This window comes from Notechis scutatus, chromosome 4 (genome assembly GCF_049901735.1).
Source record: "Notechis scutatus isolate UNSWTSFEM ecotype Mainland chromosome 4, rNotScu1.2, whole genome shotgun sequence".
NCBI classification, from domain to species: Eukaryota; Metazoa; Chordata; class Lepidosauria; order Squamata; family Elapidae; genus Notechis; species Notechis scutatus.
Genome location: NC_142012.1, coordinates 73750684 through 73821402, shown reverse-complemented (window position 1 = coordinate 73821402; position 70719 = coordinate 73750684). Strand labels below are relative to the sequence as shown.

At 46.1% G+C, this 70719-nt stretch overlaps 3 protein-coding genes across 5 annotated transcripts in view; 1 reads left to right on the top strand and 2 right to left on the bottom strand.

Moving 5' to 3' along the window:
* ANK3 (ankyrin 3) overlaps window positions 1-3124 on the bottom strand; it is a 329783-nt gene extending 326659 nt beyond the window's left edge. Inside the window, exon 1 of the mRNA XM_087963780.1 lies at window positions 2979-3124. Coding sequence (XP_087819906.1) covers window positions 2979-2999 — 21 coding nt within the window. The 5' untranslated portion in view covers window positions 3000-3124. The remainder of the gene's footprint in view (window positions 1-2978) is intronic.
* Window positions 3125-20013: 16889 nt separating this feature from the next.
* On the top strand, window positions 20014-30254 carry CDK1 (cyclin dependent kinase 1). 2 transcript variants are annotated; one of them, XM_026674233.2, is made up of 8 exons: window positions 20014-20105; window positions 21219-21273; window positions 23182-23338; window positions 24443-24566; window positions 25175-25345; window positions 26115-26278; window positions 26878-27019; window positions 29904-30254. In XM_026674233.2, exons 2-8 carry the CDS (start codon window positions 21234-21236, stop codon window positions 30018-30020), a joined length of 915 nt encoding a protein of 304 aa, XP_026530018.1. In that variant the 5' UTR covers window positions 20014-20105; window positions 21219-21233; the 3' UTR covers window positions 30021-30254. The 2 variants fall into 2 exon arrangements, with proteins under 2 accessions (XP_026530018.1, XP_026530019.1); XM_026674234.2 differs by lacking the exon at window positions 20014-20105 and adding an exon at window positions 20119-20700.
* Window positions 30255-34370: 4116 nt separating this feature from the next.
* Window positions 34371-63905, bottom strand: RHOBTB1 (Rho related BTB domain containing 1). Of its 2 annotated transcripts, XM_026674232.2 has the most exons (10): window positions 63372-63905; window positions 51654-51855; window positions 50329-50432; window positions 46983-47168; window positions 45637-46580; window positions 43724-43842; window positions 38515-38665; window positions 37810-37898; window positions 36792-36897; window positions 34371-36166 (listed from the first exon to the last, which is right to left on the bottom strand). In XM_026674232.2, exons 2-10 carry the CDS (start codon window positions 51843-51845, stop codon window positions 35997-35999), a joined length of 2061 nt encoding a protein of 686 aa, XP_026530017.1. In that variant the 5' UTR covers window positions 51846-51855; window positions 63372-63905; the 3' UTR covers window positions 34371-35996. The 2 variants fall into 2 exon arrangements, with proteins under 2 accessions (XP_026530017.1, XP_087819896.1); XM_087963770.1 differs by lacking the exons at window positions 37810-37898; window positions 38515-38665 and having other exon boundaries at window positions 63372-63900.
* Between the last annotated feature and the right edge of the window lie 6814 nt (window positions 63906-70719).

The window sequence follows — 70719 nt, the reverse complement described above, 5'->3', positions numbered from 1 at the left end:
AGGTTCTAACATATGTTGGGCTACAGCGCCACCACGCGAGAAAGAGAGCAAAGTGAAGCGGGGGGAAACGCTGACATTTAAAAGCTTGGTTGTGGTTTCTTAATTTGCTAAATGTTGCTTTTATGAAAAACCTAAGTCTAAATTATTGTTTATGGAAAATGTAACATATGTTTTTCACAAAACACATTTTATGAAAAACAAGTGCATTTCTCAATTACTAAAAGGAAAATGACACAAAGGGACTTGGGATCCCTTGAACTCTTAAATGGCAAGGCTGAAATCAGAGGTCTCCAAACTTGTCCACTTTAAGACTTGTGGGCTTCAATTCCCAGAATTCTCCAGCCAGCTATTAGCTAGCTTTGAGAATTCTGGGAGTTGAAGTCCACAAGTCTTAAAGTGGGCACGTTTGGGGTCCCCCTGGCTTAAATAATAAAACCAGCACATTTCAAAATGCTCTGGCTATGTAATTTGGGAGAGACAGAAGGTCCAGCATGAGACAAAGTCCAGGGAGATGGATTCAAGTCCAAGGAGATGTCTAGTCAGTTTCTACTAGACCATCCCTTTACGCCCAACCTACCTCGCAGGGTGGTTGTTTGTGGGGGAAGAGAAAAGCAGCATACCCTGCCTGGCGTGCCTGAAGGAAGGCGGGAGATACACTGAACCTGGGTGTGGGTTGAATTCCTCCAACTACCCCAGCCACATTTGGGAAGATGCAGTAAAATGTAGAGAAATATGTCCCATGTTTGTAAGGCTGTTTCTTCATGAAATTGGGAGGACTGGAGTCTTTTACCCCCCCCACCCCCCACTTTGAGAGCTAAAACCCCTTCTCAGCCCCTGAGCTTCCAACACTTTTCATACTACAGCAGAGGTTGGTATTCAGCAGGTTCTGACCAGTTCTGGAGAACCGGCAGCGGAAATTTTCAGTAGTTCAGAGAAACCACCTCTGACTGGAGATTTTACAGTATCTTTTCCCCTGCCACGCCCACCAAGTCACACCCACCAAGCCACGCCCACAGAACCAGTAGTAAAAAGAAATTTTTTAAATCCCACCACTGTACTACAGGCTTTGGAATGATAAGTATCAGATTTCAGCCCAGAGCACTTGAGGCTGCTTTGCCGATGCCACTTCTCCAACCAAGGGAGGGGGGCAGGGGTGGTGTTGGGTTCCTTAAAGCAGGGAGGTCCCCAACCTTGGCAACTTTAAGACTTGTGGACTTCTTCTTTTTTTAAGTAAAAGTTTTATTGACTTTGACAACAAACAAAAACAAAAAGACTTGTGGACTTCAACGCCCAAAGTTCCTCAGCCTGCTTTGATGACTTTTTTTTAATCCAGCATTTTAAAAAACTATTGACCCCGATAGCCTGATCCTCCACTTGAAGTCAAGCGTTCTTCAGGAGAAGAAGAGAATGTGTATATTTCAGGATGGAGTTATGGGGTTCTTGGGGTTCTCTAGAGCAGGGGTCGCCAACCTTTTGGACCTCAGGGACCACCAAACTCATAATTTTAAGTCCCTTGGACCTTGGGAAAATCCCCCCAAAAGGCTGCAAGAAAATTCTCCACCCCATTTTCCACCAATCGATCATTCTTTATTTGGGATCACAGGATACCATCTCCAGCTCCATTCTCAGGGTGGGGGGAGAGAGAGGGAGAGAGAGAGAGAGAGAGACTTTTGGCTTCATGCAAGGAAAGCAGCAAAAGCAGCGGAAGTCTTTCTTTCCCCCAAACTGCCAGAAACGAGTCTTTCCTTGTGGACAGCCAAAAACAGAAGCAAGAAGCAGAAAGAAGCAGCTCGGTGGCCAGGCCAGGCACGTGGGGCAAGTGGGGAAAGTTTCTCCCCCCTCCCCCCTTTTCCCCCTCCCCTCACTACCTTGCGTTGTTTGCAATGCAAGCGATGCAAGCCTTGTGTTCCCACGGGCCATGTGGTCAGTGCAGCCTTGTGTTCTTGCACAGCCTGGATTAATTGCTTTTGGGGGGGTTGACATTTCTCTGCGGACCAGCAAAATTTTCTCGTGGACCACCAGGTGGTTCCCGGCCCACTGGTTGATGACCACTGCTCTAGAGCAGGCAGGGGTCCCCACCCTTGGCAACTTTGAAGACTTGTGGACTTCAAGTCCCAGAATTCCTGGCTGAGGAATTCTGGGAGTTGAAGTCCACAGGTCTTCAAAGTTGCCCAGGGTGGAGAGCCCTGCCTTCAAGGGAACAAAAACTGGGGATCCCCTCCAGGTACTTCCAGCCCCGGGACCCGAGGTTACCTGGACGCTGCGGGCGGAGCCGCTCTGGCTGCGGAGAGGCCCGTTGGCAGAGAAGGTCGCCCTCTCGGCCATCCCAAGCCGGACCCTCCCCCCAGCGAGCCGCCGGGGAGGTGGACCGGGCGGGGGAAGAAGCGCAGCCGACGGGCCTCGCCCCACCCCGAGCCTTCTGCCTGGGCCGCCACAGGTGGCGGAGGCTGGGATGCCCAGCTCCTCCCTCGGCCGCAGAACCGGCCCCTCTCTCTGCTCTCCCCTCCAGCCGTGACCACCGCCCGCGGGCCTTTCGCCTCGGACCGGCCTCGGGGCGTGGGTTCCCCCCGCCTGGTTCTCTTAGGGCAGAGATCCCCAAACTTGGCAACGTTAAGACTTGTGGACTTCAACTCCCAGAATTCTCCAGCCAGCTACGCTGGCTGGAGAATCTGGGAGTTGAAGTCCACAAGTCTTAACGTTGCCAAGTTTGAGGCCTCTGTCTTAGGGCTCCGGCCGGAGCTTTCGCCCTCGCCCTGCAAGCCGGGCTGCGAGGAGGGAGTGACGAGGCCGGCCCCTTTCGGAGGCTCCGCCGGGCAGAGGCCAGGCACGGTCCAGAGCTGCCAGAGGCGCCCGCGCCCACCGCTCGTCGGAGCCCGCCGGGACGACGCCGCTCTCTCGGGCCAGGAGGGCGGGCGAGGAGCGAACCACCCCCGGTTCCCTGCCCCCTTTTCCCCGGAGGATTCCGGCCCGCGGCTCACCTGCTCGTAGCCCGAGGCCATGGCCGCCTTGGAAAGAGCCGCCGGGACTCCCCCTCCACCCCGACGGCCCCGAAGAACGGAGCCGCTCCGAGCTCCTCGCCTGCCCGGCCAGCGGGACCAACAGGTGGCGGCGGCGGCGAACAACCGGCGGATCCCAGCCGGGCGCCCCGCCCGAAAGCGGGGCGGAGGGCGGGGGCCGGGCGTGGCGTGGCTGGCCCGGCCCGGAGAGTCCTGGGCGCCCGTGGGCAGCCCCTCCGGCCTGGGAAGGAGGGCAGGCCGGGCTGAAGGGCCCCCCCGGGGCCGGCAGTTTCCTTAGCGCGGCTCCCCCCGATGAAAGGGGGCGACACGACCTGCGGGGGCGGCGGCGGGACTCGAACTTGCATCGACCTCGAGCCCAGAGCCTCGGCCCGTTTCCAACCGGTCGGGATTTGCTGCCAGGGACGCAGGTCTGGTGGACCTGCCGGCTAAGCGGGCGCCGCATTTTGGGGGGTGCGGGGTCTTCCAGGTGCAGCCCCGGCGAGTTGGCTGCGGGGAAGAGGGAGGCTCCCCGCTTGACTCTGGAGAGGCCGCGACGCCTTTAACGCCGCGCCTGCTTCTGTTTATGGCACCGACACAGGTCAGGTTACCTGCTTAGCTACCAGCGGCAACAAAAGGGCCCCCATTGTGATGGGTTGTGCCCAGCTGGGCAAACCTAGCGGCCTCCCGAAGCAGAGAAGTTGCACCTGGCTTTCCAGGGCCACCTGCACCTGGAATTGGCACGAAGGGAAGGAGATGCTCCCCCCACCCTCACCTTTTTTGGTTCCCTCAGGGCACCCTCTGATCCACTCCCTTAAGCAAGAGGGCAGGTGTAGCCCAGGTTTCCAAACTTGACAACTGTGGACTTCAAGTCCCATAATTCTCCAGCCAGCATAGCTCATAATGTTGCCAAGTCATAAAGTTGCCAAGTTTGGAGACCTCTGGCTTAAATAATAAACCCAGCACATTTCAAAACGCTCCGGCTGTATAATTTGGGAGAGACAGAAGGTCCAGCATTGGACAAATTCCAAGGAGATGGATTCAAGGCACAGAACTACACCGGTCAGTTTCCACCAGACAGTCCCTTTACACCCAACCCACCTCGCAGGGTGGTTGTTGGTGGGGGAAGAGAAAAGCAGCATCCCCTGCCTGGCGTGCCTGAAGGAAGGCAGGAGATACACTGAACCTGGGGGAGGGTTGAATTCCTCCAACACACACAGCCACATTTGGGTGTAGACCCACACCTGCTGGGTTCCCACCTGGGAAGGGCAGCCAAGTACATCCTCATTCTTGGGATGCCCATCTTGGCCAGCTTCCAAATGGAGCCATTTTCTCGGTGGTTCCTCCAATACCCTTTTCCAGGAAATGGGAATAAAATAAAAGCTGCCTGAAAGTTTCCTGGATGAGGAGAATTGGCAAAGGGGTTTGCAGGTTTCCCCAGCCCTGCCCAAAACAGGTAAAGCAACCCAGGAGCCACAACGGACACAGCCACAAAGAAAGAGTGTGATCAAAACTGGGGAAAATGAACAGATTCCAATAGAAGAAGAGGTGATTTATGAAAATATTGGAATGTGCAGAAATGAGTAGATTAACATTGGCAATTAAAGAACAAGAGGAAATGGGATAAGATAGGGTATGGGATTTATTTTATAAATGGTTGGAAAATAAAGTCAGAAGTTAAATGAATATTGTTATCATGATAAGATATATAAGGTTGAGTAGGTTGTAACATGAATGTAACCTTAGTAAGAAATGTATACAAAATATAAACATTTGCACAAGATTTATGTACCCAGTCGATACACTGTATAACTGAAAGATGGATTTGTTTTAAAATAAAAACATTAAAGAAGGAAGGAAGGAAGGAAAAGAAAGAAAAAAAGAAAAAAAGGAAAAGAAAGAAAGAAAGAAAGAAAGAAAGAAGAAAGAAAGAAAGAAAGAAAAAGAAGAAAAAAAAGAAGAAAAAGAAACAGAAAAAGAAAAAGAAAAAAAGAAAAAGAAAAAGAAAAAGAAAGAAAGAAAAAAGAAAGAAAGAAAAGAAATCTCTTCCTGCATTTCCAATGCAGGTGTGCAGCCGAGATTCTAGCTGTTTGCCTTGTGTCCCAAAGCACAGAAGCTGGGAGGGGAGGTTAGTGTGAGTCTTCTCTTATCTTGCAATTAGTCTTCAGCGGCCTCCCAAGCCCTTTCGGTGTATTTAGACACAACTCAACATGCAGGCCGCAACAATGTGCCAAGATGTGAGGATCCAGACTGGAGACTCTTTGGAGCAGGAAGCTGCAGGGTGAACCACGACTTCCCCAGAGCCAGGCAGAATGGAAATGCAGGCCTGAGGGGAAAGGGCCGATGAAAGGCTTGGCTGGCCAGTCATTGGCACCCGAAGGACAGACATTTGACTTGGAAAGCGTCCCGGGGGAATTCTCCCAGCCTCGCCAGGGCTTCGTTAGCTAAACGTCCCTCCCACTCACCTCTCGGCAGACTGCTGCGGTCAGCAGCCGTCCCAACGTCCCTAGGCAGAGATGCTGCTGGGTGAGGCAAATGGTCCCTCAGCTAGGAAGGAGGCCCAGTTGAAGACACAAGGGACGGCTCGGGGGGAGACATGATGGGAAATGGCACCAACTTTGCCCAATTTATTATTTCATGCTGCATGTGATGAGATGCCCTTATGTCAGCACTACAGGTAGTCCTCAATTTAAGACTGCATTAGGTGCCCTATTTCTGGTAGTAAGTCAAGGATCCCATGTGACCACCTATGACCATGTGGCCGTAGAGGGAGGGCTATGTTATGGCTGTCCCAGGTGCTTCAGAGCAGGGGTCTTTGCTAGCTGAGGAACTCTGGGAGTTGAAGACCACAAGTCTGAAAGTGGCCACGGTTGGAGAGCCCTCCTTTACAGGCTGTCAAGGTGACTCCGCATGTCCAGCATTAGGCTAACCTGCAACTTGCTTTACCACAGGTGGTAGAGGCCCCCCCCCCGCCATGAATCCCGGGGTCTTGCTCTCCTCCTGGGCTGAACTGCAGCAGAAGCAAACCCTGATGGAGAGCTGAGCAGGTCCCTGCCAGGAGCAGCGCCAGCCCCACAGGCAGCTCTTTCCCAACTGCTCTCGGTTTGCGCAAGGGAGAAACTCCCCCTTTGGGCCGCATGGTTCAGCCTCTCCCTTCCGAGCCTACCTGCTGCTTCGGCTTGCAGGTGCCCCTCCCTGTCACGGGCATGCAAAAACACAGGAACAGGTGGGGATTGGACGTCCTTCCCTCTTCAGAGAGGTGGGTGAAAGGAGCGGATGGAGGACAGAGTGACTCTTCTGCCTTGTAGAATAGAATAGGAATGGAAGAGAAAGAGAAATAGAAAGAGACAGGAAGGGAATGGAAGGGAAAGGAGTGGAGTGGAGTGGAGTGGAGTGGAGTGGAGTGGAGTAGAGTAGAGTAGAGTAGAGTAGAGTAGAGTAGAGTAGAGTAGAGTAGAGTAGAGTAGAGTAGAGTAGAGTAGAGTAGAATAGAATAGAATAGAATAGAATAGAATAGAATAGAATAGAATTTTTTATTGGCCAAGTGTGTTTGGACACACACGGAATTTGTCTTTGGTGCAAATGCTCATCAAGAGTCAAGAATCATCAGGTACATTCATCAAGAGTCAAGAATCATCAGGTACAACACTTAATAATAGTCATAGGGTACAATAAGCAATCAAATCATACTAGGAAACAGTCAATATAAATCATTAGGATACAAGCAATAGTTACCATCATACAGTCACAAGTGGGAGGGGATGGGCGATAAGGAGTGATGAGAAGATTAATAGCAATAGTAGTGCAGACTTTGTAAATAGTTGGAGTGTTGAGGGAATTATTTGTTTAGCAGAGTGACGGCATTCAGAAAAAAAACATCCTTGTGTCTAGTAGTTCTCGTATGCAATGCCCTATAGTATCATTTTGAGGGTAGGAGTTGAAACAGTTTATGTCCGAGATGTGAGGGGTCTGTAAATATTTCCACAGCCCTCTTTTTGACTCATGCAGGATACAGGTCCTCCATGGAAGTAATTGTTTTTTCTGCAGTATCTCTAAGGGCTCAAATGTCCCCCAAAAGTTAAATGGTCAAAGAAGAATTATCGGGGTTGCTTCAATACCTTATTAAGGACAAACCCACTGTGATGACCACCGGCTCAGGTGACTTCAAAGGAAAGGAGGATTGGCTCCTTGGACTTTCCATGTCTCTGGAGAGGCCTCCAGAAGCAATGTAGACCTGGCTTGCTGAGGACAAGCCCAACCTCCTCTTGAGGGAGGAATGAGAGCCACCCTTACACGGCATTCTCTGAGCAGAGGTCTCCAAACTTGGCAACTTTAAGACTTGTGGACTTCAACTCCCAGAATAGCATAGCTGGCTGGAGAATTCTGGGAGTTGAAGTCCACAAGTCTTAAAGTGGCCACGTTTGGAGACATCTGCCCTGAAGAGACTCACATTGACCAGTGCTCAATTTCATCATCCTTGGAGAAGAAACCCAAGGGCCTGACTGGGTACAACACAGAAGTATACATAAAGCACCTAGGCTTGGTTTATACTTATCCTAGGCTCCTGTGGTTGGCTGGTTGGAATTCAGCACACTTGCAATCACAGGGTAAGATCATTTGTTTTATTTTATTTATTTTATTTTGTCAAGCGATTATAAGATAACAGGTATAAGTATAAACATAGTTATGAATACATGAAATGGATACTATAAGAAAAATAAAAAGAAACAATAGGACAGGGGCGGTAGGCGCGTTGGTGCGCTTATGCACGCCCCCTAGAGACCTCTTAGGAAAGGGGTGAGGTCAATAGTAGAAAGTCTAAGGTTAAAGTTTTGGGGGTTTGAGGAAGAAACCACAGTCAGGTAGAGTATTCCAGACATTGACCACTCTGTGGCTGAAGATCATCCAAGCCACAGATGGACCTATGACCAAGGGAAGATGGAGACAGCAAGTCTTTGACAGAACAAAATGTTCTCTCAAGATGCCAGCACCCAAAGCGTAATCGGGGGGGGGGGAGGTGTGTGTGTGTTCCAGGATGAGGGAATCTGCATATTCTCTCCTGCATCTGCTGGGGGTTATGCCCACACAAAGCAGATCTTCACGCATATCCAGGTGAGAGCCCGCCCCGCACCCTCAACTGAACAGGCTGGATTTCGCAGCCCTTCCAGTTTCGCCACCCAACACAGGCACTTCTTTTCTAAGAGAAAAGCAGGTTCTTTCATTGTGTGGGTGGGAGAAAAGATACCAGCAGATCTTCTGGTAGCCCGTCACCAAGAAGTGCAGGGGTAGGACTTGGGGGGGGCGGGTGGCAGCCTGGTTCCAGCTCATCTTTGCGCCCAGAGGACCCAGAGCGAATTCCCTGAATGTGGCTTTTGGCGACAGGCAGCCTTTTCTCTCTCCCTCCCTCTTCACTAACATTTCCCCTCCCTCCAACCCCTTTGCTTCCAACGTCTCCAGCTCCCATCAGCCCCAGCCAGGACAAGGAAAGCTGAGCCTGAAAACTCCTCTGGGATATCCGCCGAGACAACCGCTTCCCTTCTCATCCCCCTCAGAGAGTTTTGAGAGCTGCCGGGAGCCTCTGTCTTCTGCTAAGCCAACATATACGCAAGGAAGAGGGGAAACAAGGCCATTGCTTTTGCACTCGTTTCTGGGTTGCGGTTTTATTCTCGGAAGCCACCAAGAGTCACCAGAAAAGAGTTGGGCAAAATAGGCATGTACATCACATATATCAAGGGAGTGAAATGTTCCCACCCCCAATAGTTCAAACGGTTCTTCCAATTAAAAGTTGTGAACCTCATCATGTGGATATCTCCAGGTGGTGATGATTAGTTGACCTTGGCTTACTCAGATAAAGGTTTGCAGTTGCGCAGAGAAAAGAAAGCTAAGTGTCACCTCCAGCCAATCAGGACACGGTCAACCCCCCAACCAATCAGAACACAGCCAAACCCCCAACCAATGAGAACACACCCCCACCCAATCAGAACACAGCCAAGCCCCCACCCAATCAAGTCACACCCCCACTAGCAGTTAAAAGGAAGAAGCAGCTGCAAGCTCACATCACTCTGAGAAGCACAGAGCTGAAGACAGAAGCCTGAAGATGATGAATGAGACTTCATCGAAACGTTGCCTAGATACTTCCAATCTTACACGGGAGAAAACCCGAATAACCAAAGATCCACATACAAATACCCGCGAGAACCTCAGAAAACAAATTAGAAACCCGCCCTCATGAACAGACGAGTACCCAACATGATAAATGACACCAGACCCACACCCATGAGGGCCACACAAGATGCCACCACCACACTTCCACGTAAAAATCAGACTCACACCCACACAGAAGATGAGACACGACCACAGACCAGAAGCCGCACTGCAGCTGCATCACTACCCACTTCAAACTCCTCTAAACCATACATGAAGCGAACTGACCCCCACCATGAAGATGTGGCACGACCACGAACTCGAAGCCAAACGAACACAGACCCAGACCCCAAACTCAAAGCCATATTAAAAACCCAAAATGCTACATCACAGCCACCCGCTCAGGACATCACATCAGAAAACTCAAGAAACTACACCTCAAGAACTCAAGAAGTCACAACACAGCAAATGACCCAGGATATCACAGCACAAGACCAAGGATACCACAGCAATAAATCTCACAAGGTCATCACACAACCCATTACCCAAGCTGTTACTACACAGGAGGCTAATCGAAAAGAGATCAAAACACAAACGACCCAGGAGATTACAACGCAAGACCCAGGATACCACAACAAAAGAACTCACAAGCCCATCACACAACCCATTACCCAAGCCGTTAAAACACAAGAGGCTAACGACCCAGGAGATGACAGCACAAGATCCAGGATATCTCTACAACAAAAGGCCATTACACAGCCCATTATACCAACATCAACTCCATCAACCAATCAAGAGGCTGCAGCACAGCCAACCAGCCCAGCACACCATCCCCCACCACTTGTATATATAGAGATGGCAGCTCCGGTCACACACTGCTTGCACTGGCACTAAGCCGAAAGCACCAGCCTGAAGATGGCGAGTGGGACCTCGCCGAAACGTTGCCTAGATACTTTGAATCTTACGCGGGAGAGAACCCGAATAACCAAAGATCCACATACAAATACCCGCGAGAACCTCAGAAAACAAATATTGCACCTCTACGGGAGGAAACCCACCATCTGACCAGGACTTATGAAAAACTTGAAGTCCAAAGAGCTTCCATTTTATGTGACCTCGCATTCCTATGCAACTGCCGAGATCAAAATTTAATTCCCACAAGCTTCCAATTGAAATTCCACACCAACACAGCAGCCACCAAACGCATCCTAAAAAGAACAGAATTGGCCCTAATTAGAAATGAACTTCACACAAAAAGATTTCTCCTAGACCAAATCAACAAAGATCTTCTTACACTTCACCTCAGACTCAGCAACAAGATTCACCCCTTACTTTGGGACAAATCCAAACAACTCGCTGTCTGGAGAGCCGAAACACAGACCACCCTCAAGACAGACACACACACCAACAAACTCAGAAAACTACAACAATGCCAGAAACCAACTCCCCCTCTCACAGCCACACATGAAACAAACAGTGCACAACATCTCAGACAAGATCCTCACCGAAGCCGAAACCAAGGTCCTTTCAAAAGGATTCAACTTTGCTGTTGCTCCCAAACACATCCCCACAGAAACCATCATATGCGGAGTTGAAACCAGCCTGACCAAAACCAACCCTGATGAGGCTAATAGAATCAGACTCGAAATCACCAACATCCTCTGCACTAGCAAACCACCCAAAAGCAACTTATCCAAAGAAGAACAAACTGCACTACGTAACCTGAAAGAAGACACCAGCATAATAATCCTACCAGCAGACAAGGGCAACGCAACAGTGGTTATGAACACATCTGACTACCAAACCAAGTTAACCAACCTACTCCTAGACCCCACATACAAACCCCTAAAGACAGACCCCACCACCTACCTAGAAAAAACCACCAGATCCAAAATAAAAGCCTCCCCCCATCAGTGAAGAAATCCAGCAAAGAATCATACCCAGAGAGAAATCATCCAGATGCCCTAAGCTTTATGGTCTCCCCAAGATACACAAAGAAGGAACTCCACTTAGACCAATAGTCAGCTCCATAGGCTCACCTCTACAAAACCTAGCCAAATTTCTCGCCAAACAACTACAGCCCTATGCAGAATCCATCAACTCACATGTAAGAAACTCATTCCAGTTCATCGAGATCATAAAGAAACAAAACTTACAACCCAGCGACCTACTAGTTAGCTTCGATGTCATATCCCTCTTCACCCAAGTGCCAATAAAAGAAGCCTTGACAGCCATCCAAAACAAATACAACCCCCCCAAGCACATCCTAGATCTGACCAACCACTGTCTATCCAATACATACTTCACCTACAATGGACAAAAATACAAACAAATAGAAGGAGCACCCATGGGATCACCCCTTTCACCTGTCATCGCAAACCTCTACATGGAACACTTTGAAACACAAGCTCTAGAAAAATATGATCACAAACCCAAACTCTGGCTCAGATACGTAGATGACACCTTCATAATCTGGCCACACGGGAAAGAAAAACTGAACAACTTCCTCACACACCTCAACAGCCTACACCCCAAAATACAATTCACCATGGAAACAGAAGCTAACAATCAACTTCCCTTCCTAGATGTCTTGGTATACAAAAAACCCAATGGCTCCCTAGGACACACCATCTACCAAAAGAAAACACATACAAACCGCTATCTACACGCACTCTCACACCACCACCCAGCACAGATCAATTCCGTAGCTGAGACACTCATCTCCAGAACAAAATGCTTAGCTGATGAACAACACCTAAAAACCGAACTAAACACTCTCACCAACGTACTAACAGCCAATGGATTTCAAAGAAAGAAGGTCACCCACCTCATCCAAAAAGAAACCCCAACCAAAATCCAAGACAGAGAACAAGAGAACGGCAAAGCCCTCCTCCCATATATAAAAGGCACTACAGACAAAATCAGCAAGATCCTCCAAAAACACAACATTAAAACAGCATTCTGCACAAACAGAAAAATATCCACCATCCTAAGAAACCCTAAAGACAAAATCGAGTTAGAAAACCAAGGAGTATATGAAATCCCCTGCACTGCCTGCCTCACCACATACATTGGACAAACTAACAGAAGAATAAGTGCACGCGTTGAAGAACATAAGAACTCAATCAAAAAAGAAGAACCAACCTCTTCCCTGGTCCAACACCTCAAAGCCACAGGACATGAGATTGACCTTAAAAATACCAGAACTATCGCCAAAACTGAACACCACAGCAGCAGAATAATCAGAGAAGCCATAGAGATAGAAAAACGCCCACACAGCATGAATAAAAGAGATGACACCTCCCGCTTACCAGCCATTTGGAAACCCGCCCTCATGAACAGACGAGTACCCAACATGATAAATGACACCAGACCCACACCCATGAGGGCCACACAAGATGCCACCACCACACTTCCACGTAAAAATCAGACTCACACCCACACAGAAGATGAGACACGACCACAGACCAGAAGCCGCACTGCAGCTGCATCACTACCCACTTCAAACTCCTCTAAACCATACATGAAGCGAACTGACCCCCACCATGAAGATGTGGCACGACCACGAACTCGAAGCCAAACGAACACAGACCCAGACCCCAAACTCAAAGCCATATTAAAAACCCAAAATGCTACATCACAGCCACCCGCTCAGGACATCACATCAGAAAACTCAAGAAACTACACCTCAAGAACTCAAGAAGTCACAACACAGCAAATGACCCAGGATATCACAGCACAAGACCAAGGATACCACAGCAATAAATCTCACAAGGTCATCACACAACCCATTACCCAAGCTGTTACTACACAGGAGGCTAATCGAAAAGAGATCAAAACACAAACGACCCAGGAGATTACAACGCAAGACCCAGGATACCACAACAAAAGAACTCACAAGCCCATCACACAACCCATTACCCAAGCCGTTAAAACACAAGAGGCTAACGACCCAGGAGATGACAGCACAAGATCCAGGATATCTCTACAACAAAAGGCCATTACACAGCCCATTATACCAACATCAACTCCATCAACCAATCAAGAGGCTGCAGCACAGCCAACCAGCCCAGCACACCATCCCCACCACTTGTATATATAGAGAGATGGCAGCTCCGGTCACACACTGCTTGCACTGGCACTAAGCCGAAAGCACCAGCCTGAAGATGGCGAGTGGGACCTCGCCGAAACGTTGCCTAGATACTTTGAATCTTACGCGGGAGAGAACCCGAATAACCAAAGATCCACATACAAATACCCGCGAGAACCTCAGAAAACATATATATATATATATATATATTTGTTTTCTTATATATATTATACACACACACACACACACACACACAGAGTCTTCCCCTTTCTACAATTCCATTCCAGTTTGGGTCTATCGTTACGTTAGATCGGGATTTTCCATACAAAATGGATTCTCCAGCTGCTTACCCAGATACAGCACTGAAAGAAAGAAAGAAATAGACAGACAGACAGGAGGGGTTGCCTTTGCATACATAACCAATAGCAATAACAACAGCACTTAGACTTGTATACTGCTCCATAGTGCTTTACAGCAGGGGTCTCCAACCATGGCAACTTTAAGCCTGGCAGACTTCGACTCCCAGAATTGAATCCCAGGAAAGCTGGCTGGGGAATTCTGGGAGTTGAAGTCCACCAGGCTTAAAGTTGCCAAGGTTGGATGTTGAGGTAATTCCCCGTTAGGAGAATGAGCGCATACAGGGAGACGTATTTGAGAGAAGTGTTTGAATAATACACACAGAGCACACACACACTGTACAGTAAATGTAGGTTTTTACTTCCAGAAAGGTTTAAGCAAAGTCCAAAATAAGCAGTCCAAAGTCATTCACAGGTAAAATCAGTCAGTTTCATCCAGGGATAATCCAAATATCAAAGTCCAGTGTCAAAAACAGTTCAGTATCAGACTTACATTAAATCCAGGAATATCAGTGAATTAGAAGAAATGGAGCAACGTCAATACTTTCCAACAGAAGGAAACAGAGATACTCACTCAGGCACACTCTCTTCTGAGACTAAGACTAAACAAACCAGGTTTCTGGCTCCATCCTATGGCCGTTTGAGAAACCACACCCAATTGCATGCTCTTGTATTCCCTTAAAGATACAGTTTTAAAATGTTTATCCTGGTTTATATATTTCTAACCCAAATACCTGTTAGGTGGCTTATATTCCTAACATTGGAGACCCCTGCTTTACAGCACTCTCTGAGTGGTTCACAGAGTCAGTCTGTTGACCCCAACAATTTTACCCACCTTAGAAGGATGGAAGGCTGAGTCAACCTTGAGCCTGTCAAGTGTCGAACTGCTAGCAGTGGGCAGGGTTAGCCTGCAATACTGCATTCTACCCACTGCGCCACCAGGGCTCTTAATCATAATCAATTCAAGATACGGCTTCTCTCATTAAATGCAACCCATTGTGATTTTGTTGGTCATCTCCTGCAGGATTCGACCCAGCACCCCATTTGCCACCCAACGGTTTATCCTTCCAGGGATTATGTGGCAAATACCCCAATGCAGTTGGGTCAATTTGGGAGCAAAGCAAATAGATTTTCAAAGTGGTTTCATTTGGTCACACACACACACTTTTATCTTTGTTCACTATCATATACAGGAAAAGATGTACAAGATTTCTTGGCAAATGTATCATATAGCATGATACATTAAAAGATGGGCTTACATGACACCCACAACCGTTTACATAACTCCAGAGGTGGGTATTCAGCAGGTTCTGACCAGTTCTGGAGAACCTGTAGCAGAAATGTTGAGTAGTTTGGAGAACCAGCAAATCCCATCTCTGACTGGCCCCGCCCCCATCTCTTCTCTGCCTCCCATTGAGTCCCAGCTGATTGGATAGGTCTCCTTTGGTTGCCCTGCACAGGAGAACGGAGCTGGAAAGCAGGTTAGTGGGGTGGGGAGGGAATGGGGATTTTGCAGTATCCTTCCCCTGCCACCCCCACCAAGCCACGCCAGTAGTAAAAAATGTTGAATCCCACCACTGAGTAACTCAGTTATGGGGATTGAGCCTCACAACTACAAAGCAGAGGGGTAGGAAGTCCGTGAATGTCTCAGTAAGGAATATATTCTCTGATGATGTGATGCTCACACTACACGGAATCAATCTCAGCTCTGTAGTAATTTTGCAGCGGTGGTGAAATTCTGCTTACTTATTGCAAAGAGGCTCTGCCTTTCTGCCAAAATGAGCCCGCTAATAATAATAAAACAGAGATTACCCCGAAGTTGTAAAAATCAAAACACACAACTAAAAAAGGAATATGCAACGCAACTCTTTTGTACAGGTATGTAGCCTATCAAGCCAATTCACTCAACCAGGGACTCTCTCTCGTGGGGGGTGGGGGAGGGAAGAGCCTGCATTGGCAGAGGCAAGGAGGGTCTGTGTTTCCCAGAGGCGGGGGGAATCCTGGGCCTCCCTGCCAGAGGGGCCTCTCCTGGCTTCCCTCCAACATGGCGGGATCCCAAGAAGCACCAGGCTCTGGTATAGATCTGGGCATGCGGGTGTGGAGTTTTCCAGGCTGAAAAACAGCCTTCAGTGAAACAACAAGGAAGGGTCGCCCGGGTGAGTGGCAACACCACAGAATTTGGCTTTCAAAGCCTCTTCCACTTTCCACCCCAGCTTGTCCACCAAGGTGAAGACAGATGGAAATAAAGGGGAGAAAATCCATGATATCCAGAAGTTTAGAGCGGAGATATCACTACCTGCTTTAGACAGGGGTCTCCAACCTTGGCAACTTGAAGCCTGGCGGACTTCAACTCCCAGAATTCCCCAGCCAGCTCCTGCTCTAGTCAGCTGGCTGGGGAATTCTGGGAGTTGAAGTCCGCCAGGCTTCAAGTTGCCATGGTTGGAGACCCCTGCTCTAGACAGTCATATACACAAATGGCGTTTTCAGAGATAGCCAAAAATTATCCTGTTGGGGAATTTTATTTTATTTTTTAAACCAAAGTCCTCACAACTGACTTTCTGGTGAAGAGACTTCCCTGCTTCTTACCCATTTTTCTGACAAAGGTCTTGAAAACAAAACCAATAATTCTCCCTCAGTTGAACATCTCTTCATAAATCGTCCCCCTGACTTCTGCCAGAGCAAGTGCAATGGACACATCATCCCTCTCTCTCTCTCTCTCTTTTGTTTAAACCAACCTGATTCAGATTCTTCAATAGGCCATAGGCCTCAACATTGTGTAAAAAGCAGAATATACTTTCTGTTTCCTTTACAGAGGCATCATTACTGCAAGGGAGTATAATACGTGTATGCTAGAGACAAAACTGCACTGAATCCTGCAGCTGCTGCCCGTCGGAACAAAAGTCCCTTATGATGGCGATCCTGGAGGATTCCTGGCCATCAGTAGAAGGACCACCCTATCTTGGGCTGGTGGCTGATAGGGGAACAAGGTCCACAGTGTTTTAGGCCTGTGACAAAGAGCCATTGCCAGCAGAAAGACCTGGAAAGGTTCAGAAGACTCATCTATACTACAGATTTCAGTCTATGTTGCAGACAGGACGATTTCTGCACGAAGTTTTAAAAACCTAACGCAAAAGAAAAAAGGAAGAGGCTGAGAAGCAAACAAGCCACTTCTCAAACGTTGCTCTGATGATCACATTAGTTATTTTGGAGAACAGTTGAGCTTGTTGTCCAGTAGAGGGGTCGCCAACTTTTTGGACCTCAGGGACCACCAAACTCAATCTTAAATCCCACAGACGACTAACATGCTCCTCCACCCGGGTGCACCGGCCTGCCGTGGACTGGAGGAGCTGTTCTGGGATGACCAAAGGGCCAGTCCTGTGACTACTGCAGCTCTGGAATATGGAACCGACTTTCCCACCAACGTCAGCAAGCCACCCCTGCTGTTGGTCTTACCTTCCAGTTCCAGCTCGCGTGGCTCTACTCAAGGTAAGGTTTGTGCTTGGCCGAAGGGTGAGGGCCAGTGTGTTGGCAGGCCATGTGGGCGGCACAGCCTTGTGTTCCCATGCAGCCTGGATTAATTGCTTTGGGAGGACATTTCTCTGCAGACCACCAAAATTTTCTTGCAGACCACCAGTGGTCCCTGGCCCACTGGTTGGCGACCACTGTTCTACTGGACAACAAGCTCAACTGTTCCCAAAATAACTAATGTCATCATGAGATATACCAGTGATGGTGAACCTTTTTCTTGTGATGTGCCGAAAGCGCGCACACGCACAATAGCACATGCATGCACACCGGCACCCACAATGCAATGCACCGTCCCCCCCTGCACACACAACACCCCCCCCACCGCCCCCCTTACGTGCACTGCACATGCACGTGCTACCTAGCTGATTTTTGGCCCGTTTGAAACCTTTTTCGGCCTCCCAGAGGCTTAAGGAAAGCCTCTGCAGCCTTTGGAGGCCGAAAAATGGGCCTGTTTTTCAGCCTCCAAATACCCGAAGTGATGAAACCGGAAGTACTGGAAGTGATGAAACGGGCCCATTTTTCGGCCTCCAAAGGCTGCAGAGGCTTCCCTTAAGTCTCTGGGAGGCCGAAAAAGGCCTCAAAGGGGCTAAAAATCAGCTGGGAGGCGCACACGTGCAGTGTAGGTAAGTTTGGCTGGGGCTTGCGTACCTGCATAAATGGCTCTGCGTGCCACCTGTGGCACACGCAGGTTCACCATCATGGAGATATAAGGTATATACTCTGTCCTCTACTGGACAACCAGCTCAAATGTTCTGTTCTCCAAAATAACTAATCCAGTAATTAGGGTGTTCCTGTAACTCCTTCTGTAATTTCACCATTAAACATTAACTCCATTCAACTATATTTGAACCTTGCTTTAATTGTATACAACAGTGGCCCCCAACCTTTTTTGTGCCGCGGCCCGGTACCGGCATCACAAAATGATCCGCGGCCCGGTACTGGCATCAGCATGCATGACAAGGCAAGGCGAGCCAAGCGACCGGCCAGCCAGCCGTCCCCCACTTCTCCCCGCCACCTTCAACTCCTCCTTTGTACCTTTGTCGATGGGCTTCGCTTCAGGACGGCTTCGCCTTGCCTTGGGTGCTGAAAGAATCCTCGCGCCTTAGTTTCGTTCGAAGCCCCCCCCTTCGATGAAACTAAGGCGCGATGATTCTTTCAGGACCCAAACGCCGCTTTCCAACCGGAAAAGCTCATCCGGAAGCACTTTCTCGTCAAACAAGATGGCGGCGCCCAGCAAACCGGCGGCCCGGTAGGAAATGTTCCACGGACCGGTACCGGTCCACGGCCCGGTGGTTGGGGACCCCTGGTATACAATACAGTGATCCTAGACAGAATGATAGTGGGTACATTTTTTTAAACTTTATGGTCTCTGAAGGCATTTGCCTCTAAACAGAACAATGTTCCTCTACAGAAACCTGTTCCTACCCATCCTGGGGATCAAAGCCATTTAAGGAAAAAAGAAAGAAAGATACAACTTTTCATTCACTGTAAGCTATTTTGGTACTGAAAAATCTGCCCGCATGTAGTAATTGCCGCTAAGCAGTAGAATTGGCTGCTCCTTCTCTTCTGTCCAATGCTCTGTGCAAAGAAGCTGGTTTGGGGATGGCCCTTGGCTCTGCAAGGTTCGAATCCCTAGAGGCATGTAACGGAGTGAGCTCCCGTTCCTGGTCCCAGCTTCTGCCAACCTAGCAGTTCGAAAGCATGCAAAAATGCAAGTAGAAAAATAGGGACCCCTTTGGTGGGAAGAGAACAGCATTACGTGCACCTTTCGGCGTTTAGCCATGCAGGCCATATGACCACGGAGACGTCTTCAGACAGGGCTGGCTCTTCGGCTTTGTAACGGAGACGAGCCCCTCCCCCTAGAGCCGGAAACAACCAGCATGTATGTGCGAGGGGAACCTTGACCTTGACCTTTTTCTTGGCTCTACAAGACTTACCAGCTCCAAGACATGAGCCAGGGTTGGCCAGTGAGAAGATTTGTCCCGAGTCCTGCACACGCGGGGCCTTCTCCCTGCAGCGTTCACACTTTTCTCAATGTCCCTGTGAAGATGACCGGGTTGTTTGGTGTGCCGGGGGAGGGAGGCAAATGGAAGCAACTGCAGAAAGCAAACTTTCTAAGATCTGATTTCCACAAAGACAGAAGCTGCCGTTTGTGCAGAAAGAAAATGTAGCTTCTAGAGTCGAGTCTAGGGACAGAAACTGAGCTTCTGCTTCTTCCTTTGGAGATTGTGGGAAGAAGCCGAAAGCCCTGCCAGGGCAAGACTCCAACCCTTTAAGGCCCAGGCCAGACCGGAGGTTCCTACTAGAGCAGGAGCAATTTTCAGTGACCTGCAATTTGGCAGTTCGAATCCCACCAGGCTCAAGGTTGACCCAGCCTTCCATTCTTCCGAGGTGGGTCAAATGAGGATTGTTGGGGGCAATAGGCTGATTCTCTAAAGCAGGGGTCTCCAACCTTGGCCACTTTAAGACTTGTGGACTTCAACTCCCAGAGCTGGCTGAGGAATTCTGGGAGTTAAAGTCCACAAGTCTTAAAGTGGCCAAGGTTGGAGACCCTGCTCTAAAGCATTGTGAAGCGGTATTGTGAAGCGGTATTGTAAAGCATTGTGAAGTGCTATTGCTATTCATTCCAAGCCTCCGGATATACCAAAAGGGCAGGCAACAACCACTACGGCACCTTTTTTAACACAACTCTCAACTTTCTGGAAAAGTTTTTTCCCCCCCCCAACTTTGCAAGCTCCCTCTGCAAGTCTCGGCTGCCGTGAAGAGGCTCGCTTAAAGCCAACCTCCCCGGCCGGAGCGCAGCGCCCATCATCCCCAGCCCTGCAGCGAAGGAGCAGAGAAGCACATGGGGCGGCGGGCGGGGGGAGAGAGAGAGAGAGAGAGAGAGAGAGATAAAAAGCGACCGCCGGAAGAGGCGGGAAGGAGCGCAGCAGCAGAGCGGCCTTAGGATCAGCGGCTGCGCGGCTCCCTCTCCGTCCTTCAGGAAGCGCCCAGGTGAGTTCGCCCTTTCGCCCCGCCTGGCGTCTGAATGCAGGGAGGGAGGCTGAGGCTGGGAGGGGGGCGCGGGCCAGCTGGCCGAGGCAGCCCCTCCAGCCAGCCAAGCCACCGGGCCTGGGGGAGAGGTCCAGCTGCCCTCCCGGCGGACGGGGCGCGCGAGGAGGCAATGGGGGGAACTTGAGCCCAGCCCCCGCGGGTTTCCTTCCAGGCGTGGCCCCAGCCGGCCGTTTGCACCGGTGGGAAGGGGGCGCGGACAGCAGCGTCCTGGAGGGCTTGGCCGGACGGGGAGCTGCAGCCCTCCCGGGCCGGAATCCTCTTAAGGGCGGGGGGAAAACCACGACGATGACGAGGACCAGTGCCCGCCCGCCTTGCCGGGCCCGCCCGCCTGCCTTTCCTGCCCGCTCCGGGTCCCCGCTTTGGCGCCTCGCGCCGATTGGCCCGTTTGAAAGCGGCGGCGACGCGTCATTGGCGGGCGAGCGGCTGCGGAGCGACGCGGTTAATTTGAAATCTGCCGGCGTAGCTCGCAAGGCGGCGGCGGCGGCGCTTTCGGTCCGGAAGGCTCTTGCGCCGCGGAGGCACCGGCCGAGGAGCGGTAAGGCCCACGGGCGCCCTGCTGCAAGCCTCCACCCCATCCAGGCAGCGGTGGCGCGGCAGCCGAGGCGCTGGGCCCTCCCGCTGAGCGCTGGCCCCCGGGCTGGGAGGTCCTCGCCCGGGTGTCCCCTTCCCTCCCTCCCTCTCGGTCTGGCATGCAGCTGCGAGAAGGCGTCCCCGTGGAAGGGACTCCGGGGCTGGGCTGGCCCGGTTGTCCTTTTCCAGGCGATTGCAGGGCTGCACCTGAATGGAGCAGAGGTCTCCAAACTTGGCACCTTTCAGACTTGTGGACTTCAACTCCCAGAATTCTCCAGCCAACTATGCTGGCTGGAGAATTCTGGGAGTTGAAGTCCAAAGGAAGTGGGAGCCTTTGCTGGGCAGCTCTTGACTGAAGGCGGATGGGGTCAAAGGGAGGAAAATCAACTGAGTTGGGTGGAGGCGGTTGGGGGCGGGGAGGAAGAGAAAGTATCCAAAGGGGGCAAATTGGCTACAAATGGTTACTCTCCTTGGTTCTTTCAGCTCAGATCCTTTGGAATGATGGACGACTACACTAAGATAGAAAAGATTGGTGAAGGTAGGTGCCCCCTGATCTGCCCCTCTATTATACAGTTACCTCCCCTAAAGGTTATTACATAACCAAGATTAACTAAAGCCCTTACTGATAATAAATTAAATTTTAGTTTAGGTACATATAACATAGTCAAATGTTTGTTTATACAAGAACAATATGCAGTACTTTCACCTGATGCTTTAATCTTCCATCCATTTGCCAATGATACATGTTGTTTACTCGTGGACATCTTTACAAACCTGTTTCTATCTTTAGTAATGCATTGTGATGATCCACTATCAACCCACAAATCATGGTTTACAGTTGAATTGCTAGACATAGCTAAACTAACATTCTTCTTAGCCTTCTGGTGTTTGCCAGTATTCTGTCCTTTTCTTTTCTTACAGAATCTACCTATATGTCCCCTAGCCCCACAAGAAAAACATTTTCTAACAGTATAGACAGTTGAAGATAAATCCTCTTCTTGTGGTTGTTCCTTTCTCAGTTGGTCCCTATCCAGCCGTTTTCTTGCTTCCTCTAACAATCTTCCGATTATGTCAGTCAATGTCAGTTTATCTCTGGTCAGGACTTCCAGTGAAGATACGTAATCATCATAACTTTCATCCAACGAGGAAAGAATGATGTAAACTTGATGCAGCTCTGAAAATATCAGTTCTTTTTCATGTAGCTCTTGAAAAGTTCTTTTCATGAAGTTTAAATGAGCTAACATATCTCCACCTTTTAGAAGATGTGCTCTAAACAGTTTACGTGTAAATTGTATGCGTGCACCTACACTGTCACGAACATAAATCCTCTTCAAATTCTCCCAACACCTAGCAGCAGACTCTTCTCCACGAATATGGACTAGTTGCTGGTCACTCAGTGTTAGTCCAATTATACAAAGAGCTCGTTCGTTCTGTTTAAAGTCAGCAAGCTTCTTGGCATCATCCTCATTTTCTGGATCCCAAGCATTTACATCCGGAGGGTCCTGAACTACATTCCATAAGCCTTCTTTACGCAGAAGTAGACTGCACTTCATAGACCAGGAAACATAGTTTGTTCTATCCAACTGGGTTATCAGTGATAGACTTGTTGAATGGTCTTGTGCCATCTTTATCAGGATAGTAAACCAGAATTAAACAGTAAACAGCTGTCTGTATACAGTACTGTGTGTATTCACACTAACTCTCTGTTATCTGAGCCTGGTATGGCCTGGGCCCATAACCAGTGTTGAGGTAATTCCCCGTTAGGAGAATGAGCGCATACAGGGAGACGTATAGAGAGTAGTGTTGGAATAATACACACAGAGCACACAGATACACTGTACAGTAAATGTAGGTTTTTACTTCCAGAAAGGTTTAAGCAAAGTCCAAAATAGGCAGTCCAAAAGTCATTCACAGGTAAATCAGTCAGTTTTTCAATCCAGGGATAATCCAAATATCAAAGTCCAGTGTCAAAAAACAGTTCAGTATCAGACTTACATTAAATCCAGTAATATCAGTCAATTAGAAGAAATGGAGCAACGGCAATACTTTCCAACAGAAGGAAACAGAGATACTCACTCAGGCACACTCTCTTCTGAGACTAAGACTAAACAAACCAGGTTTCTGGCTCCATCCTATGGCCGTTTGAGAAACCACACCCAATTGCATGCTCTTGCATTCCCTTAAAGATATAGTACTAAAATGTTTATCCTGGTTTATATATTTCTAACCCAAATAGCTGTTAGGTGACTCATATTCCTAACAGGGCCTGTGTGCATTCTCCAAGCATCCAAGTTCATCCCTCGTGTGCCAAGTTGCTTTGTTTGATGTTCTTTCTTGGCTCCCCTCTTTCAAGCCTTGGTGACCCCTTCTGTCGCTTCATCCAGAATTACACACACACACACACACACACACACACACACACTGTTGCTTTTCCTCCTTGTGCTAGGAACGTATGGCGTGGTGTACAAAGGCAAGCACAAGGCCACTGGCCAAGTGGTGGCCATGAAGAAAATACGCCTGGAAAGCGATGAAGAAGGTGTCCCCAGCACGGCCATCAGGGAGGTTTCCCTCCTGAAAGAGCTACACCATCCCAATATTGTGTGGTGAGTACACAACCCTGTGGCTCCATTTGGCAAAGAAGAGGATGCTTTGTGTATGTACAGAGCCAGGAAAGAAGCAACACCACTCTTAATTTTTGCACAGGGTTTACCCGAACACACATCCCAAATAGGCCTATTTGCTAAGAAAGGCAGTTAAGTGAATTTTACTACCTTTTTTAGCCATGGTTCTTAAGCAAATGACAACAGTCATTAAGTGAATTACGCAGGGTGTAAGGCAGGGGTCCCCAAACTTGGCAACTTTAAGACTTGTGGACTTCAACTCCCAGAATTCCTCAGCCAGCATAGCTGACTTGAAGTTCACAAGTCTTAAAGTTGCCAAGTTTGGAGGCCTCTGGTATAATGGAATCCAGCTTCCTCCCATTGACTTCACTTGTTAGATGCTGGCTGGGAAGGTTGCACATGGTGATCACAGGACTTTGGCATGCTGATCCACCATTTTTGCCCTCCAGCCTTCAGATCTCCCAACTGCAGAAACAATACAGTTTAACTCAGGACTTTCTGAGATTGCAATGCTCTTCTTTGGAACTGCGCTTAAGCCAGGCTTCCTTCCAAGTGGAGGGGCTTGGGGTTATGCTGCAGGGGGTTGATTTTTCTGGATCAGGGTGCATGCTAATTGATCCCACCGTGTCTATTTGAACCTGGTGGTTCTGCCTTATTGCTACAGAATGTTTATTTAGTTAAGAGGAATGTTAACTGGGGAGACATCTAATGGGCTAGTAACATTTCTTGCTTTTGAATGTTTATGTCAGCCTTCCCAGGGAAAATGCAGAGAATGTTAAGTGGAAATGATGTTTGCGTGATATGAAAAATAAATGAAAATGTCATAACAGCTTTTAGACATCATGCTAAACCAGATGTATGTTTAATCTTCTCCAGAGCCACCATTGCTTCTCCCTGGCCCTTCCCAACGGTGGGAGCATCTGAACAAACTAGAGAAGGCTATTAACTAATGATACAATTAGAGAATCATTAAGGTGGCATTTTGTGGGGAATGAGAGCTTGCAGAGTAGTTAGCCGAGGGAACTTTTTGTGCTGACTGTAGAGTGAAGGAGTTTGAGTTGTCTACATTTGTTCAAATCTCTTTAGTCTTCAGGATGTGCTTATGCAAGACTCAAGGCTTTACCTTATCTTTGAATTTCTTTCCATGGATCTCAAGAAATACTTGGATTCGGTCCCATCAGGACAATATTTAGATCGTATGCTCGTTAAGGTAAGAAAGAGTAAAATAAAAACAAAAAGGAGGGTCTGGAAAAAATGTCCTTTTCTAGCTCATTTCTGGCACGAGCCTCTTAAGGTGGAGGTTGGTGCAAGCAGCCTAAAAGCATGCGAATGCTTATAAAAAGTCAATTGTTTTGGCCAAGTGAATCCCTGCTTGTGAACTGCGAAGCGTCCCATCAGCTAAAGGCAGCCGTTCTGAAGTTCAGCATGTGCCAAATAAGCTTAGATTTCCTTACTGCTTTTGCAAAGTTTCTGTCTCTGCCAGAGGTCTCCAAACTTGACTACTTTAAGACTTGTGGACTTCAACTCCTAGGAATTCTGGGAGTTGAAGTCCACAAGTCTTAAAGTTCCCAAGTTTAGGAACCCCTGGTGCACGTTCAGGGGCATCCATAATGACCCCTTGCTGACAAAAGTCCTCACACGAGCCTAGGACTTAAGAGCTTGAATTGGGAATGCAAGTACGCAACCTTAGTGTTGGCTGATGCATGACCGCGCATCACTTAATAACGCTGACTGACTATGGGTGCTACAGGTAGTTCTCTTGGGAGAAGAGGTGGCCACGTTCTGAAGTGGAAGTCTTTGCTCTTGTGGTTCTTTCAGAGTTACTTGTACCAAATCTTGCAAGGTATCGTGTTCTGCCATTCAAGAAGGGTTCTGCACAGAGACCTGAAACCTCAGAACTTGTTAATTGATGACAACGGTGTGATTAAACTGGCCGACTTCGGGCTGGCCCGTGCTTTCGGCATCCCTGTGCGCGTCTACACACATGAGGTAAGGGGGAGACGTGTGTGGCTCCGCCTTCAGGCAGGATCAGATCTTCTCTGAAGAGGTTGAAGCACTTTCCTTGGGTGGGGGGGGGGAGATGAGGGCCCTGTGGGGGGAAGAGAGGGATGGCCTCCATATGGGGGCCACTGGGAGTGCAAGGCACTTCCCAAGATGGCCCTGTGGGAATAGAGGTTTGGCAACAGCTAATCTCATGTCTCAAGTTGTGTTCCAACTTGAAATGGCTCGAAATCTAGCTTCCTTTTTTTCCTTTGGAGACAATGGTGCTAACGTGGGCTCTATTGAAGGGGAAAATGGGTCTTGGGTGCCTGTTAATCATTCATCCTGAACAGTTCAGGTAGTAGCCGGCTCAGGTCCAAACCTGCCTCTTAAATTTATGAGGTTCAAGATAAAGGATGCTACCAATAATAGCAATAGCGCTTAGAATTATATACTGCTTTATAGTGCTTTCCAGCCCTCTCTAAGCAGTTTACAGACTCAGCCTTTTGCCTGCAACAATCTGGATCCTCATTTTACCCACCTCGGAAGGACGGAAGGCTGAGTCAACCTTCAGACTGGTGGGATTTGAACTGTCAGATTGTAGGCGGCTGGCTGCAGCAGAAGTAGCTTGCAATACTGCACTCTAACCACTACGCCACACAGGCTCCTTTTAATCCTTTTGTGACTTGGATGATAATCCTACCTAGCACTTCCAAAATGCGTGTGTGTGTGTGTGAATAGCAGGTAAAATCTTCTAATTGCTGATTTCCTTTCTAAGGTTGTAACCTTGTGGTACAGATCCCCAGAAGTCTTGCTTGGCTCTGCCCGCTACTCTACCCCTGTAGATATATGGAGCATCGGGACCATCTTTGCAGAAATGGCCACCAAGAAGCCGCTGTTCCACGGAGATTCGGAAATCGACCAGCTCTTCCGGATCTTCAGGTATCGAGTCTGGGAGGAACAATCAGCTGGGGCAAGAAGCATCGGCGGCTTTGGGGCGGGGTGTGTGTGTGTGTGTCACTTTTGCATGCTGCTCATTTGAGATAGTGGCGTTCCCTGATGAATTGGGATTGGTCTGCTCATGATTCTTGGCCATACTCAGACAACTCTATGGGTGGTTGTATCCTACCACACCTATAACACGTGTTGTGTCCTACTACATTCCTCCTGCTGGACCCATGGAAGCAAAATTATATTTTCCAGCCTGAAGGGGGTTGCCCGTTTCTTGCCAGTTCTTATGATATGGAAAAGACTTATGATATGGAGAAGACCCATCAGGCACAACCAAAGGACCCCCATATTCTTTCTTTCTTCCCTTCCTTTCTTCCCTTTCTTTTTTTCTTTCCTCCCTTTTCCCTTTCTTTCCTTTCTTTCTTCTGTTGCCAAAAGTTTCCATGTCACTTTGTGACTGGGTGGTGGGAAGGGAACCTCAGCCAGCTGGTCTTCACACTCCAAGGGTGGGCTCTGAAAGCCTCCTTCCCTCCTTCTGAGGTCTCTACGAGGGACAGATTCAACCCACCTTTTTCTCCTCTTCCTGGCAGAGCATTGGGGACCCCCAACAATGACGTGTGGCCGGAGGTAGAATCCTTGCAGGATTACAAGAACACCTTCCCCAAATGGAAACCGAGCAGTCTGGCATCTCATGTGAAGAACTTGGATGACCAAGGCCTCGATCTGCTCTCGGTAAGTGACTGCGTCGCTCTTCTTCTGCGGGATGTGGAAGTTGAGTCCTGGCAAGTGGACTTATCTTTCTTTTGGGTTTGAAACCATTCACTGCTTATCCAAGTACCCTCTTGAGTCCGATCTGTAGGGGGGGTTCCTCTAAACCAGTGGTAGCTAACCTTTTTGGGCTCCTGTGCCGAAAATTGCATGCTCGTGTGCCAGCACCCAGAAGGCAATGCGCATGGCCCCCTACGTCCCCTGCACATGTGCGCGCGATCCTTTCCCACGCCGCCCCCTTACCTGCACTGCGTATGCATGCGCCTCCCAGCTGATTTTCGGGCCTTTTTCGGCCTCCCAGAGGCTTACGGGAAGCCTCTGCAACCTTTGTAGGCAGAAAAATGGGCCCGTTTCATCACTTCCAGTATTTCTGGAAATACAGGAAGTGACAAAGCGGGCCTGTTTTTTTGGCCTACAAAGGCTGCAGAGGCTTCCCTCAAGCCTCTGGGAGGGCGAAAAAGGCCCGAAAATCAGCTGGGAGGTGTGTGCATGGGCACTGAGGTAATTTTGCCTGGGGCTCGTGTGCCCGCACAAATGGCTCTGCGTGCCACAGGTTCGCCATCATGACTCTAAGCCAACTTGGTCACCAACTTGGATAAGCAGCAAAAGGTTTCAAACTAAAAACTTCCAGACAACTTTAGCTGGATGACTGCGAATCTTCATCAACATCTGCACACCCTTGAATCAAAGTGGGCTTTTTGATTCTTCCGAAGGGGGAAACCAGGTGTCTCTCTTGGTTGCTAGACTGGGTAGCCAAGGCCGTGAGTGGAAAGCAGGTGGTCAGGCTTGAGAAAATGTCTTCAGGTCTGCAAATTGGTTTGGTGAATTGTTGCTTGGAGAAAGCAGAATTTGTAGTAGGTCATATTTACAAATACTTTTTGGTGTAGCCATTTGTTTCAAACCCAAATGTATCCCTAACACAAGCTTGAAGCCTGGTGTGAGGATAGCAGTTTGGTCATCTTGTTCCTTCTGGATTAAGGGCAACGTAGCTCCAACTGGCGGAATCCTTGATTGCCCACACAGTTACTCTAATCGATAAAATATGAGATGCATTTGTATAATCTGCCAGAGGGAAAGTGCCAGGAAGTGCCAGATGAGATCCTGTCCTGCATTTTCCTTCGTTCAACTTTTTTTTTTTCTAGCTTCTTCCACATGTGCAGGGTCAGCTTTTATCACATCAACAGGATGTCATTCTGTTTCTCTAGGTGGTCGTCTACTTGTCTAGTATATATCTGTGTTTCTGGATTTCCATGTTCCAGCTTGTTTTGAGGTATCATATTTTTGGTGTATAAGACACACTCCCCAGAATGGGCAGAAAATGGGGTGCATGAGTGCTGAAAACAGGGCATGCAGAAGCCAAAAACGGGACGTGCGGAGGCGGCGATGGCGATCCCTACAGCCTGAAACAGCTGATCATCGGGAGGCCGATCCAACTGACAATTAGCTGCTGGTGCTAATCAGGCTGTGCTGAAGCTGAAATATGAGATGCATGTTCGCTGCAAGGAGGCAAATTGCTGGGAGACAGAGGCAGATTTTTTTTCTTGTTTTCCTCCCCAAAAGCTAGGGGCATCTTATACTCCAAAAAATACATTACTTCTCATGAGGTTCTGTAGAACAGGGTTGGCAACCCCCTTGACAAAGCTCAAAATTGTGCTCTTATTATTTGTCTTAATGTCTATAAGATATTGTATTTCTCACCTTGCAATAGCTATCCGCCACCTTTCCCAAGGTGACCACTGGCTTCCCTTTGGGTTACCAGTTTAGACCCTTTGAATTGACAGATTACACGCTAGCTCGCTGCGGGGCAACTGGCAATGTACTTCCAGGAACCCTTTTGGGGGCTCCAGAGGTACATTTAGAAACTGAAAATGGGGGTTAATTGCATCCAGTGCCTCGCTTGGGAGAGCCACAACCCCATGGACAGGGAGGGAAGAAGACAATACAGGTAGATCTCAAACAGTGGTGGGATTCAATATTTTTAATACCGGTTCTGTGGGCGTGGCTTGGTGGGCATGGCGGGGGAAGGATACTGTAAAATCTCCAGTCAGAGGTGGGATTTGCCAGTTCTCCGAACTACTCAAAATTTCCGCTACCGGTTCTCCAGAACTGGTCAGAACCTGCTGAATACCAACCTCTGGTCCTCAAGTTACAAATGGAATGGAACCTGCCCATTCCATTCATAACCCGAGGATTCGTGGGAGTGAATCGCGCACTTTGAACGGGATCACTCCCTTTCGCCCACGCATTTGCTAATCGAATGCGAAGCTCGTTAAGCTCACATGAGGTATTTCAGGGTGGGGAAGGCCAGGGGGGCGGCACTGATGGAACAGGCTGGATTCACACACACCCCGAAGCTCCATTTCGGCCTGCAACGGGCCAGGGGAGGCTTCTGGGTGCCCGAACGGAGCTTCTGAAGGGTGGATCTGCCCCTCAGAAGCTTCATTTCAGCCCGCAACATGCAGAGCCTCTGTGGTTGTTCGTAAGGGCAAATAACTGCCACAGTGCTGCAAGATTTGTCATTTTGGGACTTGTTCGCAAACGCTACAGGGAGCTTATCACATAACTTCAAACGTCCGCTATGGGAACGCTCGTAACCCGGGGATTACTTGTAACCTGAGAAGATGTTCTTCTCATTTCTTAATACTTTGTTTTACCTGGCCATGCCAACTGGGTCAGTTATTTTGTGACCATTTTATGCAATCGAAGCACCAAAAGTGGCTGCAGAGATTGGAGATCTTCTGACCTGGGACTGAAGAGTATGGGTCGAAAGTTTTCCTGCTCTGCCTTGGATGTCCTTCTTGCCTATGGATTGTCAGTGGGTGATGTGTCCCTTTGTTCTGAATTGCAGAAAATGTTGATCTACGATCCCGCAAAGAGGATTTCTGGCCGTGTGGCCCTCAATCATCCCTACTTTGATGACCTGGACAAATCGAAACTCCCAGCCAACCGGCTGAAGAAATGCTAACTGTTGGTTTGGGGAGAAGCTGCTGCTGATATTTTTCTACGAGAGTGCATAAATTGTTGCTCTTGTTTTTTCTATATATGTCTGTCTTGATCTGTTCTAAAATTATAGAGCCCTATTTAGAATTCCCTGATGTAAAATCCTCCTCAAATGTAAATACTAAGCAATTCAGTCCTCAATAAATTTGTGTACTGTTAATTATTCCCACTGTTATATAAATAAACCCTTCCAAACTAAGGTGGAATGTTTTGTTTCTTGCAGATGCTTGGCCTTACTGCCAGAAGGGGCTAAGGGTTTTTTAGCCTTTGGGGTCTTTGTAGAAAAAGACCACCACCTCCTCTCTCTCTCTCTCAGGGAAACCGGTTGGACGAACCCGAAATCTCCCAACAGGTACAAGTCTGGTCATCGTCCACCTCCTGTAGGCATCCCAGAGAGGTCCTTGCATGACTCCCTTGATCGGGAGAGCTCCATTATGCGTGGCTTTAGGGAAGGGGACAGTCCTCTCCTCCTTGCCTGGAGAACACATGGGCCGCCCCTGCTTGTGATCTGCAACTCCCTCTGTGGCACTGTGGATCAACCTCTAGACCCGTGATGGCAAACCTATGATAGGCATGCGTACCACAGGTGGCACGCAGAGCCATTTGTGCGGGCACGCAAGCTCCAGCCAAACTTACTGCGTGCCTCCCAGCTGATTTTCGGCCTCCCTGAGGCTCGAGGGAAGCCTCTGCAGCCTCGGGAGGCCGAAAAACGGGCCTTTCAGAAATGCCGGAAGTGCCTATTTTCAGCCTCCGGAGGGCCTCTGGTGCCCGGGGAGGCCATTTTCGCCCTCTTGGAGGCTCGAGGGGAAGCCTCTGCAGCCTCGGGAGGCCGGAAAATGAGCCTTCTGGAAGTGCCGAAACAGGCCTGTTTTCAGCCTCCAGACTCCTGGAGGCTGAAAACGGGCACTTCCAGTACTTCCGGAAGGCCTGTTTTTCAGCCTCCCAACGCTGCAGTGGCTTCCCTCAAGCCTCCGGGAGGGCGAAAACTGCCTCAAACAGGCTGAAAATCAGCTGGGAGATGCGCGCATGCACAGCGCATTGCATTGTGGGTGCCGGCACGCGCGCTTTCGGCACACCACAACAAAAAGTTTTGCCATCCCTGCCCTAGACCACCAGCAGACTGGGGAGCAGCCTCATGTCATCTACCTCACCTTGAAGAGCAGCAATAGAAATTGCAGCAGACCATTGTTAAGTCTTCTGAAGCTGATTGATTGTTTCTCCTGTGAAACCCCGAGATTTTGCTCCCTGGCTGCTTCCTGAGGATCTCAAGCCACGGAAACTCGGATCGCCCCACTGCTGATAGGCAGGCATTCAACCGAAGGAGCTCTTGTTTTATCCAGCTCGCTTTGGCGTGCTCTGTAGCGGAGGAGGAAAATGAGGTCATCGTAAAGGTAATTCAAGTGACAAGTTATGGCTGCTGCATCCAATGACTCAACAAATTGACTTGTCAATGTGCCATTTCCTCTTGAACCACAAGATGTCAGCACAAAATCTCTACATAATCATCTACAATGATCAAGGCGTGGTATGAGACTGACTGCAGGCTGGAGCTGAATCACCCTGGAATAGCTTGCAGGATGATTAGAGGGGTGTGTGCACTTTTATGGGAGTTTATGGGGCAGAATGACTAAACTTAAAAAGATGGCAAACTGTTTAAAACCCTTTTCTCCCTTCGCTCATCATGGATTTTGCTTCCTGGGAGCAGCTAGTGGATTGGGAGACGATTGCCTTTGTGGAAGAAGGAGTGTTCATCAAACTTGCCAAGTCTGCTGAGATCGTATTTACTTAATGTAAATGTAATATCTCATGTTTTGCATTGTTAGAGTGAAAAGTGCTGCATGTTTCATGCAACATCTTCTGCTTCTTCAACCATAACAAGCAGATTTCTGCATTCCCTTGACCTGCGAGCATCTTGAGCTCAAGAAACAAGAATAGGAAAAGTATGTTTTTCTGTTCCCGCTCACAGCTTCCCATCTTTGGCCAAGTGTGAAACCCAAACAATTTTCAACATATGTGGATACAAGTCATTTGCACTTAATGCAGGTGGGAAAGTTCTGCTGGTGCGTCTCTGCTCTTCCCCTTAATTAGAAGTGTGATACGGAAAATATTGTGCTTCCAGCTGGCCCTTCATTACCACAAAACGTTCAGGATTTCTGAACAGAGTTAAATGGAGGGATTTTAATCCGGTATCGGTAAGTTATGCTTCAATTCCAGGCTTTTTGTGTCTGCTTGGAAGAAAGGTCTATATCTTTGGTTTTATTTGTCATCCACATCTTAACGTGTGGCAATAACAAACTGGTGGCCTCTGGCTGTGATGATTGAAACTTGTCCAAAAGGCAAGACTCTCCTCTAAATCTTTTACTTGCCACTTGATCCGCCTAGAGTTGGGGTGGATTGTCAGAACTTCCTTCTCTCAAATCATCCTAAACATGTAGGGTCTCTCCTATAGAATAACATAGAATTCTTTATTGGCCAAGTGTGACTGGACACACAAGGAATTTGTCTTTGGCGCAAATGACCATCTTGTGACCTATGGAGAAATACCACACACATGAACGTATAGAAGCAAACACTTCCTTGGGTTAGTCAATTAGAAAAGACGTGCACACGGCCACTTCAAACTCTAGCAAAAGGTAGGGGAAAGAAACAGCAGTGAAACCTTTTAAACACCTCTCAATTCAAATTACATCTTCAAAGTTGATCTGTTCTTAGGGAGGGCTTAAACTAAAGGAGGCATTCCCCCATCGAAGCAGGACTGTAGCCACCAACGTTGTGTTTTTAGATATTTTACACGGGGCCCAAATCCTCAACCCCTTAATAGGCATTGCTGCCTTTTAGGACGCCTTTTCCATGAACAGATTTAGGGAGACAGGGTGCAAGTGAAGTCACGGCCAGAGGGGGGAAATGAAGGTGGATTCGGAGGGCTTTCCTTGTGGCTCACGCTGTGCTCCTAGTTGCAAAGGGAACCTGCAGTTAGGGGAGGGGAAAGGAGGGGCTCTGAGCTGACCAAAAGGGCACCAGGACCTCCCACACCTGAGATCGGTGCTCTGTATGGCTTAGGACGGGTGCTTGTGCAACAAAGACAAGGCAGCAAATGTGAGCTTTCAGGTGTGCCTTACGTCCCTGGGATGAAAACTGTATACTCTGGTTCCATGTCTTCATTAGCCTTGCAATCATACATGGCCATTTGACCCCGTTGGGTCCTGGGACAAGAGTTCTAGAAAAAGCATGAATTGCTTTTAGCACATTCTTTAAAATGAGGAGACGCAATGATGAGGAAAGATGGTATAGCTAAACCATTTTATTGAGATGCTTTTCCCAAAATAGAAACCAAAATAAGTCTCCCACCAAGCTTAAAGGCCACAGGCAGAATTACACCAAATGAACCAGCCATTTGGTTCCAGAAGCTCTTAAGTAGCCCAACCATTGGTTATTGAGAATAGCCCTGGTCCATTGACTCCTCCCCCTGTGTCAAGAGTACCCTTGATCTTGCCAGGCACAGTGATGTTTATACAACACACCGGGTGCCAACATTTTACAATCGGCTGCCTCGATTCAGCGGCCAGGTAAAGAGCCGAGCCCAGAGTTCCCCCGTTCAGAGGTGGTTATTAAACTGGACTCCAGAAGGAGGCCATCTAAGCAGCCTCCATGTGAACAAATCTCCCTTTGCGTCCATCCCTGTTGCTCTCGGGAGCCAAAGGGATGAAATCTTACTCACAGATTTGTTTCTTCGGCTTCCTCTGCAAGGATCTTACCAAACATGATAGGTATATGGAAATACCCTTTGCCTTCCCAACCCTTTGTAACAAACAGTACATGGAGTTTTTGAAAATAAGGGTTATTTAATGTACGCAGAGATATTTCTGGGTCTCTCCTGCTGCCTGGAGCAGAGTTGGTGGTCCTGGGGAGGTGGAGGTGGTTTCCTGATTCAGCAGCAGCTGAGAAAGAGATTCCTTGCCTCTGCCCAAGTTGGCTCAAAAGTTGAGAAATCTGCCTCCCTAATGAGCAATTTATACATTCACCTGCTTTACCTGTAAATACTATGGAGGTGAATGGAGCAGGCTTTGAAAAAACCTGCTTATTTATATCCCTTTACTTATTTACGTCCCTCTAAGGAACTGAGAGGATATAGATGGGAATGTCACCCTGAATGACTCCCCACAATCTCCTTGTCTGGCAGGGGGTGAGCAGCCCAGGTTCACCTCTGCCTGAAGGGGAGACAGGTAGCCCTCGGTTTTTGACCGTAACTGAGGCTGATAATTACAGTCGTAAGTCGTGACAGTCATAAAGCAGATGGCCACGTGGCTGGGCCAGCTTTTATTTCCTTTTTTGCAGTGATTGTTAAGTGAACGCCATGGTTGCAAAGTGAACCTCGCAGTTGCTAAGCAAACGCCGTGGTCATTAAGCAAACTCATGGTTTACTCTGGATGCTTTTTGATGAACGCTGGAAGTAAACACTGGCTTCTGGCAGATATCGTAAATGGTGGCCCTGTAGCAGCAGACCTACAGGCGACTGTTTGCCGAGTGTCCCAAAAGTCACCTGACTGCAGGGGGGGAGGCGGCCATTGGAACCGGCCCTAAGTGTCCATCATAACTTTGAATGGTCACTAAGCACTGGTTGTAAATCAAGGACTAGCCATCACAACTTCAGGTCTTCCAATGTAGCCTCCACTGTTCTGACCCAGGAGGTAGCACATTTATTCCTAAAGTATTTTTAAAAACACTGCTAATATAAATAGCCTCAAAATGCTGGAAATCTGATGTCTACCTATATGTCTTTAGCAAAAGATATTTACCAAAACGTCAGGGGATTAGAGGAAAGATGTCCCAGCATTTTTAAAAGCAACAAGATACTCAGTTAAGATGCTGTCCTTTCAAAAATGGGATTATTTGGGCCAGAGTAACGCTACTGAAATGCAGGTTGTCCTTTTGCAGAATAATAAAAATGGAAGAAGTTGTTTCATTTAAGGAGCCCTTCACATTTGAATATGAATAATGAACCGAAGAATATTATGCAGAAGTTTCTCCAAAGAAAAGCCATAGACAGTTCTGAAGAAACCACCCAAAGAGTATTCCTGCCGTTGGATTTGAAACAGAAAAGGATCTTTTCCTTAATTTCACTCCTGAACTAGATAAAAAGGGGAAAATTGCACGTGGCAGTTGCCTCCTGTCCTAACAACATACATATTTGATCAGCTAGCTGAAAAAAAATTGTGTTCTTTGGCTGATTGACAATTACAATCCTCATGGCTTCTGTTGTTAATGGACCTCATTTTTTCAGATAAACAAAACAAGGATTTAATAGTTACAAATGCAGTCCTTGGGAGAAGGAAAAACCTCATTTCACCTAGCAAAATTGGACCTGTTGCTAGGTTAAGCAATTTCAGGGAGATTTTAAAGCCATTGCTTTGTTTTCAGCACTGTGGTGACCAAAGGTTGGTGGAAAGAAACAGAGATGATTTAAAGGCTTGAGTAATTTTGCAATCTCCGAGAGAGAGAGAGAAAATGTCACAGACATATTATTTAAAGACCTTCCCTTACAGACCCCACACAGAAACGCTCATTCACGAGTATAAAAACAGGCTCACTTCAGAGATCAAAACACTGGTGCTGAATTTCTTGTTATTGAGTATAAAACGGTGTGTGTGCCAGTTTTAGCTTATTAAAATGGCAGAGTGAGGGTCTAAGAAAGAAATTCACGCTCCTGAGGTGAACTTGTGCTTCCTAACCTTTGGTGATCCCTGAATTCAGATGGAATACAAGTGGTACCTTCGGGTCTCTTTCGGCCCAGTCTGCTAAGCCCTTGGTCTGGGGAGAGACCCGTTGAAATGGAGTGGAGAAAAGTCTTTGATGGTTCCACCGAGTCCCAGCTGTGCCCAGGAACAACACTAGAAACTAACTTTTTCCCAGCTGAGCCGAGATCGGTTGGCCTTCTCTCGACTCAGGCAACCACCGCTGAGGAACTCCAGAAGCACCACTTCCTTTTTGAATGATGTTTATTGAGGGCCAGCTCTTCCTTCTCTCGCTCCTTCTTAACCCGCTGGAAATGGTCTTCCTCCTTCAGGTACCAAATGGGAGGCCAACGGTGCTTTTCAAAATATTCCTGATTATCTGGTGAACAAACGATACCCAGTAAGTTTAACAATAAATTGAACCAACCAAGTCGTAGAAACTTGCCTGTTTTCTTGAAGGACAAAACCTAGGGAACATGTTATCTACCGTGCAAAAGTCATGGAATGCAGAACCTGAAATCTTGTGCTGATTTCTGGGGGGTTGTGGGAGGGGGGGAGTCTCTTTTCAAAAACTCCACCAAGTTTCAAGTTGTTATAGGATGGGGATGAGAACATCTGGGATTTCCTATTCGTGGTGGAGGATGTAGCTCTTTGTGTCTGCTTTCGGATCGCCTCAAATAGAAAACTCAGAAAGAGACAGTTCATTTGTGAAAGACACAAAATGCTAGACTGCCATAACTCAAAATGGACCTTCCTAGTCTACAGAAAAGATCATCCAAGTGTTTGAAACTGAAGTGTCCCAAGGGCAGAATAGGAAGTTTCAGGGAGGATCATTTCTGCAGCTCCATGTCATGCATTTTTACATTTCAGTGATTCTGCAGCTCTAAAAAAGGTCTTATAAGTTATGTTACAATAAGCAGTAAACCATATAAATATCTACAGGTGGACTTGCAGACATAAATATTGTGAAAAGGTGATGAAGAAAGCTTGCCAGAATCTCTTACCAGGAGATTTCATTTTAATTTCCTTTCGGAACTTCGAACAAACACCGTTATAGTTGGTGCAGATGTAATGCAAGCACCAAGCTGCCAGCTGCTTAGCATTGTGGAACTGGAAAAGAAACAGAAGGGAGTCAAGGCAAGAGAACATCCTCTCCATCCCTGGAGCTCTGGGGGACCCCTTGGGAAGCAGGCATGAAGGCTGGACGTTTCACTGGAGCAGGGACTGGTTCTCAAACCATCCTGGTTGATAGCCCAGTGGGTGGCTCGAGGGGGCACTTTCTGAGGGGACAGAGGTTACTCGCACGGGAAACAGGCAGATATTGGCAGTAGAAAACTGAGGGGCCAAAAAGGGAGGGATTTCACCCTGCCAGTCTCTAGGAAAACATCCCCCAGCCACCTCGCTATTTGCCCCTGAAACCTCCACTGCTCACAGTCATCCCAACCAGGATGATCATGAAGGCTGATTCTTGTAGACCAGAGCAGGACTCTCCAACCTTGGCCGCTCTAAGCCTGGTGGAACTTCACCTCTCCAAATATGCTGGCTGGGGAATTCTGGGAGTTGAAGTCCACCAGGCTTAAAGTTGCCACGGTTGGAGAGCCCTGAACCAGAGCACCAGGCTCTCCTCTTTTTTCCCACCTGGAATTTTCTCATTCTGCCTTCTGCCCTCTCCCTCCAAGACACACATCGTGTCATTCAGGGCAGATGGAAACAATGGTTTTTTTTTTTAAGGTGGTGAGAAGTTGCATCCTCAGCTTTCCAAAAGGAACAGCAGGATGAGAAGCACACCCCAAAAGTAATGTCGAAGAGAAAGGAATCTCCTTTTCACCCCTGGGGAAGAGTACCGTAACTCCACCCACAAATTCTTCACCCAAAGGAAGTACAGATGGTCCTTAATTTACCACTCGTAAGCCACTTTTTTGAGTTCTGTTGTAAACCAAGGGTTTTAAGTCGAGGACCACCTGTGCATACGTCTTACAATGTCATAAGCATGTGAGACATTTTCAGTAGAGTGACACCAACCTGGGCTATTTCCAAAACACACAACACTTCTCCATCTATGCATACACCGCTCATGGCTGTTCTGGTGAGTGCCTGCACCGTGTGTTGCTCTGTTGAGGGAAAGAAGCAGACGTGAGCCGCCCTTGTGAGACCACTCCCCTATATTTCATAGGTGGCCCTCCTTCCCCTGTCCTTCCCCACCCGGCCTTTGCCACGTGTCGGCTGCTGCGGCCCCTCTCTCTCATCCAGCCCCTTCTCTTTGAGGCTAGGGGAGCAGCGGAGGGATAACTATTAGGATAGTTAATTCCAAGAACACTAACATCATAATTAACAAGGTCAGGGTGGAGCAATAAATGGATCTTGGGCTCCTTCCTTCTCAAGATTTGCTTAAATTCAAATTGCTTAAGATGTTATTAAGCTCTCAGAGTAGAGAATTTACAATGGAAACTTTAATATTCTCACTCTTTCAATTAAGAATAATCAGGCTGCCTAAAGGGCATTATGAACCGCAGCCTGTTATTTGCTTTCGGTCTCTTTAAGCAGGCACACACTTTTTTGGGGGGGTGCGCTCAATTAATTCAGCACAGAGAGATCGGATGAAAGGAACATGACTTGTTTCCCTCATTGGAAATGTAGATTGCATTTCAGAAAACAAGGCGCCCAAAAGCTGATCCTTCTTCCCGGATGCCTTGGGGGCGGGGGAGGCGAAAGGCTGGAGAGGCTCACCTGCCAATGCAGCCAAGTGGGGCAGGCAGAATCGGTTGGCCAGGGCAATTAATTCAAGGGGGTCCAAATCCTGGCTGCAGGACAGTTGCTTGGTGTACAGGTAATCCAGAACAGCTTGCATGGAAGTCTTAGTGATGTTGGGGAGAACAACCTGAAACGTTGGGGAAGGCATTTTTAAATGTTCAGAGCGAGAAACAATCCAGTCCGGGAGAAAGAGGGTTGGTGCTACTGCTTTCCACCTAGGTTGTAAGGTGTCTAGAAAAAGAGGAGAGGGGAAGGGGTGGCAGAACCTGGAGGGCGGAATTAAAAGAGCCTTGAAACTCTGGGTTGCCACAAGCAGACTTGCTCGACTCAAGGATTTAGATTTCGTTTGTTTGTGGCTACGTAGAAATTCTAGGCTAACCCTTCTTTTAAGGCTGCCCCCAAATTCTGCCACTCCTTCCCCTACTAAAGGAGGGTCCTTATGGCAAGGGAAGGGTCAGCCTACTCCCAAACTAAGAGAAGGGGAGGACAGAGGAGGACAAAACCGGCCTGTCTTCATTCATAGATCGAGGCTTCCCATGAGCTTGGAAATGTACCGTATCCACCTTCAGAGCTAATTAAATCATTATTCTTGGAAAGAATATCCTGTGTACTTTCCCATAGACCTAAATGTGCTTCATCAAGGCAATGCATTAATCAGGATCTCATCTTACAAGAAAAAAATCCAAGATGTTAGCCTACATCTTACGCTCTTTCTGTTCTCTGTGGTGAAATCATTTTCTAGAGACCATGGAAAAATCTAAACTGGACATCCCAGAAGGGGCACCATTTGTAAATGGTAAATTTACAAATGTAAAATTTGTAAAGTTTACTTCGTAAATGACAAAACTGTAAATGGTAAATTTGCAAATGGCAAATGGAAAGCCATTTCCAAAACCGATTGTATATGTACAGGCTAGATGAAAGTTGACTTAATGCCAGTAATTGTGAGAGTGATCTTGGAGTCCTAGTTGACAATCATTTAAATATGAGCCAAAAGTGTGCGGCGGTAGCCAAAAAAGACAGCGCAGTCCTAGGCTTCATTAACAGAAGGATAGAATCAAGATCACGTGAACTTCTAGTACCGCTTTACAAAGCCTTAGTAAGACCACATTTGGAATACTGCATCCAGTTCTGGTCACCACAATATAAAAAAGATGTTGAGACTCTGGAAAGAGTGGAGAGAAGAGCAACAAAGATAACTGGGGTTGGAGGCTAAAACATATGAAAAACAGTTGCAGGAATTGGGTATGTCTAGTCTAATGAAAAGTAGGACTAGGGGTGACATGATAGTAGTGTTGCAATATCTGATGGGCTCCTACAAAGATGAGGGGGGTCAAACTATTTTCCCAAACACCAAAATGCAAGACAGGCAACAATGGATGGACCAAGGAGAGAAGCAACCTAGAACTAAGCAAAAATTTCCTAATGATGAGGCTTTCAACCAGTGGAAAAGCTTGCCTTCAGATGTTTTGGAGGCATCACTGGAGGCTTTCAAAAAGAGACTAGACAATCATTTCTCTGAAACGGTATAGGGTCTTCTACTCGAGCAAGCAGGGGGTTAAGGCTAGAAGACCTCTGTGGTCCCTTCTAACTGTGTTATTCTTTGTTCTGTATCAGGGCTGTCAAGCTCGTGAACCGCAGGCTGGATGCATCACGCGCTGGCCATGGCCACACCCAGTTTAGCAAAGGGGGAAAAAGTACCGATACATTATGTGACAATGCCGTAGCGATGCACTTTTGACACCCCTGTTCTACATGATTGCTAAGAAGATGACAAAGTTTTGTCCATTCATAGTTGACCTGAACTTCAAGGAGGCTGAATTTCTATAGACAGAAAAGATGAAGGTTTATGAAAAGCTTTACACTAAAGCAGAGGTCCCCAAACTTGGCATCTTTAAGACTTGTGGACTTCAACTCCCAGCAATTCTGGGAGTTGGAGTCCACAAGTCTTAAAGTTGCCAAGTTTGGGGACCCCTGCAGTAAAGCATCCAGTCTGGGGGTGGGGGAGCTGATAGATACATTTGAAAATCTGAGGAACTATCATGATGCCAAAACAAAATGGCTGTGCTAGAGGCAAACCTTGGATGAAGCACATAATGAAACAATTATCAGAGGAAGAGAGAAGGAACTCTGGACATCTGCCTCACATACTTGGTCATTCTATGCCAGATGCTCCCAGCTTTGCCTAAAGCACGGATAAGTCATCTCCTTCAAAACGCACCAGCTGAGCAACCTGAAGGCAACCTCTAACTCCTTTTTGGAAAGAACTGGCCCTCCTGAAAACTCTTCAACAGCAAAGGAAGCAATGCTTGAAAGCAAATGACGGAGCTTGAAGTTTCATGGAAGAAGAAAATCCACCACAGGAGGCAGCTAGGCAACAAAATTCTCTTGATAATTCAGTTTTGCTAAACCCTAAACTGCTATCCTTGATGGTTTGCATTCCTATGCCTTCTTCTCATTTTTGTGAGATTTGGCTGACTCAGAGCCCAATTTATGATTCCGTTCTAATTTATCTTCCTAATTCCCCCAACATAATGGCTAAACTATGGGCAGCAAAGCTCTGACCTCCATCACTCACAAATACATTTTATTAGAAAGCTGCAGCTTCAGGCAGGACAACAAAATCATTGTCAAGATGGGCAAAGTCACCCACAAGTTCCCTTCAGCATGGAAGCCCCCTGCCAAGATGTCACTTGTGCCTTGGAAAAGTGGGGCCCTGGACCCTCAGCTCCCTGAGTTCTCATCCACCGACCCAACAGCAATTTAAATAAAACACTGCGCCCATAGAGGCATCCAAGGGGCACAACTGGGCCACCCCATTGCTGATTTCTGCAAACAGAAGCACAAGCTGATTGTGGATCAGAAGCATAATAATGGCGGATTGTGGAAAAACAGAGCAAGGCCAGATCTTGGATGAGAGGCAACCACAAAGTCCCCAAAATGAACTATGAAAAGAGCCTTCCTTTTTTTGTCAGGTGTGCAGAGGCACACATACTATATGTCTACCCATTAGGGATCTGTGCCAAATGCCCCTCCAAGAAAGGGAACTAAGCAGGATAATGATGAAGAATACATAGGCACAGTGTGAATTCTGCTTCACAATGATAGGCAGTGTGCACACAAGGTCAAGGACTCTTCATTTTGGGGCTCTGCGTTAGCAATTTTCTGCCCTTAATATAAACACCATGGAGCTAAAAATAGTTCAGAGATGCTTTCTTGGGATGCTGATTATTTTTCAGCCCTTCCTGGTATTACCTTTCCTAGGACAACTGCTTTCGATAATTCTGCAATGTTCTTTTCACTTTCAAAATCATGTTCTGCAAAGAATCAGTGCTTATACTGGGGAATAGAGGAGAACAGAGTGGAGCGAGAGCAGAAGCTCCCTCAAAACACATCAATGCCCCAGGTTTTCAAGATTTCCCGTGCTTACTGCTCATCTTCCCTCCTAAATTAAACCCAGAGAGACAGGTTAAAGTCCAACGAGGAGAAAGGATTGACACAGGTCAATCCAGATCATCAAGACTGGACTTGTTCTTCAATGTCCCGCAGCTCATTGCTTCTGTTCTGTTGAGACCAATAAATCTTCTCCTACAGAAGAATCCTATGTCCTCATCCCAACAAAGGGCCCATGGCTGGTTGTGGGAAAACAGAACAGGCTCAGATCTTGGATGAGACAAAGTCCCTGAGTTACATGTGCTTTGAGCCCAAACTCTTCTTCTCCAGGGTTTCTCCTCTGTTGGAGATGATCTCCGCACAAAGTTCTTGCATTATTCATGCAACTTCTCAAAGAACCTTTACTAGACACAAGTATCCATGACAACCACTTTATAAAACACACAAAGCCAGGGGGAACATGTAAAGTTGCCACTAGAGGAGGGTAAAGACCCACCATCTCAGCAATAATTCAGGAGAGATTCTCCCCCACCCCACCCTCTCTCTCTCTCTCTCCCTCCCTCTCTCTCTCTCTGTTGCTGGCTGTTTCAGAGACTGAGCACAAATGCCTGACTTATTGCTGCAAATAACCTGTTCTTCCTGCAGAATTTCAGAACAATAAATAAATTAGAAGGGGCTCATTATATTTAGGTGGAACTGCCTCAGTCTTTACATGCTACCCACATCTTGAACCAGACTCTGCTCTTTTCCATTCCCATCATTCTCCCCGAACAAGGCAGTGAAAGACGAGGGACACAGAGAGCTTCATGTGCTATGAAAAAATAGGGTTTTGCAATTAATATTTAAGATTACCAAGAAGAATGCACGTTATTAGTGATTATAATTAGGAACCAGATTGTATGTGTGTATATATAAATATATCTATATGTAATTTCTTGTTGTAGAGTACAGCTTACTGAATCAAGGTATGTATTTTTAATGAACCACCTGCTGGGGGTGCCTCCAGGGAGGGAATTATGCTTACTGCTGTTTCAAAAGTAATGAGAATTTTTTTTAGTAGAACATAGCTTCCAGAATATTAAGTGTATAATGTGGGTCTCTCCCTCCCTCCCTGTGTGTGTGTGTGTGTGTGTGTGTGTGTGTGTTTGAGAGCTAGCATTGCTGATCCACATTATTTTCTCTTGATGGGCAGGAGAGCCCCCTTGACAATCAAGTGAAAAGCAAAGTTTCAGCAGTTAAAGTATGAGGAATAATGAGAAGATCATTTCAGGCAGTGCTAAAAAATCATCAAAGCTGCTATCACTGTTCTTTGAGGTCATCCATACTGTATTGCCAGAAATGAGCATGTGGCTCCTCATCTTTCAGTGCTCCACCCCAATATTTCATGTCAAGGTAGGAATTGAAAATTGTTCTCTTGGATAGCCTGGCGACCCACTGATTTTTCTAACATTTCACATTTAAGGTGGTGCCAATTTTACACGGCGTTTTGAAGCCCTGCAAATTAAGCAGAGTGGAATGAAGACGAGGTTCACTTGGTTCTCCACGGGGTTTGGCGTTCTCGCTCCTGGGACTGAGATCTGATAGGGGATGGAGACCAGCTTTTCCACCTCCCGCCTCCCCATCCCACCAACTCCCGACAGTCAAGAGCCAGGCATCTTCTAAGAACTAGTGAAGACAGATGGGAGGAGTCCCCAAAGAGACATCGCCAAGGGATTCCCACACCCTTCGAGTCCTTGCAATTTCCGTCTCCAGAGCAAAGCTTTGAGGGTAACAGGCCAAAGAGGACAAATACCTCGCTGTTTGAGCTTTCCACAAAGGATCCTCCAAACATTGCAGACATCCATTCACAGCTACAGATTAGAAGTGGTTTATGAGCATTTATCTTTCCATCTTCCAACATAAATGTCACATCTGTTAAGGGATCAAAGAAACACAATAACAATCGCTGGTGCTTGCAAAAATGGGTCAAATGTATCAGTGTCATACAACATGTAAATGCCACAGCACATTAGTAGCAGTATTGCTAATAATAATATTTATATTCTGTCTTGGGGTGGCTTAGATGGGGATCACTCTTTGTTCCTGTCTGCAACCACAACCCTATGAAGTAGGCTGAGTGGAGGGTGGCCTGCCCAAAATCACCCCGGGGACCTTCATGGACTTGATCCTGGTCTCCCCAGTCTCAGTCAAGTCCCCCAACTGTGGGTTCTAACAGAGCTTCTTAACCTTAGTTGCAAAACTCCATATGGCCACTAGATGGAACACATACCTTATACTTTCCATATTCTATGGCTGCCACCTAGTGGAACTTGAAGAACCCAGCTTCTGTAGCCCAAAATACCTGTCTTTTCATTATCTTCCAATTTACATTCATATACCGCACTCCACTCAAACAGCTCCAAGTCACAGAAATAGGTGAAGAGAAAGGCAGCTCATCAGTCGAGCAGCTGTGTCGCAGCAGAGAGACTCAAATCTAGTCCAGAAGGCCTGGGAAAATCTCCTGTCTGAAGAACTAATGCCAGAGACCCTCTTGGGTCAGATGGACCATAACTGTACTTGACAAAACGTCATTTCCCATTTAAGGACTAGAGAGTTACGCTGGTGTCCTTGCAAGCAAAGCAGCCCATGTAAATGGTTGGAGGGGGAGGCTTGCATCCCTCCCACCCCCCAAAAAGCTAGAATTGTAATTTTGGTGGTGGAAGAATAAAAGAGAAAGGGGAAGCAAAACTGGATGAAGATGAAGCAAGAGAAGAAGGAACTGGACAGGAAAGAAAGGAAAGGAAAAGGAAAAGGGAAAGGAAAAGAAAGATAAAGGAAAAGGAAAGAAAAGGAAAAGGAAAGGGAAAAAGGGAAAGGAAAAGGGAAAAGGAAAAGGAAAGGGAAAGGGAAAAGGAAAAGGAAAGGGAAAAGGAAAAGGAAAGGAAAAAGGAAAGGAAAGGAAAGGGAAGGAAAAGGAAAAGGAAAGGAAAGGAAAGGAAAGGAAAGGAAAGGAAAGGAAAAGGAAAGGAAAAGGAAAGGAAAAGGAAAGGGAAGGGAAAAGGAAAGGAAAGGGAAAAGGAAAGGAAAGGAAGGAAGGAAGGAAAGGAAAGGAAAGGAAAGGAAAGGAAAGGAAAGGAAAGGAAAGGAAAGGAAAGGAAAGGAAAAAGAAAAGAAACCCCATCCAGTTATCACCAAAGGAGTTAACATTCACCAGGACCCTGAGCAAAGTCCCCCCAAGATGCCTTGGGGAGCTGATTGTCAAAGGCGCCCACACCTCCTGGGCCAACAGGGCCAGCAAGGAAGGAAAGCAGGAAGAGGCCTCCTATTTCTGCCCATCTCCCTAGGAATTCTGACTTTTTCCCGATGCTCGAACTGGGTCAGGTTGTCTTCTGAGCAGAAGAGGAGACCCCACCCTTGGATCTCTCTTTCAAAAGCACCTGCATCTTCCCCCCATTCTACAACTGGAGGACAACCCCCTCCAGGTTTCAAAAATGATTGGGCAGAGGGGCAGATTTGCCTTTTTGTGTAAAGATGTATTATGTTAGCATCAAGGAATACAGAATTACCTGTCGTAGGGCACAATTTTTGGCTGTGGGCACAAAGCTTCCCTTCCTGGACCCTTCAGAATGTCCCAATTGGATCTTGGTTTGCAACACAACCATCCCAGGTGTCCTTATTAGCATTGGAACAAATGCAAGGTAGAGGGATATTTCCATGTAGACTCACCAGAAAATGTCTCCTTACAGAGGCATTCTTTTATTCTGTTAGCCTTCCGGACATGGAAAGCCTTTGTAATTTCCTGGTTCATGAAGGCTTCCTTGTTGGTAATGTTTTCTACCATCATTCGCAAGTCAAACACTTCCAGGATCTCAGCAATCTGAGCTACCCGGGTGAGGTCCCTTTCATTTTCCTCCAGCTGCCCGGTGTATAAAAACTGCAGGACGGTTTTAAAAGGTCCCGGTTGGATGGAGGCCTCCATCTTGACCACCGTCACTGCACAGACCCTCTTTGAAACAGGATTAACCTGCATCTCTTGATGTAGGCTAATGAAACCTTTGCCCCAGAGCGTTGAGCCCTGTTTTGGGCAGGTGACTTCTCCTGCTTCAGACTCTACCTGGAGGCCCTCAGTCGAAGCAGAAGACGGTGCAGCTGCTCCTTCCGCTCCCTGGTCAACCGCTTCAAGGCTACAGGTTCCGGTCGGGAGATGACTACCTTCACTACAAAAGCTTTCAGTCAAGTCTGGTGTTTCTTCACATTCCATTGAGAAAAGGTCGTAAAACTTGGATGAAGAGGTAGCTAAGTAGATCTTGTGAGCAAAAATCGGAGTCTGTCCCTGAAGAATAAAGAGCACGTCTGCACACAAGGGATTGTCCAGTAAGTATCCCACGTCATTAATCTTGAGGATGGGGCACTCTGGGATCTTTATGACAGGGGGAGGAGCCTTTGGAGGTAGAAATGGAGCTTGGAGCAAAGGCTTCTGGACTTTCTTCAAATGGGATTTCCAGAACTGCAAATGTCTCCTGGAAATCAGGGCTGCTCGGATTGCATTATCAAAAACATCCTTGATGCCAAACTGATCAAAGACACTGGTTTCGTAATAGGGTATTCCAAGCTCTTTAGCAACTTCCCTGCCTCTTTCTGGCGGCAGGATGTCTCCCCTCTTGATAGGCCTGCAAACAAAATTTAAAAAGAAAGAGGTCAGACTCTGGTCAGACTCACTGAACGGCACCAGTGGACCCCACCTATCAAGGGATGCTTCTTGTGATCCTTTGGCCTTCGTGCTTTCCCTCTCTGGATGCACCATGAAGACCACACGTGTGGATGCCCAAAAGCCCTCAACATCTGAGAAGACTTCCTGCTTACCTGAGAGACCCCTTCTCCAGGTATGGAATTGTTAATTTACTTGGTATTCATTTTGTTTTTATCTTTATGTATTGTATTATAAACTAAAGAAATTGGACACGCAAGGCCATTTCAGATGCTTCCTTAGAAGCCAAGATGTTGCCCTTTCTGCAAAGGTCCAGCATTGCCTTCCCATGGGGGAACAAAGTTTTATCTGCATTCAGCTCTACCTTGCCAACGGCCTCCTGGCTCGATTGACAGCTTCCAGATCAGCATAGCGAAGATCCAGTTGGCAGCCCACCAGAATCACAGGAGTGCGAGGACAAAAGTGCTTGATCTCTTGACACCACATTGTCTTCACATGATTCAGGGAGTTAGGATTAGCAATGGAGAAGCACAACACCACAACGTCGGATCTGCAAAACAAAACAGTATTTGTTTTAAATAAACTTTGCATCTCAATTGCTTTGTTCAAAAATGGGTGGAAGGAGGGAATAATCAAGATTTGGTTCATTTAAAAGTACACCCAGGATCGTGATGCTGAAGCGCATAAACATTGTCACAATTCTATGTTCCTCCACAACAACCAAAGACCCTCTTATCCATCTCCCAAGTGGCATATCGAGGTCAAGCAGGGCAGAATAAGGGCTCAACCCTACAGCAAGCAGGTCAACTCCCCCTTTTCCTGAGGCAGGTCAAGGACTTTTTGCAAGGGGAAGTTGGGCCAACCGGTTAATACCGGCAAACATCAAACAGGTCCTGAGATAAACCAAGGGGAATCTGTGAATAATGATTCTAGACAATTTCTGGAGGAAAATCCAGCACACCAAGGATCCCTTTTAAGATTCAGGGTTCACAAGGGAAAAAAATTAATAAATCTTACCCCTCTTCCAAACCAAAGTGTGACTCAGGCAATTAAATTGTATGCCCCCGGCCAGAAACTGCAGCCAATCGTGTCTCTCTCTTTTCAGGTATCTTTATGGAGACAAGTATTTACAAAGCAGCATTTTCCTTCTTTGTGCATTAGGAATATATTTTAGAGTCCCTCCCTCCCTCCGTCCCTGAACTGAGTAAAGGGAATTGGGAAAAGAATGTGATTTGGTCCTCCTCTCAATGCACAAATTGCTGTGACAACCAACAAGTCATTGGTCGGCTTTGTTTTCAAATGTTTGCTGGTGGTCCTCAAAATCTACCACACAATAGTGCCCTCATTGTCCCCTGAAATCTGAGCCAGGAGCATCATATCTAACTTTGGATTGGTCATCAGCTGCTCCCTAGGAGGACATTCTTGCTAGTCCCAAACTACCTCTGGCTTGGAACCACGCAGGATCCAAAAGTGGCAGCTGTGGGAAGTCCATCCCAACCAGAAAGAGGTATGTTTGAGGTCCACCTACAGGAAAAGTGGGGTGCCGTGTTCTCTGCATGGTTCCAAACTAAAATGGATGGAGGGGTCTTTTTGGCAATGGCATTTGTGGCTTTCAGCCAGCAATGGCCTTCCAGAGGAGGCACAGACGGGTATGAGAAGGAGAGAGAGAGATTGGCAGGAGCTAAAGGGAGAACAAGACGAAGTTTGCTTGGAAGGAAAGTAGTGGATTGGCCAGTGGACGATGGTGCCCTGATGGTGGTGCCTGCAGGGAGACAAGGTGCTGGAAAGGCAGAGGAGAGGCTGCTTTTTATAAGTGCACCTCTCCCAAGATTGACAGGTGCTTTGCTGGTTTGTAGCATGAAGTCGCTTTGAGTCAATTCTTCTGACCCTAAAATAATCCAGATTTCAATAAGCCGAGAGTTGAAGAATTCAGCAGTTCTACTCAAGTAATTATCCCCAAAGATCTTGTGCAGAGACATCACAGGGAGATGGAAATAAGTCATCTCCCAACCATTTTGTTTCAGCAAATGCTGGGACACTCCTGGCTCTGTCCTCACATCTCAACCCAACTGCTTAATGACAAAATGTTGGCTTGTGCAGCAGAAGGCGCCTCCAGGAGGAGAAGCAAGGATTCAAATAAACCTGCCAAATCAATAAGAACTGAATTTTAAGCATGCAGACATTTGGCAAAGGGGCAATGCCCCTGCCATTTATTTTGCAACCTTTAGGAAAGACATTTAAATGTTGTTTAAATGTTTAACTGTATTTGTTAACCAAGGCTGGGAAGGCTGTTAAACCTGGCTGTTAAATGACTTATTCCCCAGAAGGGGGAACTACGAGGTCAGCAAGAGAAAGCCAATGGTCAACATTCCTGAGCCCTTTCATGTCTTTTATGACCTTGGCTATTCTTCCCAGGAGACACCAAGTGATCAGCTAGAAGCAGCTGGAGGCTTCCATGTCTTTCTGCATCAAGAAGCCCCCCCCTCCTCCCTTTGTGTTTCCGTCCTGGTTGTAGGGTTCTCAAGGACTGGTACATCACTCCAGATAATTCCTTGCAGAGGCATCTCATTCTGGGGCTTCTCCCAAAACAATTTTTGGAAATAGGAAGCCGGAAATGAGTTACTGATGCACACTCTGAATTCAGTGGATTTCAGTTGCTTCTGGAAGGAAATCCACAAATGCTCCCAATTTCCACCCCTACTTGATTCTCTACCTGATGCTGTATAGATCTGTCAGACTTCAACTTCACATTGGCACAGCAATTAGCCCTATTGCTTGGGAATTATAGAGCTGAAGTCCAGTGGCACTGAGTTGGGGAAGCCTCTTTAACCTTCTGCAGATTATAGCACCATCTAGAACAATGTAATCAATATTAAATCAAAAGGATTAATGTAAATTGAGCTTCAGCAGCTGGAACATCTCCTTGGACACAAAGGCCTATGAGGCTGATCTGATCGGCCTTTGTGCTTCATCCTCTTCTGTGGCATATAACAAATCACTTTTGATTCCTGTGCAAAAAGTATTTCTGGATCTCAATTTCTGTTGCCAGGATTGATGTTAATGTATTTGACATTTCTGTTGCCAGGATTGATGTTAATGTATTTGACACATGTATGCAATTATGACATAAAGGTGTTTCATATTCATCCACAAAGACTGCTCCTTTTGGTAACTTTTAAATTAAAAAGGAACCAAAACAGTCAGTCTGAAGCAGTTTCAATAAATCTCAAATGGTTTGCAGGAATTTTAAGCTAGCATTGACTTCCGGTCCTAAAAAGACTGCATCATCTAATGCATTTTTAGGATAACCAAATATTCTCCACTTGTACCAACATGGAATTTAGTTAATAAAGGAGCTGGACCTTCCTCATTAGTCTGATCCCACTGTTCTAAAAACGATGGGCAAAATTTCACCCTCTGCAAATTTTGAAGATTGCAGTCTTCAGAACTCTCCCAATTCAGCAGTAATTCTTCTTTATGATCAGCCCAGCAAATAAAACTAGTAAAGGTAGTCATTAATTTAATTATTTAACAGTTAATTTAATTATTCATTTAATAGTGCTGTTTCTTCTTCACATTGTTTGTAGGTGAGCTATGAAATATATAGTATTTTGTTCAGATTCATTACTCCAAATGTTAACCCATTAAAGAGGTAATTATTCTCCTATTCGCTTTGCTTGCCACAAAAGGGGCATCTAACTTAGACTGACCTTCCATAAGCAAAACGTCGGTCTTTGTGGTGGTCTCCAAACGTGTCCCAGAGCCTGAGAGAAACACTCACTTCGTCAACTACATCACGGGACCGTTCAAGAACCTGGAACAGAGAGAGTAAGACAAAGGTTTGTGGTGAAAGCAGTCAGAGCTTGGAGCGGGGTGGGAGGTGAGGGACCTGAGCAGATAGCAGGGACCTAATTCCCAAAAATTTGAGGCCAGCAAAGTTATAGTCAGGGATGATAGAAGATATCAACTTCTGGGTTGCAGTGAGAAGATGCCAACTTCTGGTTGGAGACCATCAGATGTTCAATTCAGATAACCCACCAAATTTTGATTGGACAGGAGCCCCAAAGCAAGAAATCATTATTGCCAAAACCCAGCAAGTATGATTTGAAATAAATATTGTGCTAATTATAATCTGGTACAACACCTGAACGCTTGGCCATCAGCCTTCTCGAGGTTACTGTGTTATGCAGAAGAATTTATAAAGCTTAGAGGACGCGGATATGCAAAATTAAACCTTGGCTTTTGGATGCAATCTAAACTGTGGTCAGCAGCAGGCATGGTTTAATCTGGGACTAAGCTGACAGATTTCATGCCTTTGTACATAACACAATTTCTTAACAAAAGATTTAAGTCTAGACAATCTAACTAAGCCTCCAATGAAATCAGTGCAGCAAGTGATTAGTGAAATAAGCAACAATAATGATGCAACATTTTAATATATTCAGGTGGGACACAAAAGGAAAATGCATCATTGAAGTCTGGCATGATGATAATATGCAAAGAGTATAATGGACGGCTGGCAGATTTAAGACCCAGCATGGAGTTTATGACGAAGACCAATAGTTACGAAAATCAGCTGGGGTAGAATTGTTGCACTGAAACAGTTGCACAGAAAATGCAACCCTATACATTTTTAGATCACATGAGCTGGAATGCCTTCTTTACTAACAATTTTTGCAACAATTGGGGTGGAATTTCTTTGGACAGTTAACTGCAAAGATGGGCAGCTAAAAAGATGGAAAAGGGAGGATACGTTGGCCAGAAGATCTGAAACTTCAGAAGCACAGGCATGCAAGGATATGATGCACCTTCCACCAAGTAGCAATGACATAAGCATGCAAAGGCAACAGGAAAATACTTGAAGTATTTCCACATATATTCTCTAAGTACAGTGGATGGAAGAGTCCTCCTCTGGCCTGCTCTAATCTACTGTACTCCTCTCTCTGGAATTCCTTCCATCCAGCCCACTTTCCCATCATCCCTTCGAGATGGAGGCTCAGAATTAAACACATTTCCATGTCAAAGCCATACCTACCTCTTGGCAGACTCTATACTGATCAATTGCCCAGACCGTTGGGACGTGGGTTGCCAGCAGCTGGTACTGGTTCAGGGTGGTGTTGCAGGCTCTTGCACAGATCAGGCGAGTTTTGCCTACTGCGTTATCCCCGACAACCACACATTTGATGGTTTCAACATTTGGTCTTTCGTAGTCCATGTCAATATCCATCTACTGGGGGCTGCAAGGAGACCAGAACACTGGTTACCACCTCGGACAAGCTTCTCACTTGGCTAGCTGCCTCTTCGACTTTTTGAAGACCAGGATGGGAGTTGCTTCTTACTGAGGCTGACTTAAAAACCTCACCCAGTTCATAAATCAGGCAGCCCCATCCCTTCATTCAGTTTTCTATAAACACAAGCTTGCTTAGAGAAGAGAAAACAGGACTGAGTACAGGTTACTGGCCGGACAGCAGAAGTCTCAGCCTGCAAGCTGCTCGACGCTTGAAGTTTCAATCATGTTTATACCAGTCCTCAGGAATATGCCTCCGAGGCAAAATCAAAAGGCAAAGTTTGGAAGTTACAAAACAAAACAGCTGCATATTACCAGAGAAAACAAATCTTCATTAGCACAAGATTCTGAGTAAGCCCCAAACTGGTGATTCAAAAAATAATCCATCATGCCTCTGCATGATATAGAGGCCCCTTCCCCCCCAAGACCTTTTCCTGGCCCAAGTCAAGCATTTTAGCTACAAGACTGCAATGCTCTGAAATTGGGTCAGTGAAAATTAATGTGCAAATATAAAATTGGGAGGGTTCACCTTTAGCCTTTTGAAAGAGCAGAAAGAAACCAATGAAGATTCACCTCTATTTAAGATCAGGGGGAAATCCAATCCACGGTATTGTACAGTACACTAATGTTTAAAAAAAATTAAACAGAAATACTTTTGGAAATATTTGATGGGTGTCTGAACCTTTTACTGTTACAATTCGTTTTCCTACACAGACAATCAGTTTCAAAATTAAGTAACAGGTATAATTGCAGAGTTGAGAAAATCCTGTGTTATTAGTGGTGTATAATCACATTTTTTCACTTATCAGATAAGGAAAAAGTATTGCTCAAGTAACTTTAAGTGCTATTTTTCTCTTACTATTTGCTGTGTCTCATCAAATATATTTTCTAACATATGAATGTTCTACAAATCAATGAACTGTAGATTTTAATTACATCTTACCTTTATTTGCCATGACTTTTGAGATACTGAACAGTTAAACATTACTGAACTAGTCAAGAAGAATGAAGTAAAATTAAGGGTTTTGATCGATAATTAATTTTAGCATTTGTTGGAGTAATATCTTTGCCTTAGCCTGACTCCACAGAAAAGTCGACAGAGAAATGCTGCTGAATATGATTTTCAGTGACTTCTGTGGAAGACTTAACAATGTTCTCCAGCCTGATGGGGTGCTAGACTATAGGTCTAAAACTCCTACTTCTAAAAGTAGTATCCCAAATGTTTAGGAAACTTTAAGTCATGGAAGGCTCATTTATTACAGAACTCACACAAATATCACAGAATGTTTAGGAACCAAAGTACACTCAACAGCAGAAGAAAATAACCCTACAAGTCACATGGACACAACTGGGACTAACGTTATCTAGTAAGCTTATATTTGGGACATGCCATTTCAGTCTGCAGATAGAGTTGTTGCGCTGAACACTCCACCACACTTGAAAAACAATGAAGGCAGGTGAAAGGGTGGCTTATGACTCTTCATATGACAACGTTGTTATCAGTGGAGGAGTTTGAACAAGGCAGTTGCAAAGCAAATTCACAATAGAGAACCAGATGGGAGTGGTGATTCAACCACACCAAATGCAAGATAACCCAGCCTATGCGGAGCACGAGAACAGCTGTTGACTTGAGTTGACTGTCTGCCAAGAGAACTTGGATGAGATCCAAGGTCAAGCATGTCAGAAAAAGATACAGTGTGTTGAACCTCTCTTTCCTCGCTGGCAGCTGCCAAGGAGAGATGTTTTCAAGAGACGTTTCAACAGGAGTATGTTGATTTTATTGACACAACTGTTGGAGTTTACATAAAGCTTAAACACCTTGTCATGTGGTAGGGTTTTTTCTTTTTTTTAAAGATCCAGACATAATCACATTGTGCAACTATACAGGAAAGCAACAACCCAGGACATTCGCTGGAGAAAATGAATGATATTTCCTGACTTGCCACCAAGAAAGTATAAAGAATTTATTCAAGTCCATGTTGTTGTCAAGCAATACAGAATAAATATCAGGGAATAGCGCAGCCAGTGACTAACAGAAGTCAGAAATGCTGACCGTGAACTTTTTGTTTTATATAAATAAATACATTTAGAGTAAATAAGGGGTAAATGGGAGCATCGTCAGGTAAATCAACACAGCAGGAACATCATGAGGTAAATCACGGTGCACAGAGGTAAAAAGGCGGGAAAAAAGGAAACTCCCCCTTTATACCCACAGCAACCAATCACAGCTTAGACTGCCTCATGCAGGAGCTTGCTCTCACCAACCAATCAGCTTTAATTGTGTGTTCTGACTCGTTACACACTTCACTATTCCAGCTATTCAATTAAACATCTTAACAATAAATATTTCCTTTCTCTGGCAGATTACATATCGAACAATAGGTCATCCCTCAGTTACCATTTGCATGATTTCTGAAGCTCGTAGACAATTCTCCCAGCAGACAATTACTTCATATTAAAAGGTCGATCATGAAAATCTGACCAAGTTAGCTTCTACCTACTTGCTTCAGTGGAAGAGCAATTCCACATCACTTCTGAGCCTTAAGTTTCAGTCTAGCTCCACACTAATATAACACACAATCTTACCCGCATGAGGACACAACCGGGAGAAGAAGCTGTGAAATTCTCCAACTTAGTTTTGCTTGGTCTTGAGTTAAAGGCGTGCATGGGTATTCTAGACCTATTTTCCTGGGCGTTGACTTAAAAAGCTCCTGGCAAGCTCTGCCTCAGAGATCACAATGGGAAATACCCACTTCAGAGAACTTTGCCCGAACAGCTTCAGAAGGTTTGGCCCACAGAACGTCTGGCTTGAGCTCTTAAGAGGGGGAACTCCCTACACGGCTACGTGTCTGGCTAGGGATACACCTGCAACTCTTTGTTATCAGGGATTTGTACACAAACACACCTTTCTTCCAGCATCGTTTCCTCGGGGAGCTAAGAGCAACAGGCCCTACGATGACTTCCCAACATCTCTGTCCTTCGATGGATTGGCTTCCCCTAGAAACTGGCATAAGGATGATTGCATGATCCAGACATGCAGTCAACTCTCACAAACAAGGGACTATACGTGTCACAATGGCAAAAACTAAACTTCTGTTATATTGTACACCTATTGTTGAAGGGGGTTTGTATTATCACACCTTCTCAGCTTTCATTTTCTCTTACTTTCACAGCTCATGAAAAAGTGGGGGGCACACTTTTTTTTTCCCCCAAGAGAGTGAAACTTGTATACATTCAACATTACTGAGAGTCAAAGAGACCAGGAGGGGTTGTGAAGAGAGTTAGTTACAAGTGCCTCCTGTTCCAAAAAATGAATTGTGGGGAATTCTCACAAAGAAAAAAAAGAATCCATCTCCTTTGACAGGGGGTGGTTATTTTTTGAGCTCCTAGTATTTAGGAAATGATAACACTTTTGCAGTTACGTTTCTTTCTCTTGCAATGTTTGGTCGCCTTAATTTTAAATGCACAGTCAAATTGCCTTTAAAATTACATAAACTTTCTGGCTGATGTCAGCCAATGGAAAACACAAAATATGACTCGAAAATAAGAGATGTGCAACCACAATCAAGTGCAATAATTCAACGAAGGCTTTGACTTACCAAAAAAAAAACCTTCTGCTTGGATGGCTCTTATTATTATTAACTGGAGCATATTATGAAAGAATAACACGTTTAACTCCTCATCTTTCCTTAGAAAACTGATATAATATTCAGTGATGTAGAGGAAAAAGAGCTCATGATTAATAGCCATATGCCCAAGCAGAATCTGCATTCACACCCTCGGAATGTATATTTATCTCTGGATTTTCTATTTTTAATCCTCAAAGAGCTGACTTTCTGATTAAAACTCTCAGCACACCCTTTGGTGTGCATGGTTAATATCATCTCTCTCTCTCTCTCCCTCTCCCTCCCTCCTTCCCTCCCTTCCTCTCTCTTTCTCTTTTTTTTCTTGGACGTTGCATCCATTTATTGCATTCTTCCTGTGCTGTCCAGACAGTTTATAGTTAATTGGGAATTGGGATAATCAGTTAGGAATTGGGAGCTGTCCCCTCCAGAACAATACCTGCACAGTTGACCGCAGAGAGAAAAAGTGATGATAAAAGCAGCCTGGTTGCAGCGTCCTGGGATCACATGATCCCCATTTGTTACTTTCCCATCCAGCTTCTGACAATCAAAATCAATTTTTCATTGCTTGAAAAGAGTAACCTTATCAGTTCTCGAAAAGACACACGATCTTTTGGCCTGGTGAATTTTTTAAAACCTCAGCCTTAATGACCACGTGTTTCACTTAAAAATTGCACTGTGTCTCTTAACAACATGGCAAAAAGGTTGTAAAATTGGGTATGATTCATTTAACAACAGAATCACTTAGCAACAGAAATTGCGGTCATAACTTCAATCTAGCTGTACAGAATGACAACTGTCAAAGGGAAGCAAACGGGGTTAATCATTATGCATTTGTGCTGTGCAATCACAGCATCAGTTGTGAAAACAGGCAGTCTGGATGCAGCCCAAATGCATAAAATATTTCAGGATTCCCCTCCTGCAGAAAGCATTCCAGAAAGTAAATAAATAAATGACATTGGGAAGAATAACTACATTCAAAGGCTGAGCTTTTAAAAAATTCACCAGGCCAAAAGATTGTGTGTCTTTGCCAGAACTGATAAGGTTACTTGTTTCAAGCCATAAAAAATAAAAACGTCAGAAAAGTAGCAGGTTGGATGGCAGAATAAGCAGATTGAAGAATGATGGGAGATCATATGGATGCTTCTATGTGTTTCTGAACAAGCAATGCATAAACAAATGAAGAAAAATCCCACAGTGATCTCAAAGTAATAGACATGATACAACAAGATGCCGATGCTACCTCACCCAAAACTGATATTAGTAGGGGAAGGAGACATTGCTAGTAAAGCCGCCGTCTTCCCTGGGACCCAGAGAGCATCATATCCAGACCTTCCCTCCTTTCTAAGGGAGGTGGGCATTCCTTCCCACATTCAAGCTTCACCTGGTGGAGACATAGAGAGGAAGGCCTCCTGTATGGTCAGTTTCAACTGGTCCATCCTTTGCCACTTTCCCAGCCTGGGAGAGCCTCTTTCCAGTCTTTCACACATGGGATTCTGGCCTGCCAGCTACTCTAAAGAGGGCAGATGCCAAGTTGCTAAGAGCCCAGCGAAGCAAAACTCCCATTTATGAGAGAAAGTTGCGGGGGGAGAACCTCATGACCACAGCGATAGTCGTCTTCTCGGAGGTATGGTCACAGGGCAAAGTTTGAGCCAGGAGAAAAGCAAGACTTAGAGCAGAGGTCTCCAAACTTGGCAACTTTAAGTCTTGTGGACTTCAACTCCCAGGGAGTTGAAGTCCTCAAGTCTTAAAGTTGCCAAGTGTGGGGACCCCTGACTTAGAGGGTGGAATGTGCTTAATTTGAACTGTTCAAATTTTAAGGAACTAATTCCAGGATTGCTACTCTATCAAGCACAACTTATTTCTATCAGCTTTGATAGTATCAAGCCAGCATGTTCTTTGCTTGCCCTTCTTCCTGTTCCACTAACCTTTCCTAGCATCACTAACTTCTCCAATGAATTTGCATGCATGACGTGGCCAGAGTAAATCAGATGTAGTCTTGTGATTTTGGCTTCTAGTGATCTTTCTGGTTATATATATTTACTGTATAAATGTATTTCTTAACTTGATGTATTCTGTATGAATAAATCCCATATTTCATTATACTTGCCTCTACTAAGTCTACTAAGTAATCCACTTGTAAGTGGCAAGTTTAATCAAGTCCTCAATCCATTGGGTGAAAAGGACAGCTCACTTATCTTTGAAGTACTGCAGTATTAGACTTTTACATTGCCTGTTTATCAGATTCCAAGTACTTCGTATGCATTATTTTCCTCTGAAAATGTTAGCCTTTGTTGCACAATTATATTTATATAACCCATAACTTCAATAGCAAGAGCATCAATGGATCACAAATCACCACTTAGACACCAAAAAAATAACATTCAGAATGTATTTAACTCTGTTAACGTTTATATAGAAAACGTTTGTCAAAACCAGAATTTTGTTAGCGATGGATTAAGGATAATGCTTTTTTAAAATACCTTTTTTTTACAATGTATTATGCTTACCAAGTTTTGGGAGAAAGTGTTTGATTTTGACTTCAACTTCAGTGAAAATAGTAAGTAATTAATATCAAAAAGTAAACACTGGATTCCTGAAAAATATCAGTGCGTTCATCATGGGAATTTTGTGCTCACTTCCTTCTGGAGAACAAGAGCTCTCTTACACATTTTCCTTTTGGTATCTGTTAATCTTGCACAGTGGCAGCTTTTCCCTGACTTAGCTTTGAGAAAAACTGCTCAGAACAGCAGATATCGCCAAACAGAGAGAGATCCTTGCCTGCCCGTGCACTGGAAATCTCACTCCATTTGTAAAATTCACACAATTCCACCAGGCTCATTTCAAGGGAGGTTCTCGCTGGAGCCCCATTAGAAGAGACCAATTCTAAGTCATCCCTGCAAGAGTCAGTTCTACATTACTGGGTTCCAAGGCATGAAAGCCTTCTTAGAAAGTCTGCAGAAGATTTTCACATTCCTCAGTTGAGTCCAGCCAAGGGGTCTGAAATGTGAGGAAACATTTCAAGCAACCCTTTTGCAGTTTCTTTTCAGGTCTTGAAAAGTGCTGCCCAAAAGCCATCCGAAGGAGTCTTGCAACAGTTGGTGCCTGGTGTATTGAGGTTGTTGGGAGCTAGCCGTTCTTGCAAGGACACGCTCCTTCTCATCTGGTGGTCAAGCAAGATCTTTTCAGTGATGGCACCTTAACTTACGTGCACGTATTCCCTGTTCAGTAAAGGTTGTTACCAATATTTAAAAGCGCATTAAATTATCAAGGCAGGGAGAGGTAACACAACACTAGTGAAAATAATGTCTCTGAAAACCCTAAGCAACATCCACAGACCCAACACAATTGCATAACACAGTTTTTTAAAAGGGTCAAAACTCATGAGATTATGAGAGTTTGCAAAATTACAAGATTATCAAGTGGGATATTCAAAGATGTTTTGTTCATTTACCTTTTTAGCATTTTTGTGGGTGTTCGACATACTCCCAACCGAGTACTTCAGTTGAATATTTGAAACTGTGAAACTAGTAACTATTGTCACTATGCTTTTGTCCTTTTTAACTCATTTCTAATCAGCTGGAATTTGAATCTCTATTTTGAGATCATCCGATGAAAAGCAGCCAAAAGAACTTACAAATAAATAAATGCTGCCTCCATTCCAATATTAGGGTGAACCATATTTCCTTGGGGTGACATAAATCTGGGTTAGAAACATACTCCCATCCAAGTCCCATGATTTGGAATCTGATGAGGTCAACGTATTGCCTAGGGCAGAAATATTTGAACCCTTTATTGGTTAAGACAGTGATGGTGAACCTTTTTGTTGTGGTGTGCCAAAAATGCATGCATGCATGCCGGCTCCCACAATGAAATGTGCCCTCCCTACGCACGCATGCACAACAACCCCGCCCCCTTACCCGCACTGCACATGCGTGCGCTTCCCAGCTGATTTTTGGCCTGTTTTAGGATGTTTTCGCCCTTCCAGCGGCTCAAGGGAAACCTCTGGAGCCTCGGGAGGTTGAAAACAGGCCCATTTCGGCATTTCCAGTATTTCCGGAAGGCCCATTTTTCGGCCTCCTGAGGCTGCAGAGGCTTCCCTCAAGCCTCCAGGAGGGCAAAAATGGCCTCAAACAGGCCAAAAATCAGCTGGGAGGCCCGCGCATGTGCAGTGCAGGTAAGTGTGCCTGGGGCTTGCGTGCCCGCACAAATGGCTCTGCATGCCACCTGTGGCATGTGTGCCATAGGTTCACCATCATGGGGTTAAGGTAACAGTGCATTACTTTTTAAAGTGAGTTTTGCTTTTTTTGAAAAAAAAACTGGCTCAACTTTGAAAGGCTCAACGGTCAAAAACTCCAACCCCCCAAATCAGAAAGCAGAGGGGAAATTGTTGGCTTTGTTCCCTCTGGGATATTTGGGGTAGCCACAGAACATAGATGCAGGGACAGCAATGCTTATGGCTAATGAGAGGATGACCCTCAAACGCACCGCTTCTGCCCTGCCCGTGGACAACTGCAACGTTTGAAAAATTGGCCCCAAAGATGCCATGAAGAAGGAAATGCCCTAAAAAAAACCTGTGTTTTAGGATCTCTTTGTCAGCTCCACAAACAGCCTCTTTTCCTCATTGTCTGAGTGTGTATTTGATCCCTGCTGTAAATAGTTCCTCTCCCATATGAACGGGCTCCACAGTCCAACGTAAACATTCTTAAAACAGCTCATTCTGCCATGGAGGTCAATGGCCACTGGCTTAGACAAATACTCTGGCGTCCAGGGATATGCTACAGATATGAAAGCACACACAGCTCTTCTTCCTTAGAGGACTTGCCTTAAACTTTAAGGTCTCTCAGAGCTGAAATCAACTCCTGGGGATGTCACGGATAATGTACACGGTTCTCTTGGAAACAGACTGGAAGAGGTGTGCCTTGTCTTTCTTCCTGCCCTCAGCTATTCCCTGAGACCTTGAGCCAAGAGTTCACCAGGTCCAGCTCTGCTGAGTTTTCCAAGATCAGCCAAGGTTGGCAAAGGGCGACCACAAGGTAAGCATCCAGGTATCACCCTGGTTCTGGCTAAGTTAAACTCCTGACTGTCGAATTTTAACTGTCCCTGATAATCAGGAAAGGTGCAATAACCGCCTTTCAGCCCTGTAATATGTTTATTTTTAAAAAAATTAAATCTTTATTGAAAAATTAAAACATGAAAATACAAAATACAATACAAATATTTAAAATAAACGTGTTATATATATTACAATCTATTTTGACATGGCTTGCATTTCAATTATTATTCCAGTGCATATTTTCTACTTGTATGTATGTATGTATGTATGTATGTATGTATATATGCATATATATATGTGTGTGTTTTCTTAAGTTTTCGCGGGTACTTACATGTATGGCATTCAGCTTTGTTCGGGTATTTTCCCACGTCATTGTAGTTGTTCTTTTAAAGTTGTAGCAACGTATATTATATATATATATATATACACACACACATACACACATACATATACACACACATATATATAGGTGTGCACACACACACACGCTATAATTCTACATTATACATTCCTTATTTAATTAATTATTTATTCCTTTCATTTATCCAATACCAATTTTCCCATACTGTATAATAAATTGAGTTATCCTTCTCTTTTAATTCTAATGAAAGTTTTGCCCTGTAATATGTTTAACTGAGGCTAGGAGAAGAACAAACGTCTGGTGAGAATACCAAAAATAGGGCCAATTTAACCACCCAGGATTCATTTTAACCCAGGATGGATTTCTTCACAAAACACGCTAAATTAATTGTACACTATTGGTTGTGTTGCAGGAAGACCAACAATCAAGTCCCCTGACCCTTTCGATATTTAAGTGCCCCTGACTGAAGAAAACCCTGTCCGTTATTGATTGGAACATGTCCCAGACACTGATTGGCCATCTAGGCAGAAGTGGGTAGGGCTTGTCCATCCTGCTGCCAATGGGAAAGAGCTAGTAATGCCCTGAAGCCTTTCCTGGGCATCATGACAGAGTTGGCGTTTCCCAGAGCCACGACGTGCAGATCCACAGTTGATGCTTTTGACCTAGTTAATGTGACTATTTGTTGTCCTGGTGAAGAGACCTGGCAGAATTAAGGGCTGTTGCAGGAACGGGCTTTTCTAATTCAAAAAACCCCAAGAACTGCTGAGACATCAGAATTTTCAGTTCTCCCTCCCCCCCCACCCCATAGCTACCAGTAATTGCAAAACTGTTACCCGATTCTGCTACTGCAGATTGAAACAACATTAGAAGAAATATAGCAAACAGATTAAATATATTTAATACACATATTGACAGCAACGAGGATAGCATTTGCACAACAAAATAACACGCCCTCGGAGGAATTAGTAATTAAAAAAAAAATTAGATTGTGCTGAAATGGATAAACTTACATTAAATTAAAGGATAAAGAAGAGTTGGAGTATTATGAAGTTTGGGACAATTGGTATAAATGGTTGAACAACAGAAATAAGGCTAACGGAGACAAGAAAACGATCGATCAATGTATATAAATGTACCTATTTATATGAGACTGGTATATGATGTCACTGTGCCGTTAAGGTTAAGATTTGTAAAATGTGACAAAGAATAATAAAAAAAAAAATATTTAATAAGAAGAAGAGGAGGAGGAGGAGGAGGAAATAAGATGTCAAATAAGTTCATATTCCTGCTTGGAGTTTCACCAGAGACACAGAGGTTTGCTCGTTAGACCCACAAAGAAAGAAAAAGGTTAAAGAAAGGAAAGGGAGGCTAAGCAAACCATCCTTCTTTTGGGATTCAAAGTCGCCAAGCCAGGTATGTCCACCAGGTATGCCTTGCAAAAAACAACAACAACACCCGGGCAGAGCAAGGATTCATTCTGCAAAGCCCCATAATAAACGGCTGCGGGCTGGGATCCAAAACCTACCCGGCGGAGCAAAGGACCCAGATCCGCCGCCGCTTCTCTCCTTTCGCCTTTTGCCGAGCGGTCCCAGCCCACACCTCGGTCGAGGCCACCCCCAACCCCTCCAGCGCTACATGTCTGGCTGCCGTTCAACAGAACATCCAGGAACAGAAAACAGACCGCGGGAAGCGCCTGTCAGTCACGGACGCCGGCCTGGCCCCGCGCGCAGCCGGAACGAAGGACCAGATGCCCGCCCCGCCCCCCACGGCCCCGTTGCTAAAAAAACGATCGGCGGATCCAGACTTGCGCGGAGAACCTCGAAGACCGCCGGAAAGTTTTCTCGCTACGGGGAGGGGGGTGGGGGAAAAAATCTCCCCAGAGGGGAAACTTTTCCGAGAGTTTGCTCAGACTTTTTCAAGCTTGGCCGCTTGAAGCCTGGCGGACTTCAACTCCCAGAAGTCCCCAGCCAGCTGGCTGGGGACTTCTGGGAATTGAAGTCCGCCAGGCTTCAAGCGGCCAAGCTTGGGAGACCTTTCCAAGCCTGAGCATCCCTCGGAAAGAAACGGAGCATCCAAACCACCCAGCCAGCTCCATTCATTGCAAAGCAGGCGCCCAGAAGCGTCCAAGCTCCGGACTCGGCTGCATTTGTTTAGCCGGGGCCAGGCTTGCACGGGCAAAGTCCCGGCCGGCGCGCTTCCCACAGCCGATCCCCGCCTTTTTGCAAGCAGGGCGAGCGGACGGAAACGGGGGACAGACACACACACCGCCAGCCCCACCACACACACACACACACACACACACACCAGCAAGCGGAGCCGGGCGCACGTGCCGAAGGTTCCCGGTTCCCCGCCCCGCCGCCCCAAACTTTCTGCCCCGCGGGACTTCGGGGGGGGGCGGAGGACAGCACGTGGCGGGGGCCACTTACCGGCAACCGAGCGACCCTGGCAAACGTGCGCCTCGCAAGGGCGGCGGAGCGCGGAGTTCAAGCCGTCAGCTCTGCCGCCGGCCAGGCTGCATGGCGAGGAGCCCAGCCGCTCTTTCCGCAGCTGCAGCAGCGGCAGCAGCCCAGGCGCTTCGCTCGCCACCCGGCCGGCCAGCTCCTCCTCCTCCTCCTCCTCCTTCCCTCGGGCAGCTCCGCTCCCGAGCGGCTCCTCTGAGGGGGGTGACGTCGCCGCCGCCGCCTCTCCTCCCCGCGCTATTTATACCCGGGGCCTGGCGGTTCATGGAGGCAAAAGAGGCAAAGCCGGCGCTCCGGCCAGCCAGCGAGGCCCGGGCGTGGCGCTCCGCTCCCCTCAGAGCTTTCAGCGGGCCGGAGGCCGCCCCCCTCCCGGGAGGCTCCGGCTGAAAGGCCGGGCGAACCTCTGGAAGGCGGGCGCCAAGGTGAGCCAAGCCAAGCCAAGCCAAGGCAGGAGGGACTCACTTCTCCAAGCTCCTGCCTGACCGCCCCCGCCCCCTCCCCAGGGTGACATCATCGCTGGAGCCGATGGCGCGAAATTCACCGGGTGGGCGGTGTTGCTGCTCCCCCACCTCCCCACGAAGGAAGGAAGGAAGGACTGGCCCTTAACCCAAGAGCATCAATCGGCGTCTTTTCTGCAGAAAAAACAATTACTTCCAACCTGCCTTTAATCGTATCCTGCACGAGTCAAAAAGAGGGCTGTGAAAATACTGACAGACCCCTCACATCCCGGACATAAACTGTTTCCACTCCTTCCCTCAGAACGACGCTATAGAGCACTGCACACAGAACAACTAGACACAAGGACAGTTTTTCCCTGAATGCTATCACTCTGCTAAACAAATAATTCCCTCAACACTGTCCAGCTATTTACTAAGTCTGCATTACTATTACTATTAATCTTCTCATCACTCCTTGTCGCCCATCTCCTCCCACTTGTGACTGTAGGACTGTAACTTTGTCGCTTGTATCCTTACTATTTATACTGACTGTTTCCCAGTATGAGTTGATTGCTTATTGTACCCTATGACTATTATTCAGTGTTGTACCTGATGATTCTTGACTCTTGACAAATGTACTTTTTCTTTTAAGTAATACTGAGAGTATTTGCACCAAAGACAAATTCCTTGTGTGCCCAATCACACTTGGCCAAGAAAGAATTCTATTCTATTCTATTGAAGAACAGGAAGCATGAGCAGGTGCCAAGGCAGATGCTATCCCAGCTCTACCAATCCATCACAGGTGGTCACCAAGTTTCATCTAGACATGTCCCACTGACTTAGCACGTACACGTGGGGCAGAAATCCAGCAAGTGAATCTGAATCTCATTCCTATTTTATTGTATACAACCCAAAGTCCCTCTTTGCCCATGTGCTGTCCCAGCCAGTCTATGGGAATTGGATAGTTACTTAGGAATTATGAACTGTCCCCTTAAGGGAATGCATCATGGTAAATGTAGTTAAAGGTATCCTGGGAAATGTAGTTCATGTCACGTGGCCACATCTGTAATCCTGATTGGTCACTAGTTTGACCCTCGATGGGTGGGGGAGTTTTTCCTCACTTTTGCTTGAAATCTCTAACTCATGGCAGCTTCTTTCTATCGCTAAGAGATGGGTTAGGAGATAACCATCTTTTACTACAAGGCAGATATACAAAGGATTGATCATTAAAGAAGAAGTTCATCACAAACATGAGTTACGAGGATACCTGATGAACCAATAAATGTAATTTGTTATGGACGTCTTGTTGAGTTATCTATCTGCATCTGTACAGCTTCAAATCCACCTCTGTGCAGAAGGCAGAAAAGTAAAAGATGCAGTCCTAACCCATCTGTATAAAACTGTTAATTTGGATTTGTGATAAAGCAAAGTAATATTGAAGCCAGGAGTGAATTCCGCAATGTTAATCTAACCCTGCATTTCCCATTGTCTCTCTCTGTGAGCATCGGAACATTTTACATGCTGTTTGCATGGCGGGAGGGGCTGGAGTTCCCCCATGCTACAAACAAAGAGAATTTTCCAACCCACCCACCCCCCTCTTCTCTGCTCAATCTGTCTTCCTGCTATCTCAGAGACTCCATTTGCATAACAAGGAGAGTTAGAAATTCCCCAGTTCTCAAAGGATAATCAAACCTCTGTCTTAAAACCCTTTACAAAAGCAGTTGGAAAGTTTGAGAAATCTTGTTTGTATTTTTAAACGGAAACGAAAAGCTGATTCTGCTATGCTCATCTGGAAGGGAGACAAAGCCATTAAAGAAACCCTTTCCAGCCAATTTACAACTGATAAAGACACATTGTAGTTCCAGGAAGGGGCAAATTCCCCCTCCTTTCCTCATCAGCGAAAGAAGTGCTGCGTCTCAAATTACCACTCTTAACTCAGAAAGAACTAATTTGTAAAAGCAAGGGAGGGGCCAAGTATCTCTCATCCATCCCTGTATTCATCCAATTACAAACCCTTTCCAAATGCAATGAGAAAGTTTCAGTAATCTTGGTAGCATTTCTAGAAAGGAAAACTAACTTTTCCCTGCTCATTCCACCTGAAAAGCTTGTGCATTTTTCCAGCTCAGAGGCAATAAGAGAAGCCTCTCCAGCTATTTTTACAACCATTCTGACTGGTTTATTGGGGTTATAAATCAAAGCTACAGCAAGTAAGCTATGTGAACAAAGAACAATTTCCTTTTCCTCACGAAGCATAGAGTTAGGCCATCTTATTTCTATGCTAGAAAAATTTAAGTATAACAAGACACATTGCATATAACCCTTTAAACTGTTGTACTTGTTTGATGAATTTCTCTTTCATCGAGTACGGAATAAATATCTTTGGGACCCAACCACCCCTCTTCTAAAGGGCAACATCACATCTTGGTAAAGCAGCCTACATCTCCATCTGGTGGTCAAGAAGAAATTTACAGTGAAGTTAAAGAATTCTTACCATTTTTTCCCCTTTTTTCAAGAGTAGGCAGGAAATTCTCCCCCCTCTTTTTTCTTCCACAAAGAAGTGAGACCTAAGCAATGCAGCCCACAGCTACATCTGGGGCTCAAAGAGAAATTTCCCAGACTTTGATATATTTTTTTACACAGTTTCTCAAATTTGACCAGAGATTATCCAATGACTATCCCTTTTTTTTTTTTTAAACCATTGTGGACAATTTAATCAATTTAATTCAAAGGTCCCAAGAGTAACTGCAACCTAACATGGGCGTAGCAACAGCATCTTCCTGACCCTCTGCTGCCACCTTGTGAAGCAAGCGACAATAACAGGCATATTTCTGCATTCTGCCCTCAAGTCTTCAGACTACGCTAAGCATATTTCTGCGTTCAGCCCTCTAGTCTTCAGACTTCATGACGCAACCTCTAGTGCCCCCTTGTGTTGCAAGCTCACAACACACCCTAGAAGCAGCCATTTTGTGTGCTGTGCTAGCATCGCTCAGCCTCTGCAGTGCCACCTACGTGCTCAAGTATTAAATCCAGCAGCAATTCTACTTTCTGCTACCTGCTTGCAGCACACCTAATACAAAAAAGGGAATTGCATGGAAAATCACTAAATTTTTCCAAAGTCACCTTTTACCAATTTGAAACATGGCAACTGTTTCATCCATGACGGATGTCCCTGCAGTACCAGAGGACTTGAACTCTCCACCCACCCTTGATGTAAATGTGGAGTCATACTTGAGGAAGGATTGGGACTGGGAGTATCGATGCCATACAAATTTGTGGAAGAAGCTGGAGTAGATCTACTATACCCCCACATGCAGGCTGTCCCTCGAGATAATCTGCTCATTGCAACATGATCTATTTTACCTTCGTGTACAATGGAGAGACAGCGAAAGTGAACTCAGGTTCATCCAGTCAAAGCTGGGTGACCCAAAGCTCCAAGAACACATTGAATGCTTCGAGGAGCTACACAAGGAACACGAAGACTGCATTGAGGAAAGCAATAAAGCCCTCCAGGCAGCGCTCCTCGATGTGCTTCAAAAGGAACAAGGAGAAAGGGAGAGGGCCACATCCAAACTAGGTCTTCAATCACAAGCAGCCTCCTCCCTCCATCCCAAACCGGCTAGATCGCAAGCAGGTTCCAGTGTCTCGCGCCAATTCTCTGCTGCCGACTCTCACCATCCTTCCAGAGCATCCTCCTGTCGTAGCAGTGCATCTAAGGCCTCCAAAGCTGCAAGTTATGCTGACCGGGCTGCAGAAGCTGCAGTAGAAGCTGCTGTCGCACACGCAAATCTACGCGCCAGAAAGGAGGTAGCACGGCAGAAGGCGGCAGTAGCGGATCAACAAGCAGAAATGGCCAAAGCCCAGGCCAACCAACAGGCAGAATTGGCCAAACTTCAGGCCAAATTGGAGTTGGCTGAACGGCAAAGAGAATCCGCAACAAAGACGGCATGGGCCGCAGCATGGCGGAAGATGGCCGACAACACCTCCTTCAACTTAAACCTCAGAAAGTTGGAAAGAGAAAGCCCAGATAAATGTGCCAAGGCCTACTTGAGCAAGCAAATTGGCCCACCAGTACATCAAAGATTTCTCAACAAGTACACGTGCAAGCAGCCACAGTTGCCACACTCAATCCACAGGCAAAAGAGTTCCTACCACACCCACAAGGCAACTCTAATGCAGATATGGGTCGAGACGAATGTGGTACCCACACCCAGCAGCAAGAGAGACCACCTGCGCATGTGTTAACGGATCACAACCTCCTCATAAAGTACTCTGAGGAGAACCACGAACCATCTACAACACATGCCCTCGAGCTAGAATGCCATACCTACGAGGATGCGGACAGCAACGAGCATCCAGCTGCTCTGCATTCAGACTCTGGAAGCAAGTACACCCTAAAAGGCCACCAGAAGCGATCTCCAGACTTTCACCTTTGCCACCAAGAATACCTGTCCACCCTAAAAGGCCACCAGAGGTGACCAGCAGACTTGCACCAAGAGGCTGAACTTGAAGATTGAACCTCAAGCTTTGCATGCTTTGCTTTGTTTGATGCTTTATTAATGTTTACTGTTTTCTTAGTTATATAGTTATCCACTATTCAGTTAGTATTACTGTCTACTGCTTATCTTAGTTTATAGTTTTTTTTCCCCCTTCTTTTCTTTTAATAATGGAATTTACAATTCCAGGCAGGGAGTGTGCTGTCCCAGCCAGTCTATGGGAATTGGTTAGTTACTTAGGAATTGTGAGCTGTCCCCTTAAGGGAATGCATCATGGTAAATGTAGTTAAAGGTATCCTGGGAAATGTAGTTCATGTCACGTGGCCACATCTGTAATCCAGATTGGTCACTAGTTTGACCCTCGAAGGGTGGGGGAGGTTTCCCTCATTCTTTGTCTGAACTCTCTAACTCATGGCAGCTTCTTTCTATCGCTACGAAATGGGTTAGGAGATAACCATCTTTTACTACAAGGCAGATATACAAAGGATTGGTCATTAAAGAAGAACTTTGTCACAAACGTGAGTTATGAGGATACCTGATGAACCAACAAATGTAATTTGTTATTGACGTCTTGTTAAGTTATCTATCTGCATCTTTACAGCTTCAAATCCACCTCTGTGCAGAAGGCAGAAAAGCCCATCTCCCTCAAAAACTGAGGGAGATGGGCAGTTTTTAACCATAGATAGATACCCTGTTTCTCCAACAATACGGCCTCCCCCAATAGGAAGTCCCAGCATGTTTTATAGGCATGAAGTGAAATTAAACCCCTTCCCCCAAATTAAGGCTTATATTAAAACATGCGAAATGGGGGGGAATGGTGGGGGGGCTTGCTGTTAGGAAGTACTTTTGTTCCATACCCAGATATGGTGCTGCCTGTGTTGACCCCGATACGAAGTGCCCCACCAACGCCGAGGTCAACATCCAAGCCATTGCCGCCCCGCCTGCCCGAAGATGCAAGGGGGGGGAATTAAGTCACCCCCGAAAAGATGGCCTAGCCATTTTTTCGGGGCTCAAAAAAAATAAGACCCGGCCTTATTATATGAGAAACACGGTAGATAGATAGATAGATAGATAGATAGATAGATAGATAGATAGATAGATAGATAGATAGATAGATAGATAGATATAGATAATTTTCCTGCAACTCTTTGGTGGAAAAAGTCTGCATCCCACTATTAGAAAATGCCGAGAAAAAATGGGCATTGATCCCTGACCTATTTTCTCAAAAGGAAGTCACGAGAGGTTTTTTTTATAGAATATTCTTGTATTTTAGTGCCAACATGACTCTCAAAGCAGCTGGTGCAAATATTTGAAGAAGTAAAAATACCTTATGTCTATAAATTATCATACCATAGAACAAAAACCAGGTGGCTGTAGATGCCTCCCTTTCTCTTATCTTCTTCTCCACCCCTTCTGGACAGCCGTCCTCAATGCTGCCTGGAGAAGGACAATGTTTTCCAAGAAATGACTTCCAGATCAAAACACCAGGAAAGGAGCCTCCAAGTTGAGGGGTCACAACTTTTAAAATTTCAAGGGTAGACCTGGCAAGAAGCACTAAAGAAATCAATTTGGTGCCTTCCTTATTAATTTTGATGCCTTTGTAGCTAACAGAGATTCCTTTCTTAAAATGTTTCAGATTTCTTTCTGAGATGAACCATCCACCTTTTCCAATATGATTTGCACTTTTATATACTATAATTATTCCAGAGATGTGTTTCCTTTGCACAGTTATTCATATTTGACATAGGAGAACATTGCTACAAATTCACAGAGAATATTAGTATGTACAAGAGTCTTGGTGCCACATTTAAAACAATGTCTGTCTAGACACAGTGGCTGCTTTCACTCACCAATCCTACTATTTTCCTGTAATCACATATGCCTCTCAAAAGACAAGCATCCTACAACATGCAATTTACACGCTGTTACTCAGCACCTTGGAAATAAGGCATATTTTATGTTCTGAGAACTACCTAGCTCTGGTTTTGTTCTGCCAGAGCTTCCCATCTTCCTCACAGAGGGATGTTTAAAATTAATGCTTCTCTCTGAAATGGAAGCTGAAAACTTAAGTGATGGCCCGTGTCCAATCCTAGGAAATGCATCTCAAGATGAAGTAACTGCTGTGCACATTGATCACAAGTGAGTTTAGTAAAAAGATTTTGGAACTTGGATACGATATCCTTGTGACAATTCCCTTCAAACAATAGTGTTGTTTAAGTGGGGTCTTGTCTCTACCCCTCAGTGTGACTGTGGTACTCCTCGACAAAATATCCATCACATAATTTTGTCCAAATGTCCATCAAAGAGCTTACACCGGCCCAACGTCTGATCTTTTTTCAACCCTGTTCCTGAATGACTGGGTGGACTGGACATTAACATTTGAAC

Bases quoted from the DNA above. Each gene is read 5' to 3' on its own strand.
- CDK1 (XM_026674233.2), top strand. From the start codon at position 21,234: ATGATGGACGACTACACTAAGATAGAAAAGATTGGTGAAG. The intron at 21,274-23,181 runs GTAGGTGCCCCC...TCCTTGTGCTAG, and splicing joins GATAGAAAAGATTGGTGAAG to GAACGTATGGCGTGGTGTAC. The intron at 23,339-24,442 runs GTGAGTACACAA...AAATCTCTTTAG, and splicing joins CACCATCCCAATATTGTGTG to TCTTCAGGATGTGCTTATGC.
- RHOBTB1 (XM_026674232.2), bottom strand. From the start codon at position 51,845: ATGGATATTGACATGGACTACGAAAGACCAAATGTTGAAACCATCAAA. The intron at 50,433-51,653 runs GTAGGTATGGCT...TCTCTGTTCCAG, and splicing joins AGTATAGAGTCTGCCAAGAG to GTTCTTGAACGGTCCCGTGA. The intron at 36,898-37,809 runs GTTGGTGTCACT...TTTCTTTTCCAG, and splicing joins GTGTTTTGGAAATAGCCCAG to TTCCACAATGCTAAGCAGCT.